The sequence below is a fragment of the Pseudorasbora parva genome, chromosome 20 (genome assembly GCF_024679245.1).
Source record: "Pseudorasbora parva isolate DD20220531a chromosome 20, ASM2467924v1, whole genome shotgun sequence".
Taxonomy (NCBI): Eukaryota; Metazoa; Chordata; class Actinopteri; order Cypriniformes; family Gobionidae; genus Pseudorasbora; species Pseudorasbora parva.
Genome location: NC_090191.1, coordinates 8,001,938 through 8,074,026, shown reverse-complemented (window position 1 = coordinate 8,074,026; position 72,089 = coordinate 8,001,938). Strand labels below are relative to the sequence as shown.

The window sequence follows — 72,089 nt, the reverse complement described above, 5'->3', positions numbered from 1 at the left end:
TGTTACACTCACCATTTTTTTATTACCGAAAACTGGGACACTTGGTTTTCACTCGACAATGGGATACTCAAATGATACTTGAAGTTTACTCAAAGATACTGTATTAATTTCAATACATTTAAAGTATTGAAATTACTTTATGGATAGAAAACTGTTATATTACAAAGTACTATATATAACCAAAATCTTACAAAATACTATATATAACCAAAATCTCTATGTCCTGGGAAAAAAAGGACGTTTGGTCACCCTACATAACATTACAAGTAATGTCAGAAAGAAATAAGTTCTGCTGCTGTTCGTAAATACCAGTTATGTTATTGAACAATGAGGAAGTCGTCACATTGCCGGAAATAGAGTCATCAGTGTCAAAATGTGTAGTGAGCCGGTGTCCTTACCAGTGCCTGAACTCGTACACGATATACAGGTCCTTCTCAAAAAATTAGCATATTGTGATAAAGTTCATTATTTTCCATAATGTAATGATAAAAACTAAACTTTCATATATTTAAGATTAATTGCACACCAACTGAAATATTTCAGGTCTTTTATTGTTTTAATCCTGATGATTTTGGCATACAGCTCATGAAAACCCAAAATTCCTATCTCAAAAAATTAACATGAAAAGGTTCTCTAAACGAGCTATTAACCTAATCATCTGAATCAACTAATTAACTCTAAACACCTGCAAAAGATTCCTGAGGCTTTTAAAAACTCCCACCCTGGTTCATTACTCAAAACCGCAATCATGGGTAAGACTGCTGACCTGACTGCTGTCCAGAAGGCCATCATTGACAGCCTCAAGTGAGAGGGTAAGACACAGAAAGAAATTTCTGAACGAATAGGCTGTTCCCAGAGTGCTGTATCAAGGCACCTCAGTGGGAAGGCTGTGGGATGGAAAAAGTGTGGAAAAAAACGCTGCACAACGAGAAGAGGTGACCGGACCCTGAGGAAGATTGTGGAGAAGGACCGATTCCAGACCTTGAGGGACCTGCGGAAGCAGTGGACTGAGTCTGTAGAAACATCCAGAGCCACCGTGCACAGGCGTGTGCAGGAATTGGGCTACAGGTGCCGCATTCCCCAGGTCAAGCCACTTTTGGGCTACAGAGAAGCAGCACTGGACTGTTGCTCAGTGGTCCAAAGTACTTTTTTCGGATGAAAGCAAATTTGACATGTCCTTCGGAAATCAAGGTGCCAGAGTCTGGAGGAAGATAACACCTCAGAAGTGCCACAGGCTGATCGCCTCCATGCCACGCCGCATTGAAGCAGTCATTTCTGCCAAAGGATTCCCGACCAAGTATTGAGTGCATAACTGAACATAATTATCTGAAGGTTGACTTTTTTTGTATTAAAAACACTTTTAGTCTTTTATTGGTCGGATGAAATATGCTATTTTTTTTTAGATGTATGCCAAAATCATCAGTATTAAAACAATAAAAGACCTGAAATATATCAGTTGGTGTGCAATGAATCAAAAATATATGAAAGTTTAATTTTTATCATTACATTATGGAAAATAATTAACTTTATCACAATATGCTATTTTTTTGAGAAAGACCAGTATATAAAAACACATTACAATTTGAACAAATTAAAAAGCTAAATATGAAAACATACACTAACCTACCTTATATACTTAGTCTAAAGCACGCACATTTTCAAAAACTTCTACAAATGTTCAGCAGTATCTGAGAACAAGTCTCTGTGAATAACCAATCAGATCAGGGAGATTGCGTGTGCTGACACGTGCTGCTTCAGGTTAGAAAAGGTTTCTTTGTTCTGTAGAAGTGGGAGACACTTCAGAGACTTCAACACATCAGTTCAGAGCAATGAGAAGAAGCCTCTACAAACATGATTTGAGGTGAGTGTTTCATCTTTATTTAGTGTTTTCTTGTCGTCTTATGATGTGTCATTAGTGCTTCTAAACTTTAATGCTGTGCTGAAGTCATTTTGATGATTTTATTTAAACCTCTTTATGTCATGATCTGACAGATGATCAAGTGTGTCTTTGTAAGTGAATCACTAAAGGCTGCACAAATCACTGTTTTTTTTATCGTATTACTGTTTGTCATGATACGGTTGAATTTATATGATAACACATGATGAAGAACTTAAAGAAAGAGAGAGAGCAACACAACCACATAAAGATGACATAGAACATTGACCAGAGGAAACAAAGCATCAGAATGAGCTTTATTTGCCAAGTGTGAAACACCAGGGATTTGGGTTACACTCTAGAATAATGGTCTGTCAGTAACTGTGCAGGAAGTAATCCAGGACTAAAGAGTAATACTAAATTATAACTTAAGCTTCTACTATTGAGTATACTACTACTATTAAGTATAACTCTGGCATGAACACCATAAGAGTACTGGATTATAAAAAAGGGTAATAATTGGCATGCTAGCAATTTAAGGTGGAGATAGCCTGGGGAAAGAAACTGTTTTCATGCCAAGATGTTCTAGTGCACACAGATCTGTAAAGTCTGTCTGAGTGAGTGGGGGAGTGCAGGGGGTTTCTCCTGAAACTGAAGGGGTCGGAAGGACAACGCCCCCAGGTGAGCATAAGGAAGGGAGGGAGCAACTACTCACTACTAACTACTGCCATCATAGATATACATAATAAAGGCTAGATGTCTCGTGCGCGCTGTTGGCCAATGGAGGTCAACGTCCGCAACTGGCGCCCATCTTGTCACTGGCAGCTCGTTCACCCGTAACAGTGTGTTTTAATGGTGCATGTAGATTTAAATAACCATAATTTGCTCAATTTTCAACCGATTTTCAAACTGTTTCATTTATTATAAACGTCAGAGAGGTAGTTATGACACTACATACTTATGAATAATTATAACCATGGACTTCAATATGAAAGTAACATTGAACAGAACAGATAGGTGCAATGAATATACGTATTTATGTTAAATCAATATATAGGCTAATAAAACCTATGTACACACACACACACACACACACACACACACACACACACACACACACACACACACACACACACACACATATATATATATACATACACACATATACAGCTTAGATTTTTTTTTTCCAGAGCTAGCTATAGCTAATACACGTTATACACTTTTATAATAAGAATATCACTATTATAATAAAATAATTTGTATAAAAAAAAAAGTTTATTTTTACTAGACAAAAGATTGGTTGTCCTAAAATTGTTATTGGTTTCAATAAAACCTATATAATTGAACAGTTCGATTGTGGTCTCAGCCTTGATAACGTGCACGTAAATTAGCCGTGATACACAAGCTGCGCGATTAAGTCGTTTATCGAAACGAAAAGCTGCAATTTCAACGTGTTAAAGCATCCAGATTTGTAGCCATGTTAATAACTTTTGAAAGAAACCAAACCATTTGTAAATCCGTCAAGATTTCAGCGAGATAAGCAAGATTTCAGCGAGTATTTATGTTATGTTATGTTATATTATGTTTGCACAGATCACTCATCTTACATCAGGTTCCACAGAGCCCGACAGAAAGCTTGCCTGTGACAAGATGGCTGCTGGAGATGACGATGGTGACTCCGCCGTAAGACATCTAGACTTTATTATGGATATCTATGACTGCCATCACCACTCAGTAAAGTATACATATATATATATATATATACACACACACACACACATATGTATATATATATATATATATATATATATATATATGCACCAAACTTATAAAGTCTTCCAAATTCCAATCCAAATATCCATATATATATACACACACACACACACACACACACATATGTATATATATGTGTATATATATATATATATATATATATATATATATATATATATATATATATATATATATATATATATATATATATGCACCAAACTTATAAAGTCTTCCAAATTCAAAGTTACCAAAACTCATAATCACTTGTGCTGATGTTCATGTCCATTTAAACTCATAACTAAATTTTTTTTGACATGATTTGAAAACTCTTTAACTGTTAAAGTTAAACTTTGACCCCCATTGGCCTGTCCCAACGTCCCACCACTGGTTGAACCAGAAGTTGTCATGTCAGTCTTCTTGTTGAGTATAAAAACAGTATAGGCCCAGATAAACATTTACAGGAAATGTAAATGTAGTCCAATTTATTTCTAGCACTTTCGACAATTTTGCATGGTTGCACAACAGCTTTACATACAGATAGAAAGTATTTACACAAGTTGATATATATAGGCTAATTATGACAAATAAAGAGAACAACATATAGAAAGAAATTCACATACATGAACAGAAGTTTTATTGCTTTAGTTTAGTGTATGTCTAATACAGTCCAGTGCACCTGTACCGATACACGTTTCCCATTAATGTTACATTTTACATTTACATTTAATAATTTAGATAATAAGACGCTTTTATCCAAAGACTTACAAATGAGGAGAGCAATAAAAGCAACTAAACAAATAAGATCAACAGCATGCAAGTGCTGTAACAAGTCCCAGTTAATCGAGCACAGTGGGGCACCCCCAGACCAGAGCCAATAATTATATATATATATATATATATATATATATATATATATATATATATATATATATATATATATATATATATATATATATATAGATATAGATATAATTATTTATTTAATCCCTTTTTATTTATTTAATTATTCAATTCCTTTATTATTTTTTTATTATTTATAATAATATAAATTACACCCCAAGGTGCCCCCCAAGAACAAACGTGAAACTCCGCCTATGAAACTGTCAGTGTTTTAGTGTGTGCTAAAGAATAAAACTAATGTTATATGCTGGTTTATGTATCATGCCAGGTAAAAGGGAAGCTAAACATTCTGTAGATGATATTTAATGTTGTTTCTGCAGGCTTTATTTCTTTAACAGCTCCAAGTTAAACACACTTTCATGTTCTACACAGGCTGTACTGCGTTTATTTTCACACTGCTTACTGTGCCTATACTGAGACTTGTCCTTTGAAAGACGCATGGATAGGGCTGCGCACGTGACGCATCCAGGCGCGGAAAATTAAGTATACCCCAGGCTTTATGATGCCATTAGCACACTTCAGGCTTACATGGAATGTCATTGCAGTGTGTTTTAAAATCACTAAAAGTTTGTAATCAGTATAACATGTATTTTCAACACTCTTATAGTGAAATTGAGTTGCAATTGTAATGTCACCAAAATACATGTGTAGTTTATGCTGAGTGAAAAGCATAGTCTGTGCAGAAGACTTGAAGGTTTATTGTGGTCTTTGCTGAGGATCTGTGCTGATGCTTGTAAACAATCAAACTGATTCGAATCGTAGAAATTGATAATGTTAGGTAAAATAGATGTTTTTAATGAAGATTTAAACTGACAATATTAGTATAAACTAAAAGTGTTAGTATTAATGGGTCAAGTGTTGACAATAAAGTGTCTTGAACTGTTTTTGAAAATAAAAAATCTTCTAGGGTTGAGTTAGGCAGGCCATTCCTTTAGCAGGGAACAGTCCAGGAAAAGGTCAGTGGTTGATTTTGTTGAAGCTGGAAATGCTGTTTATGGAGTTGTTTAATCGCTCTCGTGCCTTCAGATGGTCCAGAACGCTAAAGAATACGATTGTATCCCTCTATGTAACACTCTCATGTGCTGAAAACCTCTGAAGCTCAGATGTGTTTATTTGAGGTAAATTAACATGATAAGACATGATTCAGAGACATAAAGCTGCTTTCTGGAAACCCCTCCAGCTGTAAACAGTCTTTCAGTACAAACCATGTAACCGGTTTCATTTGTTTCCCCGAAATGGCCCTGGTTCAGAAGATTAACATATTTCTGCAGTGGTTACAAAATCATCAGCTATTAACTATCTCTTACAAGCACGCCAAGCTCCTCCAGTAGTATATTCCTGCACAACCGGAGGCTGCAGTTTCAGGACCCCAGTTTCAGGACCGCAATTCTAGGGCCCTCGTTTTTTGTGACAGCACCACCTACAGAACTGGATGATATAGCAGTGTGCTGCCGTTTCAGGACCTCAGTTCTATGACCCAGGTGGTTTAGTTAGTAGCCTACAAAGTATCAAGATATTTAATCTCAGGAGTATATTTTATGTGATTTTTAATTCAAAATGCATCAGAGGTTAATTACAAAGTATGTAATACCTGCTTTGAGTCACAATTTTAAATTTAAACACATTAATTTACACAAAATAAAATCTTTAAAAAAAAGTTGAGTACCTTAAAAAAAAAAAAAATTATTATTATTATATATATATGATTTAACACTTGTGCACTGTTGGAGTTGTAGAGAGAGAAAGCCAAACAGAATATTAATGTTACTCATGTCTAATTTTAAATGGATGACGACTGAAAGTCATTATACTAATCTGGTGAACATGGTAATTTTGATAAATGAGCCACGGCACAAAATCACCTGTAGATGATAACATAAATGTAATAAAAAAACTGCACAATTTATAAAAATCAGCAAGAGTTTCAGAGATGAATATACAAATATATATTGTTATAATACCCTTCTATTTTGAAGCACTCCATCAGAAGAAGACACCACCACTTTTTAATGTCTGAAAGATGTGTGACATTGACAGATAAGCATATACTTGGCAAAAAAAAAAAAAAAAAAGAAACAGAAAAAAACAACAACAACAAAAAACACTGAGACTTTACCATTAACATGAAAATCCCGCAGTCATTCTCACAGTGATGGCCTGGCAATCCCTAAAAGCAAAAAAAAAAAAACAGGTAACATACATGTCAAAAGCCATTGCCATCTCGGTTACATTATGAAATCTACATGATATGCAGAATGGAATATAATAGTATTTGTTTGAAGTATAGCTAAATATGCATTTATTAATCACTGCAATATTATGCCCAGTCTTTTCAGTCCAGCTCCAAGTATAACAAAAAAAAAATTGTGCAAGAGGTTTTTTTTTCTTTGTCTTTTTTTTTTTAATTAAAGGATTAATTTTAATCTTTTTAATCCTTCGCAGCAAAAATATATCAGTACAGGCTATAAGAACGTATAAATGGCTGAACATGTCAAACATTATGCATCATTTAGATAGGTTAATATTGTAGTGCAACCAGGCAGTCAAAGCAGTTATGTAAGAATATTTTATTCTTAACTATGGTAAAACAATGAGTAGCATTTCAATTCAGCAAGTCTGCCCTCTAATACAGTAAGCTACAGGTAAATCACATACCCTTAAACCAACATGCATTTGTCATTTTTTTTAAGTTTAATAATGTGCTGGCTAGATGTATTATAGTCATTAAAAATCAAAAAGGATTTAATAAATCATGGCCACGCCACGATCAAGAACATCATAGTAATTAATAAAACTAGCACACAAATTCTTAATTCGTGTGAATTTATTCTTAATTCATAGTTAGAAGCTCACTTTAGTACATTTTGTTTTTCGTTTAAACGTTATAAAATAAAACTGAATATCGGTACTCACAGTCTGATCAGTGTCTATCGTCCATCTTAAATTAGTGGTGATTCAATTCGGTAGGTGGTGCTGTCACAAAAAACGAGGGTCCTAGAACTGCGGTCTTAGAACTAGGGTCCTGAAACTGCAGCCTCCGGTTGTGCAGGAATACCCTTCTCAGCTCCACCCTCTCCCAGTCACATCACACTCCATCTCCTGAATTCTAATCACACACAACTACACGTTATCATCATCTGCAATCACGCCAGCACTTAAGCCCCACATTCTCACTCAGTGACTGTCCGGTCCGTTTGCACATTGCCACGCTAATATAAATTACGATTTTTAAAATGCAATGTTTTCTTTAACAAATGAAAAGTGTGTTGTGTATATAACATTCTTTGTTTATAATATTAATTTGACTAATAATAATGATTTATTATTGAAAAAATATTTTTTAAATGTGATTAAATCTGTTTTTTTATTATTATCTGTGATTAGGGCAGTGTATTGCCAAGAATCTGGAAATACAATACGTATCATGATACAGGGGATATGATACAATATGTGACCCTTCACAGAAACCAGTGACATAAGTCGAAAGAAAGAAGCAGGGTTTTTTTTTTTTTAAATAGGTGATTTTAGTTTTTTTGCAGAATCAGTTTTTTGAGATCGTGAAGAAGCCTCTCCATGTTTGAGATAGCAGCCGTGGTATATTTAAACGCGTACATTTTGAAGTTGAAAGCGGCTTGTTTTTTGGAGATTCTAGCTTGCAGTCGGGGTGTCATTGTCTGTGTGTATTTGCATACCGGACAAGCCGGCTTGTTATTGCCCTGCCCTCCAAGGGAAGCTTGGCTACTTACTTATGCGACGATGAAAGCGGCATAATAAGACTGAATAATATCCTTAATCTACAACTGAGCGAAGAGGAAGAATGTATTGGACTGGCGTCAGACAAGTTGGACTGTAAGATATCAGATTCTTTATCGATTCTATAACATTTGATGGGGATAAAGACAGAGAAATGGGGAAAACTCTTTGAATGGGAGACAGTCCTGTAGCCAGAAACTTTTTCCAGACATTATGTAGAACATACGGCTGGATTCTTTAGCTGCGGAAAAAGAGTGCCAGGACATTTAGAGGTAAACAGACGCTCAGTACAAATTCAGAGATGGTTACGTCCACAAAGAAGACCCCAACAAATAGAAAGTGTGCCCGAACAACTTATTTCATTGGAGGCAACGAGATCTGCAAGAATACTTTTCAGATTCTTATGGGCTGAGTTTCCATAAACACCAAAGTTTGTAATTTTGTGTTCAGGTCAGAGTTTAGCTCCAACTTGCCTCAACACACCTGCTAAAGTTTCTAGCATGCCTAATAAGACCTTAATTAGCTGGTACAGGTGTGTTTAATTGGGGTTGGAGCTAAACTTGACAGTGACAGTGGCCCTCCAGGAGCAGGATTGGCCACCCCTGGGGTGCTTCCCTATTCTCATTTGTGCATCCTCGTTTCTTTTCCTAGCTTCCTTTCCTCGCTCCTTAGCTCCGCCCCTTCAGGATACGAGGGAAGGACGCGAGGAAAAGACGCGAGGGCGGAGGAATTGAATCAAGAGAAATGATATATCCTCGCTCCCTTTAACGTCACTTCAAAGCGGCGTCAATTAATGATAACACCGCTGGATTTAGACTTGGGGATTCTTGAACATTAGAGATAACTATTTATATTGTGAGCTTCAGCCTCCACAAAATACCACATTTGTCCATATTTTAATTAATATTACCAGTTATTATTAACAACGAATTCCAGTTATTAACTGCTTTTTATTCATTGTATAGTATTGGTTTCTATTTTATTCATTGTATAGTATTGGTTTCTATTTGTTTCTCTATTTGTTTCGTTCATGTGCTTTGATATAATTCTGCAACTGCCAGTTGTTGTTATTTGACAAACATTTGTGTCTTGTACATCTAAACATAATAATAATGATGAATAAACTGTGGCACGGTATGAAGGGGGAGGAGAATTAATGCGTGCGTCACGTTTAGTCGATAAAACACTTCCGCAAAGGATACTCCGGTGTATCCTCGCTCATGACTCCTCAGGAAGCCTCCTCACTCCTCCATCCTCGCCTCCTCGTGGTGCAATTAGAGAATTGAGATCTCCTACAAGATGGCTGAGCTCCATCGGTTTCTGGGTCATAGGACGGAGGACGGAGGAGCGAGGAAACGAGGAGGGATATTGAGAAGCACCCCTGGTTTAGACCTTCCAATACCTACCTACTGAAGTCGTTTTAATTGTAATCGTTAGCATTGCCAAAAAAACATTACTATAATGGGCTTTTAGATAATAATGTTAGCATCTGCTATCCTTTATTATTAATATCATGCGGTTCGATTTTAACTGTTGCGTCTGTTGTTACTAGCAACCATGCAGCTTTACAGGGGGTATGGCTTGTCTAAATGAGATGTAAATAAATGAGCCCTATTGTCACTCCCAGCAGGTTAGAACAGGTGAGAACTCAAAACTTTAGAGGCAAACTTTTTTAAATGCCTACATTCAAATGGCCACAACTTCTCCGAATATTATCAGATTTCTATGTGTTACACATCGTTGGAAGGCTTGGAGACTACACTTTCAGAATTTGTGAATAACTCAAAATTCCGCAGAACCGACTTGTCCCTACTTTCCGTGATTGGTCACATATATTGTTGTAAGTCAATGCAACTGCAGAATCACACAGATGCAGACCTCATGTGTCCTCTAGAGGTCCTCCTCTCATGATGTTTTTGATGTGACAATATTACTAGTGCCAGGTAATGGTTACCGCTCATCTGTCAGCAACATGGGGTGATGTCTTTATCAAAGAAACCGATTCTGAAACTGACAACTGAACATTTCTTCTGGGAAATAATGAATTGTGTTTACTTTGATCTCAGCAAGTGATTGTCCTTAAAGAACTGAATATTCAAACATATTATAAGACATGTTATAAGATGTGTTTATAGTGTTTTAACTGGTTTTGAGAATGGGACACTTTGCTTGAGAATCTCAGGTGAGAGCGTGATGCTTGATGAGATTACTGAAAGGAAGGGTTATGCTTGAGAGTAAATGAGACCTTTTGGTATAGTACATACAATAATACTTCTATACAGAGACATTTAATAACTTTTCATTTAGTTTATAATTGCTGCTTGTGACTATATTTTATGTACTTGTTTATTTTCAAACATTTGTATTTTAGAAAATGCCTGGTAACAGCTAAACCTTTTTCTTCATGTCCAACAGCGGTGAGTCCGTGAAGATTGATGGCATCTCTTGGTAAGCGTCGTGTCACACTAGATGAGCTGGAAGAAGCTCATCTAGTGTGGAAGATGAGCTGGTGAAACCCAAGAAAGGTAATGAAGAAGAGAATATTAGTAATGCTAAAGTTGTCATTTAGTAAATGTGATTAATCTCTGTCTCTGTTCCAGTCAAGATGAGCAGCAGTGCTCACACTGGAGTCCATGTGGATCTGAATGCTCAGACTGGAGCTTCTGTAAATGCTCCTGTACTCGCTGGAAACACCATCACATCAGTAATCTTCAACTACACTGCAGGAAACGGTACTGTCACTATAGCTGTGCTTCTGTGGTGTAATGTAAAATGAAGTCATAATACTTTATTAACTTGAACTTGAGTATTTTTGGGACTGTATTTTACTTGAGTTTTTATATTTCTGTCATCTTTTACTTTTACTCCACTACATTTCTTCAAAGCATATTCGTTACTTGCTACAAAATAGCTTGTTAAGTGAAATAAATCTCAGTGATTGAGAACCCGTTTTCTTTTTAAAGTTCATGTAATAATTTGCTTTCTCTTTCTCTTCAGTTGAGTAAGATTGCTCAGTCCCTGTCAGTCGTCTATGGTCTGTGTCTGCGTGGCTGTGGGAAAAAATTGTCACATGAACAGTCCCAAATCTTTAGTCTTCATTGAGAAGTTTACACAATTTATACTTCCCATATAAAAAAAGTGACACCCTATCCCAGAAGCTGCCCTTCAGAGGGTGCACAAATATAAAAACATATAGAAGGAATCCTTTCACAGTTGGAATATAACCTTGAAAAAAACAAAAAAACAACAACAACAACAACAAAAAAGCCTTTCTGCTTGCTACAAGGCGATGTGAAATTTCTTCACTCATACATATTCTCTATGCCTATGGTGACTGAACATAATAAAGGGAATGGTGACTTATATTACACTCAGGAAGAGGAAGAGAATTAAAGGGAGGGCTGTATGTGTTACGGTACAGACAGACGGAGACGAGAGATGGTTAACGGGGTTTATTATAAGGACACCAGTAGAGTAAATGGATTGCATTTATATAGCGCTTTTATCAAAAGCGCTTTACATTTTTGCCTCTCATTCACCCATTCATACACCGACGGCGATGTCAGCCATGTAAGGCGCCATCCAGCTCGTCAGGGGCAGCTGGGGTTAGGTGTCTTGTTCATGGACACTTCGACACTTGGTCAGGTGGAACCCGGGATTGAACCACCAACCTTTTGGTTTGTAGACAACCTACATGAACCACTGAGCCACTGCCGCCACAGAGTAAACTGTGACAGAGTGAGGTGACGGTGACTGGGCTTCTTCTGTGAACGTCAGGATGGACTTGGGTAGACTCAGGAGGGAACGATGGAGAACACGGAACACACACGCTGGACACTGGAGATTGCTGGAGACTAGGAGGCAGACTTGGAGACAGGGAATACACTTCGAGGGAGTCCTTAAGGTAAGCATAGCAGGTTAGTACCTTGTGCAAACGAGACAGGACAACAGTGTGTGTGTGAGCGTGACTCTTATACTGTGAGTGATGGGGTGATGATGGGTTGCAGGTGTGCGTGATCAGTATTCAGGTGAGAGTGATCGTGGGGTGTCTGTGACGGGGGAGCCTGGCATGTCTGTGACATTAATACCCCCCCCCCCCTCCACGGCCCGCTCCTGAGGGCCGAGGACCCCGACGCCATGGTGGTCGACCTCGGCCTCGAGGTGCTGGTCTGTCTTGATAAGAGGCATGGAAAGTGTAAAGCAGAGTAGGGTCAAGGATATCATTGCGAGGTACCCACGAGCGTTCTTCAGGGCCGTACACCTCCCAGTCCACTAAGTACTCAAGGATACCACCACGACGTCGGGAATTCAAGATGTCCTTCACTGCGTAGGTGGCTCCTTCCTCTACGATGAGTGGGAGGGGGGTCTCCTCGGCAACGCCAGGCTCTGTGGAGGGAGAAACAGAGGGATAGTGAGGCTTCAGGAGTGAGACGTGGAATGTGGGGTGGATGCGGAACTCGGGTGGAAGTTGGAGCTGGTACGTGACGGGGTTGATCTGCTTCACTATCTTGTAGGGACCAATGAATCTGGGACTGAGCTTCTTGCAGGGCAGACGTAAGCGGATGTCTCGTGTGGACAGCCAGACCTTCTGTCCCGGCTGGAAGGTGGGAGTGGTAGCTCGGCGAAGGTCAGCTGTCATCTCATGTCATCTGTCGCCTGCGGAGAGCTCGTTGAAGATGGTGATGTGCGGAGTCCCAGACCCTCTCGCTCTGCCGGAACCAGTAATCGACCGCTGGGATGTCCGATGGTTTCCCCGACCATGGGAACAAGGGGGGCTGGTATCCAAGCACGCACTGGAAGGGCGTGAGTCCGGTGGTGGGTTGTCGCAGGGAGTTCTGGGCGTACTCTGCCCATCCTAGGACCTGGTTCCAGGAGTTCTGGTGGCTGTGACAGAAGGTACGGAGGAATCTTCAGATCTCCTGGATCTTCCTTCCCGTCTGCCTGTTCGTCTGCGGATGGTATGCAGACGAGAGACCTACGGTGAATAAGGGGTGTGCGCTGTGCCCGTGGAATGTAGTGAAGACCTGATGGGCAACCCAGCGGAGCGGTGGCGGAGGCATTGGAGGAGGGAAGGGTCTCTTCAGACCAGGTAATGGGGTTCATGAAGATCTTCTCTGGTAGAACTGGCTCAGATTTATCTGGTGACTCTTCTGGGGCATGAAGGCGAGAGAGGGCGTCGGCCTTCACATTCTTGGACCCAGGGCGGTAGGAGATTTGGAAGTTGAACCTCGTGAAAAAGAGTGCCCACCTGGCCTGGCGTGGGTTTAGTCTCTTGGCGTCTCTTAGGTACTCGAGATTCTTGTGGTCGGTTAGAACCAGGAATGGATTTTTTGCTCCCTCCAACCAATGCCTCCACTCTTCCAGGGCAAGTTTGATTGTGAGGAGTTCCCGATTGCCAATGTCATAGTTGACCTCCGCCGGGTCGAACTTCCGGGAGAAGAAGGCACATGGATGGAGGCGGCTGGGCATCCCCTGCTGCTGGGAGAGGACCGCTCCCGCTCCGGTGGTGGAGGCGTCGACTTCTACGACGAAGGGGAGATCGGGATCCGGATGCACCAGGAGGGGAGCGGTGCAGAAGGCATCCTTGAGCTCTTCGAAGGCTTGTGTGGCCGCTGGAGTCCAGGACAGAGACTTGGGCTTGCTTCGCAGGAGATGGGTAAGTGGACTGGAGATGATGCTGTAATTTTTAATGAAGCGGCGGTAGAAATTTGCAAAGCCCAGGAAACGTTGGAGTTCTTTGATTGTGGAAGGGAGTGACCAGGGCTTAATGGCGTCCACCTTCCCCTCGTCCATTCGGATGCCACTGCGGCCGATGTTATAGCCAAGGAACTGCACTGAGGGCTGGTGGAAGGAACACTTCTCGGCTTTCAGGAAGAGCTGGAATTCCCTCAGGCATTGCAGGATGTCATCTATATATACCAGGACCGACTTGTGAAGAAACTCCCGGAGCACCTCATGAATGAAATCCTGGAATATGGAGTTGGCAAGTCCATAGGGCATGACGAGGTACTCGTAGTGGCCAGTAGGGGTCACGAAAGCTGTCTTCCACTCGTCCCCCTCACGTATCCGGATGAGGTTGTAGGCGCTGCGGAGGTCCAACTTGGTGAACACAGTGGCCCCACGGAGATGTTCCAGCGCTGTTGGGACGAGAGGAAGGGGATAACGGAACTTGACTGTGATTTTGTTGAGTGCTCTGTAGTCGATGCAGGGCCGCAAGCCTCCAACCTTTTTGGCCACAAAGAAGAAACTTGATGCAGCAGGGGACGTCGATCGCCGGATATAGCCCTGGTCGAGTGCCTCCCGGATGTAGTCTTCCATGGCCTTCTCCTCCAGCAGGGATAGGGGATAGATCTTCCCCTTGAGCACTGGCTCACCCGGAAGCAGATCGATGGCGCAGTCCCATGGCCGATGGGGAGGCAGCTTGGAAGAACACGTCGCTAAAGGGGGCGTAGCAGGAGGGAATCTAGACTGAACGCTGATCGATGGGGCTCTCGATGGAAGTAGCACAGACAGGAATCTTCCTAGAAGAAGACATGGGAGGAACAGGCAGTGCAGACTGACAGCTGGAGAAGCATTGATCGCCCCACTTTAGGACCTCACCAGACTTCCAGGAGATGACGGGGTTATGCTGCTCCAGCCATGGGCGCCCTAGGATCACGTCAGCGGTGGAATCCTCCAGAACCAGTAGATGTATCTCTTCCACATGGAGAATACCGGTTTGGAGCTGTAGGGGCCCGGCGAGGAGATCGACCTTTCGCAGACTGAGGGGCTTGCCCATTACCGATTCAACTTGGTAGGTGGAAGAAGTGCGTGTCGTCTGGAGGCGGAGCTGACGGCAGAGGGCGCCGGATATGAAGTTCCCAGCGGAACCGGAGTCGAGGAGGGCATAGACTGGCAGGGAGACATCGGCAGTAATAAGGATCACAACGGTGATTAACGGTTGACTCTTGTAAGAGGAAGGGTAGATCACACTCACCAAAGGATGAGGTGGACGCGTGGGACATTTGGCGATGAAGTGATCGGAAGCCACACAATATAAACATAGCCCCTGTCCGATCCGTCTCCTCCGTTCCGCTGGGGTCAACCTCGCATTTTCGAGTTGCATGGGTTTGTTGACTGGTTCTGGAGGGCTGACGGATGCAGGTCGGCAGAGGGACGGCAGAATCGGGAACTGGTCCTGGTGTTCTTCTAGACACGCCTGCCTACAAGTGGCGAAGCAGATGGAGAGTTGGATGAAGCGTTCAAGCCCGATGGTATCCTAGTATGCAGCGAGATGCAACCGCACACGTGGATCCAAACCTTGGCGATAGGTGGTGAGAAGCGCTTGTTCATTCCACCCGCTGGCGGCAGCCAGGGTTCTGAACTGTAAAGCATACTCATTAACTGACATGTCATTTTGTTTTAGATGATATAGTTTCTCACCCACGGAAGCGTCCCAGCCAGGTTTTCCGAATACATCTTTGAAGTGAGAGAGGAAACTTGACAATGATTGTACGATGGGATTATCTTGAGAGTACGATGTTTCCGCCCAGTGCAGGGCCTTACCACTCAGTTGGGAGATGATGAATGCCACGGGGGCGCGATCTGTGGGATAAAGGTCCGGTTGCATCTCCAGGACCAGTGAGCACTGCAGTAGGAATCCTTTGCAATCCTCCCCCGATCCAGAGAAGGGCGCCGGTTTGGCTATGGGACTGACGAAAACAGGTGCAAAAAACAGAAGAAGTGGTGCTGGTGGATGTGGAAGTGCCTGCCGGTGCTGGTGATGTTGAATCGGCGGTGAGTTCTCGGCATACGGCATCCACCAGCTCTTGGAAGGGGTCCGGGTGGCTCATACTGGTGCCCGCTGTCTTGGTCCGGTCTTTTAGGGTACAGACAGACGGAGACAAGAGATGGTTAACGGGGTTTATTATAAGGACACCAGTAGAGTAAACCATGACAGAGTGAAGTGAGGGGACTGGGCTTCTTCTGTGAACGTCAGGATGGACTTGGGTAGACTCAGGAGGGAACGATGGAGAACACGGAACACATGCTGGGCACTGGACATCGCTGGAGACTAGGAGGCAGACTTGGAGACAGGGAATACACTTCGAGGGAGTCCTTAAGGTAAGCAGAGTAGGTTAGTACCTTGTGCAAACGAGACCGGACAACAGTGTGTGTGTGAGCATGACTCTTATACTGTGAGTGATGGGGTGATGATGGGTTGCAGGTGTGCGTGATCAGTATTCAGGTGAGAGTGATCGTGGGGTGTCTGAGACGTGGGAGCCTGTATATATATATACAGTGGGGCAAAAAAGTATGAAGTCAGCCACCAATTGTGCAAGTTCTCCCACTTAAAAAGATGAGAGAGGCCTGTAATTGTCATGATAGGTACACTTCAACTATGAGAGATAGAATGAGAAAAAAATTCACATTGTCTAATTTTTAATTAATTTATTTGCAAATTATGGTGGAAAATAAGTATTTGGTCACCTAAAAAGAGCAAGATTTCTGGCTCTCACAGACCTGTAATTTCTTTAAGAGGATCCTCAGTTCTCCACTTGTTACTGTGTTAAAGGGTTAGTTCACCCAAAAATTAAAACTATGTCATTAATGACTCACCCTACTGTCGTTCCACACACGTAAGACCTCCGTTCATCTTCGGAACACAGTTTAAGATATTTTAAGACAGTTTAAACTTTAAGATGGTTTAAGAAAGGGTCATGCTTTGGGGCTATTTTACGTGGCTGGGTCTTTCAGCATGACAATGATCCTAAACAAACCGCCTGGGCAAAGGAGTGGCTTTGTAAGAAGCATTTCAAGGTCCTGGAGTGGCCTAGCCAGTCTCCAGATCTCAACCTTATTGAAAATCTTTGGAGAGAGGTGAAAATTTGTGTTGCCCAGCGACAGCCACATGGAGGAATTGGCCAAACTACCAGCAACAGTGTGTAAAAAACTTATATGGCGACTTAAAGAAAACATTTGACATTGCGAACAAAGGGTATATAACAAAGTATTGAGATGAACTTTTGTCATTGACCAACTACTTATTTTTCACCATAATTTGCAAACGTGAATGAGAGCTACACATGAGAACACAGTGTTGCCACGGATTTATCACTCAATGTTATCTGCTTCCTTTGTTTTATATTTAAATATTATTTATGATTTCCAATCTTCTCGTGCTTATCCCTTATATTACTCACTATCACAGCTTTAGTTCATCCAGTTTCTGACCTCTCTCAATTCAGATAATTTTACATTTACACATATACAAATTTTGTAATTCACTATACCATAATCCTTCTATTGAAAGACAAAATGTTATAGGACATGAAAACATATTTATTGGACTGTTGCTGTATTATATTGTTTTAAAATACAGTATGTGAGCACGAATTAGGAGAGAAAACACATTAGACAGGCAGAACGCAAGGACAGCGTGGTGATGTCACGTATATGCAATGTGACATCATCTAGCAACATATAGTGACTTTTTGGGCAGGCTTAGCTACTTTGCTTGGAAAGAAGGTGGCAACACTGGTTTTATCTTCTAATATAATAATTAGGTCCTCCTTCCAAATACATTTCAATGACCTACCGGAGTTAGTTTGTTATTTATTATACTATAAATATTTGAAATGGCACCCTTTATACATTTATGCTGGTCTAAAATACACTCTAGTATATAATGGGACTAGGAGGGGTACTCTGGAATATGTGTCACATATGTTCTGTGTTCCTCTGTGGGACTTTTATGTTGAAGGCTATCTGTGCAGTGTCCCTGTTTCGTGCGGAGTTTTTGTTGTTCTTGTTGTTTTTCATGTTGATTAGTCTCCTCAGGTGTTTCCCATTCACCACACTCCTTGTTATCTCGACTGCGTCTGAAAACCTAGACAGCTGACTCGTTACCTCACTGCCTTATGAGACTATAGCTGTGTCCCAATTCAAGGGCTGCGTCCTCTGAAGGCTGTGTCCTTCGAAGTGCGCGGCCGACGCGGCCTTCAAAGGACGCACCGAGACGTGTTTACAGTGGAAGGTATAGCGGATTGCGTCACCGCGGCGCGACGAAGACTGTCCCAATTCAAAGGTCCTTCGAAGGCTCCTTCAAAATAACGCCTGCAAATGCGTCCTTCTTTTCCCGTGAAACGAAGGATACTCGGATGGATGCTTCGCAGCCTTGCCCACCCCAGAATTCATTGCGCGCCGCAACGTCAGATTTTTTGTTTAAAGAAAGCCAGATTACACATAAATGTAACGTAAGCATTGGGATTGAATTTACTCCAGTAGCCTTATTTAATGATAAAAAAAAAAAAAATGCAATAAATATTCAAATGTCGACTAATAGGCTATGTAACTAACATGCGAGTTTATATAGTTTATACTCTTTATTATGTACATAAATGGACGGAAGTGAACATCTTTAGTTGTTAGGCAGTTCAGTTTGTTACTGCTACTCTTCAACGGCAGCTGTCACAGTTGCTAAACATTAAAAATGCTGCAACAAAATATATTTACTCTGTATTTGAGTTTAAACTTCATCTCAGAGGCAAATATTGTAGTTCAATGAAAAACTGACTTTTTATACATGGATATTAGATTTTTATATTGTTTAAAAAATATGAACATTATAGAATCCAAAAATAAAATACACTAAAATATGTCTCAAGATCTGGGATAGGAACCATTGGTCCTAGAGGGCCGCTGTCCTGCAGAGTTCAGCTCATAGAACAGTTATGCATGTTCAAATATGTTATGGTTTGATTTTAAGGATGTAAGTTCATTTAATTTATTCATCACTCTTTCTGAAAACATCTATCTCTATTGTCTCTATTGTGCAGCCCATCCAGGGTCTCCACCCGGCTCAATAAAAGTCTTCATAAAACCCTTTCTTCCATTATTTTTTATGTACAGTTCATTTAACATTTTATTTAGTTTTTCCCATCTTAAACGTAACTTATCTTGTAAATACTTGTAAACAAGTACTGTAAATATTTGTTTTTAGAACAATTTATTGTTTCATTTACAAATTAATTGACATGACAAAAATAAATGTAGCCAACAGAATAATTGATTTCATTTACAAAACTTGCATGACAAATATGTAAACAATTTATTGGTTTCATTAAAAAAATAAATTGCATTACAAAAATAAACAATGCAGAGAAATAACTTTTAATTTACAAATAAAAGCTGAAGTCCCTCTGAAATGGGCCTAGCGATGCCCATGGTCCTCAGGGGTGAAGGCCATGAGGACAGGGGGGTTAGAATGCCTGTCCAAACACCTCATCCATGAGGACAGGGGGGTTAGAATGCCTGTCCAAACACCTCATTCATGAGGACAAACCATGGCCAAGTTTTCCACTCCCTCACCTGTCCCAGGACACTTGCAATCCTAATGCAGAGAAAATAAACATTCCTGTTAAAAACAACAAACACAAAAGCAATACATGTCAGCAAAGATGTGTCTATTAACTTGCATACATGTATTTTTTTTTAGTTGTCCCAATTTTTTTTTTGTATACCTGCAAGGCAGGGGTGGAATTTTAAATATATGATGCAGCTATACATTTTGTATACATGTATTATACATGTATACAAAATACTCCAGAAATCATATTTCTAGATACTCAAATTTGGTTAAAACATTTGTAGACACAGCTTTTATGATAGACAATTGTTATCAACTGGATAAGGGGGGCTATAAGTAAGGGATAATGTACACCCAGCCTGTTGTTATCGCAGAATAAACCCCGACAGAGTGATCAGTGTCAATCCACACTGGCCGAGTTTTTCGGCCGGGTAAATAAAAACTAATTTGCTGCCCTTATTTTAATAAAGCTGTCTGCTAACTGCTCCATAAAAAAAAACAAAATATTACATCAGATCACCTAAGGATAAAGCCGCAGTGGTAACGCAGGCGTCAAGTTCACGTTAAGAAATAAAGACCCCAGGTTTTTAACACGTTTCGTTGGTTATTTGAGTAAATTAAAACACAATACTTACATTTATATTTGTATTCCTCTGCCGTGGGATGGCAGGCTAGTGGGATGGGCTAGGCTGCGAAGAATCAGTTCAATCCTTCGCGTTCCGGGGAGATAGGGTTGCCAGGTCTCTGCAACAAAACTAACCCAAATCTGCCAATGCAATTTTCTCCATTGAGCGGCCAAATTCTCCCCTGAATTTGTGCGTTTGGGGATGGTGGAGCGCCTAAATCGTACTGACAGGGTTGAAAATCAACCCGTGGAAATATTTTTTTACCCGCAACAACAACATAAAAGTAGCCCAATTCGGCGTGAAAACCGCGGCCTTGGCAACACCGACGGCAGGCCGCATTAGAAGGATCCTTCGAATTGGGACAGCCTCGTCGCTCTGCGGTGACGCAATCGGCCTTCAAATGCGGCCTTAGGAGGATGCAGCCCCTGAATTGGGACACAGCCTATAGCTGTGTCTCATTTCAGAAGGCTGCGTCCTCCGGAGGTCGCATTCGAAGGGTGCATACGTCATAAGGCCGTCTCATTTCAAAAAAGTGAGAAGGACACGCCAAACGCGACCTCCGAATGCTTCCTTCTTTCACAGGAATTCGGAGTGTGCTGAGGTGTAGCCTTCACGGCTGGAAATAACCCACAATTCTTTGCGTCTCCGTTAACAACCGTCATATTTTTTTTTAAATATTATATGAAAAAACGGCACCACCGCCAGATATACATGCGAGCGTAGTTGTGGTGTTTAAATTAAGTAGTTCAAGCTTTTTTGTTGTTTTTTTTAAGCTCTATTACCTCAAACAGATAGTTGTGGTAAACAGGATTACAACTGTTTAGTGCTTTTTAAACGTTTAGAACAGTACATTGCTGTCAAGACAAGAAACATTTCATATTCATTTTCAAGTTATAAATAATTTTCATTCATATAACTGGCGTGAGAGCGCAACAAGGCTGAACTTGTTGGCATAGCAACGTGATACTTCCTGCCTTTGTGTCCTACGAAGGACGTCTCGTTTAATTCTGATTGAGGACACTCCGTATACTGCATCCTACACAGGACGTGTCCTCTGGAGGACGCAGCCTTCGAAATTTAACGAAATGAGACACAGCTAATGGCTTGTAAGGCAGCGTTTTGTGAATGAAGGCACCTCACGAAACGATTTCGGACAGACTTCAGAGGCAGTGTAGCAGTTAATTGATCTACAGCAAAACAGAGAGAGCTTTGGTGAGAACTAAACACATATTTAATTACTACATTAGTCATTTCTCGCTAGAAATTACATACATTTACACACAAACTGACCAGCAAACGCAACTTTCGCACGCCATCTTTTTCCCCCAGCTCAACTGTCACTGAATGGAAAGCGCACAGGATTGTGGGATATCAAAGACAGCGAAAGGATACATGTATGATGCCTTCAAAAATCGATCAGATAAAGGTATCAGGAGACAGGAAGTGAAGCTAACATTAGATTCGGACATTGCTTGATGCCTGCCTGCCTTCAAATGTGTCCTGCGAAGGCAGCATTTTCCAGGTTTCAGACGCAGCCCAGTTTAGCTAGTTCCCCTCTATGTGTATACATAGCCCATGTTTTCTCTGATTCTCTCCCGGTTGTTGTTTTATGTCAGGTTTGCTGTTTAATGTATGCAGGTATTCTCTGTTCCCCGTATTTTCTTTGTTTTTGTTGTTATTGTTCATATACCATTAAATTCTCCCTGCATTTGGATACTGTATATCTGCCTGCTTGTCTGTTGATTCCCCATTCTGTGACAAGATGTTTACGGGCAAAGCTTCGGGCTTGAAAATAACAGAATAAATGTGAATTTGGCAATTTATTTTTTAAGTTGGTCAAATTAAGCAAAACTATTATCTATAGGCCTATAGCTAATAAATGCTAACTAGACCTTGTGACTTTCAAATATTTAAAGTTCCATCAAAAACTGGGAAGGGAAGGAAACGTTACTGGCAATAGGTGCACAGGAACAAATCCTCAGAGAATGTTAAACAACTGGATTATTAATCAGGATGCTGTAAGAAGGAGGGATAAAGGAACAGAGCAAAGGTGTCCATGTGACTGGGGAATATCTGCATATTTTTCTAATTTTTTCTCTCTCTTCTCACAGAGCCGCAAAAAATCCCAGGGACGGCAGAGAAACTCACAGAAGAACAAGGTACAGTCTTAACAGTGTCGACCAAAACCAGTAGATATGAGCGCCAGGTTTTGTTCTGTTAAACATCTGTTAGTGTTGGTGTGTTTATTTTCATGCACTGAACATATTAATTAATATTAGAACAGAAGTTAACTGTGGGGGGTGATGTACTGTATCACCAGATCTAACCAATGAACCCTGTCATCTATACTGAGTTTGCAAATTAGGCATTAACACACACGCACGCACGCACGCACACACACACACACACACACACACACACACACACACACACACACACACACACATATATATACACACATATTCCTTGAATGCTTAAGGGTATTCCCAAGGGCGTATGTTTGGTCTCAGCTTTGGTGGGGACATCCCACCAGGTTGGCACAGATTATATAGTCTATTATTTATGTTATTTTAGGAATGAATAGGTCTATTAATCTATGAGGCTCTATCCAGTACAATAATAATAATAATAATAATAATTATAAAACAAAATACTTTTTAATTCTCAAGTTCATAAATGATTTTCAAAACTGATTTGAAAAAAACAACAACACACACACACACACACACACACACACACACACACACACACACACACACACACACACACACACACACACACAAAATGACTTATTTTCAATATAAAAAGTGATTGTGGATGAGATATTTTTTTACTTCTTATCACAGTCTTGGGCATGTGAAAGATTAGTAACGGCTTTGGCACCATTAACCCTTTAGATAGGCCTGTGCTAAAAAAAAAAAGCTTAGTTTCTGGCTTTTGTATAATAACAGCACATAAGTGAGGGAGAAAAAAAAGTAAATCTGAAGCTGCACAAAAACTAACAATGCATCAAAGCCAGTGTTGTTACTAATCTTTGACATTAGGCGTGTAAGAAAATATCGATACATGTGAATATCGCAATATTTTGTCAGGCGATACTGTATCGTTATTTATTTATTTACATCCAAGATTCGTGGCTTTGTGTTCAAATTAAACCACAGACTGTATACAACCCAACCGCTAGATGGCAGTGTTATCGTAGAACGTAACTGACGCGAGAAGCCGGAGAAGCGCGAGGTGAATGTGTACATTAGCATTAGCAAACCTCACAAGACGATAGAATTATTCCGCTCCCGCGGTTTACAGAGCTGAAGTGTGGACTCATTTTGGCTTCAGCTACAAAGAAGCCACTAAGGAAACCAAAAAGTAATTTTGTTTGCCTTCAAACGGTGGACGCGAGCTCGACATGTGTTTAAAAAAACGTGCAAGTTTCCAGCGCATGTTCTCGAGACTCCGTCGCTACGGCAGCAAAGCCGCTAAAACACAATCTTGTGCAAATGGCCTTCTGTGTTACTTATTGTGAAATTGATTTCATTATATTTGCTATAAGCTTTCTACAATTATACAAAATCCTATGTGTTTATTGAACTATGTGTGGACCAATGTAAAATACGGGACAAATCGCGTCCTTTATTGGTTTGTTATGGGTCGCATCATTATTCTTGCAAATATGGGACGATTCCTTATTTCAAGGGACTGGTGGCAACCCTACACGCACCCCCCACCCCGAAATGACAGTTTAATTTGTTACGTCCTGGCCGTCGGAATCGATCCATATAGCACTGAGCAGCACAAAGGAGTTTGCTAAAATATTGGTGAGGACAATTTTGCCATCTTAAATATTTATTGGGACTAGTACCTAGCGTCCCTCCTAAACCTACACCCATGTGTATTCCCTTCCATGAGTGTAATATATTTATCAATATGTAGTGAATTAAATGGAAGATCCGAGGCCTTGGGGCTGTTATACTAGTAATTAAATTATAATAGGTTGAATGAATTTTCAAATCATTAGAGCATGCATGTTTCTTACTATGAAATATGTTTATTTACTTACACCAATCTTTTATAACAGAGGATTCGATTCTGAAAAAATTCTTGGAAACTCACAAAACCAACATGAAGAAGAAAGCAGAACATATTTTTGATTGCAAGAAAGAAAATGAAGCATATCTCAAAGCTGTTTACACAGATCTGTTCATCACAGAGGGAGATATGAAAGATGTCAATCAGGAACATGAGATTCTGAAGATTGATGATGCTTTAAAGAACAAACAAAAACAAACACAGAACAAACCAATCAAATGCAATGATATAGTAACATTATTAAAGGAAAAAAATGAAGAAAAAATTGTGCTGACCAAGGGAGTCGCTGGCATCGGAAAAACTGTCTCTGTGCACAAATTCATCCTGGACTGGGCAGAAGAAACAGCCAATCAGGATATAGACTGTGTGTTCCTGCTTCCATTCCGAGAGATTAACAGAATTAAAGACAAAGAGTTCAATCTACATGAGTTTCTGCTAAAACTGTATCCTCAAATGAAGGACCTGGAAAAATCTGGAATAAAGTTATATAAGGAACGTAAACTTGCATTTATATTTGATGGACTTGATGAGAGTCGCATGCCTTTGAATTTTGAAAGCGGGATATTGGACAATGTTGAGGAAAGATCATCTGTAGATGAGCTGTTCACAAGTCTGGTCAAAGGGGAGCTGCTTCCATCAGCTTTCGTCTGGGTGACCTCACGACCAGCAGCAGCCAATCAGATCCCTCCTGAGTATGTGGGTTTGTTCACAGAAGTTCGAGGATTCACTGACCAACAGAAGGAGGAGTACTTCAAAAAGAGAATCACAGATGAGACTCAGGCCTCCAGAATCATCTCACACATTAAGACATCTCGTAGTCTCTACATCATGTGCCACATTCCCGTGTTCTGCTGGATCACAGCCACAGTACTTCAGAATATTCTCAAGGATGTACCGAACAATACTGAGAACATCAGCACAACACTTACTGAAATGTACATCCACTTCCTGGTGATACAGATGAACATAAAGAGCCAGAAATATGATGGAAAAGCAGAAAGACAACGTAAAAAGCTCTTACAGTCAAACAGAGAAATTATATTGAAGTTAGCCAAGCTAGCGTTTGAACAGTTGAAGAAGGAAAACATTGTGTTTGATGAGGAAGATCTGGAAGAATGTGGTATTGATGTAAGTAAAGATACTGAGTTCACAGGAATGATTGCTGAGATCTTTAAGAAGGAAGATGGACTTCATGAAGAAAAGCACTTCTGCTTTGTGCATCTGAGTGCTCAAGAGTTCCTTGCTGCAGTGTATGTGTTCCTCTGCTACCTGAACAAGAACATGCAGGAGCTTCAGTTTTTCTTTAATGAGCCCAAAGAAAATATCACATTGCAGGAGCTACTAAAGAAGGCTGTTGATAAAGCCAGGAGGAGTCAAAGAGGACATCTGGACCTGTTCCTGCGGTTTCTGATGGGAATTTCACTGGAATCCAGTCAAAATGTACTTAAAGGCCTCTTCACACACACTGAAGACACCACAGAGAGCATCACAAAAACAGCTGAATATATTAAACAAGTACAAGACATGAATATCTCAGATGAAACTTCAGTCAACCTATTCTACTGCTTACTTGAGCTCAAGGATCATTCGTTATATGAGGAAATCCAGAAATACCTCAGTTCAGATGCACATCCAGGAAGAGAACTCTCATCTTCAATGTGCACAGTGCTGGCCTATGTACTGCTGATGTCAGAGAAGGTGCTGGATGAGTTTAACCCAAAGAGGTTCACGTCATCACTAGCCGACTACACGAAACTCCTTCCAGCTGTGAGATGCTGCAGAAAAGCCCTGTGAGTAATTTCACTGGTCGCTGTTTTCAAAGGTTTTATTCTACATCGCTAAACAACTGAATGTCAAGATACTGTGTCAAATATCTGGCTGTCCTGATTATGCAAAACACTGAACATCAGAAAATAATCAGGGTAATGTTCTGTTTTGGCAGATTTGACGGCTGTGGTCTTGATGAAACATGCTGTGAAACTGTATCTACAGCTCTACAATCAGCAAACTCCCATCTGAGAGAGTTAGACCTGAGTAGCAATCACCTAAAGGATTCAGGAGTAAAGCTCCTTTCGGATGGACTGAAGAGTTCACACTGTCAACTGAACAAACTGAGGTTTGATGTTCAAATATGTGGATGAATAGCTGTTTCATATCTGACTAGCAGATAATTTCCCGGTCTATATTGTAGTATGAATGCATCAGTGTCAGTTTCTCCAAGAACACAAGGCAGACAAGCCGGTTTCGGGTTTCACATAAAGAAACATGCATGAATGAGAAAATAAAGGATGTCCTTGATTTAAATAAAGTTATTAAGTGCATAATTTAGTCCCATATTTCGCCCATTTCGCCTCACTTTTGACTGTCAAGACGATGGTGGAAGATCTGGATTCAAAGCAAAATGTAAAAGCACCTATTTCACAATATTTTGGGTTTAAATAGTTTTTATTAACAAGGTTCAGGAGGAGCTTGTTCAAATAATTGACACAAGGCAAGTCAAGTCAAGTCAACTTTATTAATATAGTGCTTTTACAATGACGATTGTTTCAAAGCAGCTTCACAGTGTTAAACAGCATAATATTGTAACAAAATTTGATTTGGCACCTTACACCCTGCAAATTAAAAATGTAGCTTACTCTTTTATGGATGATTCTCAGTAAGAACAAAAAACATGATTTCACCAACAAATATTTAAATATTTCTTTTTATTTTTGACTTTTAGCACTAAGAATACAGCCATGTAATATTTGAGAAATCAACCAATAATATAGTAACATTTATGACAACCATTCTGTAGAGGTTTTCTTGCGGGTAATTAAAAAAGGTTGCAAAGCGTTGTACATTTAACAATTTTATGTAAAAAAAAAAAGTATTAAAAAAATCTTTCTTTTCAAAGAAAAGTTCTTTCTTTTCAAGACACATTCGTGCTTTAATTTCAATGGACGTTTTCTCTGTAAAAAGAATAGAAATCAGAATCGAGTAACTCCAGTAACATCGAGTAAATGGTTTTCACCACTGATTAATTTAGCTTGCAATTAAAAAATAAACCTGATTAAAATATAAATCTGATGTTTTATAAAAGTTACAGTACAGGCCAAAATTTTGGACACATTACTATTTGTAATGTTTTTGAAAGAAGTCTCTTCTGCTTTTCAAGACTGCATTTATTTGATCAAAAATACAGGAACAAAATTTAATATTGTGATATATTATTACAATTTAAAATAATTTTAATTTTAAAAAAAATTTATTATCCTTTAAATTATAATTTATCTCTGTGATGCAAAGCTGAATTTTCAGCATCGTTCCTCCAGTCTCCAGTGTCACATGAACCTTCAGAAACCATTCTAATATAATGATTCATTTTCAGGTTGGAATTTCAAGTTGGAAACAGTTCTGCTGCTTAATTTTTTTTCATAACCTGTGATACTTTTTTTTATAATACTATGATAAATAAAAAGTAAAAAAAAAAAAAAAGAAGAAGCAAATGTTTTAAAAATAGAAATCTTTTGTAACAACAATATACACTACTTGGGTTCAGTCTTTTTTTCTTTCTTTTTTTGAAATAACTCAGCAATGATGTGTTAAATTGATAAAAATGATAGTAAAGGAGATTTATATTATATGAAAATATGTTTTTATTTTGAATAAATGCAGTTCTTTTATTCATCAAATATATTAGGCAACAGAACTATTTCCAACACTCATAATACATCTGAATATTAGAATGATTTCTGAAGGATCATGTGATAGACTGGATGTCACATGTGACACTGAAGACTGGAGTAACGATCCTGAAAATTCAGCTTTGCATCACAGAAATAAATGATAATTTAAAGATAATATAATAAATTAAAAGCCAAATATTTTAAATTGTAATAATATATCACAATATTTTAAAAAAAGAATCTGTATTTTGATCAAATAAATGCAGGCTTGATGAGCAGAAGAAACTTAAAAAACATTACAAATAGTAATGTGTCCAAACCTTTGGCCTGTACTGTATTTGCTATAGGCTATACATGGCATACAATTTTAAATCGCCATGTGAGAACACATTTATATTAAAATATGCACTTCAATAAGCTGACAGAAAGCAGGTTAAATGCATTTACATGTTAAACAAAATCGATGTAAGGGAAAAAGATCTAGCACTAGCACTGACGATCGGTTAATGCCTAATGCACTTTGAAGCCTGGCAAACAATCGAGTTAAATGAAGAGTTTCCAGCAGATGGCACCATGATCTTGTGCAGCGCTAACAGAATACATACCATTTATGCATGTTTTAGAAAATGTAATATTCTGAGGTCCATTTGTAGTAATTGTTTAAGGCAATTTGACGATTGCAGTCATCATACAGTAGCCAGCACTTACCCCCTTTTATAAATCGCGTGTGCTCTCACTCTCACGTTGGTCGCTATCATGGTTGATTTGATGGGGGTCACGCGTGTGACGCATGGGCACACAGGACTGATTATTCGTCTTAGCCAATCATGTTGACAGGAAAATAAATAAACATAATGTAGCAACGGCGGGTCTAGGGAAAAGAGTGCAGTAAAAGTACAGATATATCACTTAAAATGTACTCAAGTAAAAAAAGTACAATTCCTGAGAAAAAATACTGAATTACAGTAACGAGAGTATTTGTAATTCGTTACTTTACACCACTGGTAATAAGTAAGATTTTAAAATGTATGTGATGTTTACAAGGGAGCCAGTGTAGTGTTGACAGAACTGGGCGAGCATGATCATACTTCTTGATTTTAGTAAGAACTCGAGCGGCTGCGTTTTGGACCAGCTGGAGTTTGTTCATTACGCGAGCAGGGCAACCACCCAAGAGAGCATTAAAATAGTAACTGTTCAGCATTTTGCAATGAAAGCATGTGCTGTAATTTATATATATTTTTAAGATTGAAGAATGCAGTTTTACAGAGGCTAGAAACGTGGCTTTCAAATGAAAGATTGGTATCAAACTAAACGTAATACTATGTACTAACATTGTAATTAATCATTTGATACAATGCACCTATTCTGTACATACATGTTTTTACATTGTATTTACATTTAAAAAAATACCTGCATTACATCTGTAATTAATTTGTAATTACACAATTGGCACTTCCCTTACACCTAACCCTACCCTTAAACTTACCCATTTCACCACACCTGTCCCTAACTCTACCCGTATCCCACCTCAATATCAGTAAAAGCGTTGCAATACAATTTGAACACAGTAAGTGTTCACATTGTACTTATTTTTTGATGTAAGTACATAGTACTTAAGGCCACCTAATATAAAGTGGGACCATTTTTTCTGAATTAAGTTGCAGGAAATTACTATTCATCCATTTTTTTATATCAACTATGCATTCCGTTTTGAATTGTGAATTAGTACGTTTCGTCAGGGTGTGAAGAAATATAGAGCTAAGTATCATCAGCATAACAATGAAAACCAACTCTGATGAGAGCAGTCTCAGTACTATGATACGATCTAAAAACCTGACTGAAAATTCTCATAGATACCATTTCTTTCTAAAAAGGAACATAATTGTGAAGACACTGCCTTTTCTAGTATTTTTGACAGAAACGCTAGATTTAAGATTGGCCTGTAGTTGAAAAATTCTTTAGGATCAATTTGCGTTTTTTCAACAAGTGGTTTAATTATAGCCAACTTAAAAGTTTTCAGTACATATCCTAATATCAAAGTTGAATTAAAGATATTAAGAAGAGGATCTAAGATCTCTGGAAGCATCTCTTTTAATAGCCTAGTCCAGGGGTTTTCAAAACCATTCCTGGAGCCTCCCCAGCACTGCACATTTTGGATATCTCCCTTATTGGACACACCCAGCTCAGCTCATGTACTAAACTAATCAGCTGATGAGTTAATACAACTGTGTTAAATAAGACACTAATAAGGGAGACATCCAAAATGTACAGTGCTGGGGAGGCCCCAGGAATGATTTGAAAACCCCTGGCCTAGTCGTTATAGGGTCAAGCATACATGTTGTTGATTTTGATGATTTAACAAGTTTAGCCCATTCTTCTTCTCCTATATCAGTGAATGAGTGTAATTTTTCCTCAATGACACTACAATGCTCTGTCTGATGTGATACTGTAGTAGATAGCTGCATGGTTATAATTTTATTCCTAATATTATCAATCTTACTACTAAAGAAGTTCATAAAGTCATTACTTCTGTGCTGTTTACAAACATCAGAAATTGAAGTTTTATTTTTGGTTAATTTAGCCTCTGTATCGAATAAATACCTAGGGTTGTGTTTGTTTTCTTCTAAGAAAGTCGAGAAATAAGCAGATCTAGTAGATTTTATGGCTTTTCTGTATGCGATCATGCTCTCTCTTTCCATGAATTGCGAAAAACCTTCAGTTTTGTTTTCTTCCAGCTGCGCTCCATTTTTCTGGCTGCTGTTTTAAGGGCCCGAGTGTGCTCGTTGTACCAAGGCGTTGGCCCATTTTCTTTAATTTTCTTTAAGCGCCGGGGAGCAACTGTGTATAAAGTGCTAGAAAAGAGAGTAAATAGTTTCTGTTGCAACATTGAGTTCCGCTAGGCTATCTGGGATGCTGAGGAGATGTAACTGATGAGGACAAAGTAATCTTTAATCACAGCGGTGATAGTCCTGTCATATTTGTGAGGGGACGGCTTTGCAGCCTTAGCTAAATTAAGTATACATGATACTAGGTAATGATCTGAGATGTCCTCTTTGCTGCAGAATTTCAAGGGTATCAATATTTATTCCATGTGACATTATTAGATCTAAAGTATGATTACAGAGATGAGTGAAAGGCAAGGCAAGTTTATTTGTGTAGCACATTTCATACCCACTGGCAATTCAAAGTGAATTACATAGAAATGAATTAAAGTAGTGATAACAAGCATGAGAAATAAGAATACCATGTAAGAATTAAAAATAAAAACAAGGATAATGAAAACAGTTTAAGAGAATTAAAAATAGAAAAATAAAATGGTCAAATACACAATAGTGGTCTAAAATTAAAACTAAAATTAAAATTAAAAATAAAACATCCTTCAAGGTCAAGCCCTTCCCCCTGGACAGCACAACAAATATGTATTTAAATTTACTCTCCATAAATGATATGTAAGTGAGAACTCGTGAAAATCAATGATAATAGGGAACATGCAAAAGATTAGGTTTGTTTTTCTAGTTGTTGTTAAGTATAATAATGTACGCACATCGTCTCTAGATAAAACATTGAACACATTTTATGTGGCATGCTGTGGTTTCAAGGCAATGCATCCACTATAAATATTTCATTTAGAGTAATATATATAAAAAAAATTCTGGTTCCCTTTCAGTCGGTCACGTTCGACGTACGTCGGAACTGAACTGACGAATTGGGCTCTGACCTCAGAGACCTATCCACTTCGAGTGTATAAAAACGAGCCAATCAGAGATTGACATGTGATCCGCACATTCCACGCTCTGCCCCTCAGCGAGGGTATAAATAGGAAGTGGAATGGCAGATCAATGCTTTCTACTTCGGAGCCGAACAGTACTATTACTGTTTCCATGAAGAGTGTGTAAATTGAGTCTTGTGAGATGAAGAACTGCCAGTGCGGGTGAAACGGCGCTTCAGCAAGTAATCGACAGTTGCAATTGTTTCCATTCACAAAAAGAGCTTTTTGTTGGTTCGCTGGGCGTTTTCCCAAACTTGAGTGCCACACACAGGCTTGCACTGTGGACTGTGTGCTGGCCGCGGTCATCTCCCTGAGTGCTTCAGCACGTCTAAAAGAGCAGTTTTTCCATTCTAAAAGATCAACACGGTTTGACCCTGCGCCTTTTTCAAGATATCATTCAAACCGTGTATTCCTGGAATGCAACTGTTTCCTGTCCTCGTTGACGGTGACGGCCACGATCGCATGTGAGATTGTGATCGTGGGTGATTCATGTTCTTGCAGAAGAACATGGTCCCGTCGGCGCGTTGTTCGTCTCACTCTTCTCATAAAAAGGCTTGAGTGTTCAGCGCGCCATGTGCCGTTGAGCGGCCGGCTGACAGCGGTGGTTGTCACAGCAACCAGCACGCGTCAGTCGGTGCTCTAGATGCGCAGTCGAGTTTATGAAACCTCAGATGGGGTCGAGTCCCTTCGCCTATCCCCCAATCTAGTTCTTTTTCTGGTGTTACTGGAAAAGGGCTACTTTGGCTGATAAGCGCTGGTGGCCTGAGGATTACAGTGGGAAATCCCCGCCGGGTAAATCCCTTCGGGCCCCCACTCCTCTATCGCATCAAAAGCATGCTGAGACTCTGTTCGTGGGTGGTACGGATTCTCTCATGAGAATATGACCACGTCAGGGCATTGTGCGCCTTGCCTTCTTCATAGAGGCTTGAGCGTTAAGTGCGCTGTGTGCCGTTCTGATGGCCACGTTCACTGTCTCGCATGCCTGCTGGTAGTTAAAGATGGAATTGCTGATCCTAAAAGGCTGCCTTCGGGCCTCCCGAGTAGGGTCTGAGTGCTCCACCTCCCTGCCTCCGGGCAGCAGGCAGCAGAGTGGGCTTCGAGGACGCCTCTGGCCTTCTCACTCACACTCTTCCCCAACCGGGAATACTCAGACACCACTCCGGGCCGCCCACGGGCCTCCCGAGTTGGGTCTGAGCATCCCACCTCTCTGCCTCCAGGCAGCAGGCAGCCGAGTGGGCTTCGAGGACGCCTCCGGGCCTTCTCACCCACTCCCTGCCCGCACCAGGAGTACTCCGCCTCCGGGCCTCCCGAGTCAAGCCAGAGCACTCCTTTGCGCTGCCCCACCCCGGGCATGTCTGTGGTGCCGTTGGTCCTGCTGGTATGGCAGCCAGCAGCCATATCACCCTGTAGCCCAAGACTGGTTTCCCACTGAAGCTAAGCAGGGCTGAGCCTGGTCAGTACCTGGATGGGAGACCAACTGGGAAAACCAGGTAGCTGCTGGTAGAGGTGTTAGTGAGGCCAGCAGGGGGCGCTCACCCTGTGGTCTTTGTGGGTCCTAATGCCCCAGTATAGTGATGGGGACACTATACTGTCAATGAGTGCCGTCCTTCGGATGAGACGTTAAATGGCCAATCCTGGACCTGTGTGTCATGAATCGGGCCCTGCACAAGCTTCCGTTCCGGATGTTGACGCAGAAACACATTTTTCAATGCATCTGTCCCCAGAATTGGTTCGCAGCGATCGACCTGAAGGACGCGTACTTCCATGTCTCTATCTTCCCTCGACACAGACCGTTCCTACACTCTGCGTTCGAGGGAAAAGCATACCAGTACAAGGTCCTGCCCTTCGGGCTGTCCCTGTCTCCTCGCATCTTTACGAAGATCGCGAAGGCAGCCATTGTTCCACTCCGAGAACACGGCGTTTGCATTCTCAACTATCTCGACGACTGGCTAATTCTCGCCCAGTCTCGGGAGCAGTTGTGCGAACACAGGGACACGGTGCTCAGTCACCTCAGCCTGTTGGGCCTTCGGGTCAACCGAGAGAAGAGCAAGCTCTGTCCTACTCAGAGAATCTCTTACCTCGGTATGGAGCTGGATTCGGTCAGCCAGACTGCGTGCCTCACGGAGGAGCGAGTCAGGTCGGTGTTGAACTGCTTGAATATGTTCAAAGGCAGGACAGCGGTCCCACTGAAACTTTTTCAGAGGCTCCTGGGGCATATGGCATCTGCAGCCGTGGTGACGCCGCTCGGATTGCTTCATATGAGACCGCTCCAACACTGGCTTCATGACCAAGTCCTGAGGTGGGCGCGGCAGAGCGGCCAGTACCAGGTCCCAGTGACTCTGTACTGCTGCCAAACAACGTTTCTCCGGGCCGGGGTGCCCTTAGAACAAGTGTCCAGGCATGCTGTGCTATTCATGGATGCCTCTACCACAGGCTGGGGGGCCACGTACAACGGGCATGCAGTTGTGGGTCCGTGGACGGAACCGCAATTGCATTGGCATATCAATTGCCTCGAGTTGCTAGTAGTACATTTGGCTCTGCGCCGCCTCAAGGGGCTGCTACGTGGCAAACATGTACTGGTCCGTACGGACAGCATGGACTATGCTCCCGTCGCATGTTCCAACTCGCCCGCCACCTGCTCCTGTGGAGTCGGAAGCAGCTGAGTGGTACTATTCCCTGACCAGTGGTACCCTCGGCACAGATGCACTGGCACACAGCTGGCCCCTGGGCCTACGCAAGTATGACTCTGTGCAAAGTCAGGGAGGACGAGGAGCAGGTCTTGTTAGTTGCGCCTTACTGGCCCAAATGGACCTGGTTCCCAGAACTTACTCTCCTCGCGACAGCCCCTCCATGGCCCATTCCCCTAAAGAAGGACCTTCTTTCTCAGGGATGGGGCACCCTATGGCACCCTGTGGCGGAGGTTCTAGATGGACTACCACAAGCAGTCGTAGGTACCATCTCTTCAGCTAGAGCCCTTCTATGAGGCGCCTCTATGCACTGAAGTGGAACCTGTTCAATGAGGGGTGTTCTTCCCGCCGGGAAGACCCCCGAAGGTGTTCGATTGATGTCGTGCTTTCCTTCCTGCAAGACGGGTTGGAGCGAAGGCTGTCTCCCTCCACCCTCAAAGTGTACGTCGCCGCAATAGCGCCGTACCACGACACAGTTGAAGGTAAGTCCGTGGGGAAGCACGACCTAATCGTCAGGTTCCTTAGAGGTGCGAGGAGACTAAATCCTCTTCGCCCAACCTCGATACCCTATTGGGACTTAGCTCTAGTGCTCAGAGCACTTCAGAGCCCACCCTTCGAGCCTTTGGAGTCAATTGAGCTTAAAATTTTGTCAATGAAGACAGTGCTCCTGACTGAATTGGCCTCTATCAAGAGGGTAGGGAACTGCACGCATTTTCGGTCAGCGAATCGTGCCTAGAATTCGGGCCTGGTAACTCTCACGTTATCCTGAGACCCCGGCCCAGGTACGTGCCCAAGGTTCCTACCACTCCCTTCCGGGATCAGGTGGTGAACCTGCAAGCGCTGCCTTCAGAGGAGGCAGACCCAGCCCTGGCTTTGCTGTGTCCAGTCCGCGCTCTTAGCATTTACATGGACCGGACCCAAAGCTTTCGGACCTCAGAGCAACTCTTCGTCTGTTACGGAGGCCAGCAGAAGGGAAAGGCTGTCTCCAAGCAGAGGTTAGCCCACTGGATAGTGGATGCTATAGTCTTGGCTAGGCATGTGCCGATATCAATTTTTCATGCTGCGATTAATTGATGAAGTTTTATCACGGTATACGATATTATCACAATATTTAAATAAGTTGCACAAAAAAAAGTGTTGCCATAGCATAACAGCTTTAAGAACTATTTATTTTGTAAAAACAAAAATAACTGAATGTTTAAATACAATAATGCACCAAAAATATATACAGCTCTGGAAAAAAATTAAGAGACCCCTCATTGAGAAATCAATGTTAAGTGGTCTCTTGATTTTTTCAGAGCTGTAAAAGTACAATTTTCAAACAGATTAAAGTGCAAAAGAATTAGTCTATAAAGAACAACAGGTAGGCTTACAAATTACAATAAGGTCTCATTAGTTTATGCATTAAGATTGAGCAATAGCTACATTTGGTACAGAAAGTATAATGTTTTTGTTAATGTTAGTTAAGAAATACTGATCATTGTTAGTTTTATCTTAGGTCCATTAAAAGTTATTTTGATTTTGATTTTAATGTTATTAAAAAGTAACTAAGAAATTAACATAGAATGATTAATTCTTTATAAGTATTTCTCATTGTCAGTTTGGTAATAATGAATTAACAGTTATACTATAAGTTATACTGAACAATAACAAATAATTAGAACAGTTCTAATTATTAGGGTTGTAGTCCAGATTAAAACATAAAATGTTTAAATTTGAAAATAAATAGCCTTTAAGTCTTTAAGTATTAAGTATTTGGTGCTGTGATGAACAACATTGAGATTACAAAAACGAATGGCTGTTTTAAAAACTACACGCGTTTTTTTGTTTGTTTGCTGGTTTCCGGGGTAACTGGTTCATTCTGCAGTTCATCAGCGCCCTCTGCTGTCACTGAGCGGCACTTCAGCAGCGCGTCTCCTTCACCGGTTCAGTCATGTGCAGACACACGTTTGGCTTGTTTATATCTGAGCGCGTGTCCCTTTGACGCAGAATACAGCGGTGTTGAGCATTTATACGGTTGATGGGCAAAGTATTCTTGAGTGCATTATAAAAAAAAATATAAATTGTTAATAAATTATTATTTACGATATTTTAAAGTGCCCACGATAACAATATCGTGCATATTCATTATCGTGATAAATCGCATTATCGAAAATCGGCAGACGTGCCTTGCCCGTTCGGGTTGCAAGCTCACTCCACTAGGAGTGTAGCATCCTCCTGGGCGCTGGCTCAAGGCGCCTCGCTGACAGACATTGTAGAGCTGCAGGCTGGGCAACACCTAACACGTTCGCTATATTCTATCTAGCCTCCGTGTAGAGCCGTGGCCCTGGTGGCCAGGAGCGCTAAGTGCCCGTTCTAATTGTCAGCTTGCAATGCCACTCCCACCCTCTGGGCCGGATACGTGTGTCTATTGTCTCCAGTTGTGTTTCCTGGGAAACCGGCTAACCCTGTCGAGCTCCTCCGTCACCCCATGCGGTGTCAGACGTTGCGGACCGTCTGACGCTAGGCCTGCACCCGTATGCTTGTGGAACGTGGCTGTAGGCTTGGTCCATATGTAGCGGTTCCCTCACGGCAACCCCATATGTGTATTTTCCACGGTACCAGCTACCCTAACGGCTAGCTCCGTGTTTTTCCCTTGACAGAGCCCCGCTCTGTCGTCTCTGGGCATGTTCTTTCCCCCTACAATTAGGTTGAAACCACCCCAGAGACTGCCATAGGTTGCACTACCCTGCCAGGTTAGTCCTTATGTGTATTCCGCCACCAAGCCTTCTCTGAAGGACATGGCCCTGCAGCGTACCTTCTTCCGAGACGGGCACGCTTCCCAGCGTTCAGTAGTCACTCTAAGTGGGTCTTGCAAAAACAGCAGTGACTGACCTCCCTGCTTGGAGCCTTGACTTCCGTACCATACTAGACAGTCCAGTGCGCTCAAGCAGGACGCTGGAAGGGCCAGCATTCTGGCGTTTTCCAGAGGGATCCCAATTCGTTGGTTCAGTTCCGACGTACGTCGAACGTGACCGACTGAAAGGGAACGTCTCGGTTACGTATGTAACCCTCGTTTCTTGAAGAAGGGAACGGAGACGTAAATCCCGTCGCCAGGTGCTGTGCTTCCGCTAGGAGCCCAGTCACTAATTCAGCTCCTCAGCAGAAAAAAAGCATTGATCTGCCATTCCACTTCATACCCGCGCTGCGGGGTGGAGCGTGGAATGTGCGGATCACATTCCAATATCCGATTGGCTCGTTTTTATACACTCAAAGTGGATAGGTCTCTAAGGTCAGATCCCAATTCGTCGGTTCAGTTCCGACGTACGGCTCCGTTCCCTTCTTCAGGGAACGAGGGTTACATACGTAACCAAGATGATAATGATTACATGTCATTTCAGTGCTTAACTCCAACTGAATGAGTGTGACATGTTTAATTTAAATGTGTATGTCAGATGTAAAACAGTTTAAATAATTCAGTTTAATTTATTACTTTGCTGACTCCAGTTAAAGTGTGTGTACACAGTCTAGAGTGTCCGTACGGTGCACACAGATTTTCACTTAGTTTATTTTTTATAAATCATGATACATTTTGTGCCCGCAAAGTTTATACATCAGGCCCTGGATTATAAACCCTACCTAAAAAACACATTAATATCCCTGTTTGTTTTGTTCTCTACACAGGCTATGGGGATGTAATCTCACTGCTCAGTCCTGTGAAAGTTTATCTTCAGCTCTACAGTCATCAAACTGTATCCTGAGAGAGCTGGACCTGAGTAACAATGACCTACAGGATTCAGGAGTGAAGCTTATATCTGATGGTCTGAAGAGCTGTAAGCTGGAAATACTGAGGTTTGAGTTTTAAATACTTTCAATTTTTTTTTTTCTTTAAGTTAATTACCAAAAATCATTCGGTTTAATTTATTCAGTATCCAATTACTGTTTTTCTTGTTCAGATTTTCCATATGTAATCTCACTGCTCAGTGTTGTGAGAGTTTGTCATCAGTTTTACAAACCTCAAACTCTGTCCTGAGAGAACTGGACCTGAGTAACAATGACCTACAGGATTCAGGAGTGAAGCTTCTTTCTGATGGACTGAAGAGCTGTAAGCTGGAGATACTGAGGTTTGAGTTTCAAATACTTTCATGTTTTTCCTTCTCATTAAGTTAATTACTAAAATTGTGTCTAATTTATTCATTATGCAATTATTGTTTTTCTTGTTCAGATTTTCCATATGTAATCTCACTGCTCAGTGTTGTGAGCATTTGTCATCAGTTTTACAATCCTCAAACTCTGTCCTGAGAGAGCTGGACCTGAGTAACAATGACCTGCAGGATTCTGGAGTGAAGCTTCTTTTTGATAGACTGAGGAACTGGAAGCTGGAGTTACTGAGGTAAATGGTGTTCCTTTTTTTGGCAGCATCTGTAAAGTCACTGCTCAGCGGCACTCAGTTTGGTCATACTTGACTAATTATGGCTCAAGCACAGATGGTGTGAGGAACATATTGTAAATGCTCAGCCTATTATTATTATTCTCCCAAATTAATCGTATTTTAATAAACTTGCTCGAAAACTCATGAAACTTTGCAAACGCAGAAGTGGTAAAACTTACATCTGATATGGGTTTCAGAATTAGGTGAAGGGTGTGTCTGTGGTGGCCTGACAAAATTTGATGATTCGCCATGAAAATGAAAGCTGTTGTAAGTCAGGCATACAAAGTTTGATCTGCCCCAAACTTCACATGTTTAATAAGAGTCCTGGCTTGAAGACATCTATATACCAATATTCAGTTAGTCATAGTGCCACCTGCTAGAAACAGGAAATGGCATGCTTTACACTATAATTCACTCTCAGAAACTCATTTAAATATCCCATGAAGTACCAAACTTGTTAGAAACACATCAAATCATACAACATGTGGTTAAGTGCTAACGTATGTGATTAACGCCATGAAACAAAAAGTTGTTGTAACTCATGCAGTTGTTGTAACTCATCTGCCCCAAACTTCACATGTTTGATAAGAGTCCTGCCCTGAAGACATCTACATGCCAGTATTCAGTTATAGTCAGAGTGCCACATTTTGGCAACAGGAAATGTGGCACATTGTAGTGACATTGCCCTATTTCTCCTATATTTACCCGCTTAATCGCATACCGGTAACAATTTGCTGTTTTCCTGAGGCCACCGGGTGGTGGTGATCCCGTGTGCGAGGGCCCTTTCATCGCTGTTTGCAGCTTTAATTATCATTATTATTCCAAATTAATAGCTTTTTTTCTGGACTAAACACACTTAAAATCTCAAGGAACTTAGCAAATTTGTAAGTTGCAAAAATATACGTCTGTTATGGGATTCAGAATTAGGCGTGGTAAAATGACTTGATAGCACCACCTACAAAATTTCAACTAAGTGCCCCTCACATTACATTTAATGTACAAGTATGAAATTCGGTAGATACATTTAGCAGCCCAGTACCTACAAAAAAAGTCTCCTAGTACGAAATCTGAAAACCGACAGGAAGTGAAATATTTAGAATTTTCTCAGCGAAGTACCAAATCCGATCTGCCCCAAACTTCATATGTTTGATAATAGTCCTGGTGGTCTTAAGACATCTACATGGCAATATTCACCTGATGGCAGAAGGAAGTGTGGTACATTAAAAAAGCGGTGGTCCTGGGTACGAGGGCCCTTTCATCGCTGCTTGCAACTTTAATATTGAATTAGATTTCTGGCTAGTGAGTTTTAGATTGACAGCTTCTTGAACAGAGGCCTGTTGCATGAAGCTTGCTGAACAAATTCTGAGCTTCAGAGTAGGTTTAGAGTTGACAAATCCAGATAAATCCAACCTGGTTTAGATCAAGTTCAACGGTTTCTCAAAGCTCGGTATTAAACGTTCTCCTTCAACTCAGCTTTAATTCTGAGTTTGTGATTAACTTTGAAGCGTGTTCACCTGAAATTGTGACATCTGCGGCAAACAGCCAATCACAGTGTCCGTTTGAATCACTTCTCTTCTGAAGATTGAGAGATCGTTTTGAAAATTATTATGAAATTAAATGAGTTTACAAGGCAGGAATAAACCCTGCTGCTGCAGCGAGAGTTTGAGAAGGCAGCTGAAAGATTATCTTAATCTATCAATGCATGATTTGAAGAAATATGCCTAATAATTATAGGTTCACAAATAGCTCAAATGAATACACGTTGTTTAAAAGATTTATGAATGCATGTTTTATATTTATATTCATATTTGTCTACTTGTCAATTAATATAATAATTATATTAATATATTAAATTAATTAAAAGTAATTATAATTCGTATAATATAAATATAATAAATAATTAGCGCCAAAGGATGAGCAGTTTTGTCTCTAACGTTTCTTTCACTATAAATTGCAAATTTGAGATACAGGGGGTGTGGCTTTATTGGATCTTTACTTGTAGTTGATCGGTCCAGTTTGGGTTTGTGATCTCGAACCTGTTCCAGAGCAGGTTAGCCATGTAGTGCAAGTTTCCATGGTGATGAACACCGCTAAAAACCAATCCACCTTTTTGAGCCTGAAAAAACCAAGTTTGCTCAAACTTACCTGGGTAACAGCTCTTACCATCTCAAATTCTGTAAATAGTTAATATAGAAACTGTAAATAGTCAAATTCTGTAAATAATGCTTGAGTTTTTTTCAGGTTTTTTCTTTTTACAATTACATATGTTCTGAAATAAATTGCCTTTTTGAAAGGAAGCCTAGTCCCTTTTTGACATAAAAACTTACAGAAGTTATATTTCTGAAAGTATAATCGTCAAATTTGAATCAAAACATGATCAGACTTTCAGTTTTATATTTAGGTTATTTTCAGGGCCTCAACATTAAAATCTCATACATTCTTTCCTAAGGGAATAAAAAAATAACGTTCACGTTTCACAAGTCACTTTCACGTATATGTCCCCTTGTTTTACTCTGTTCCTATATTACTTTGAGTTATTATGAATCTTGGGTAACTACATTTCAATTGTCTAGTTTAAAATAAGACCAGTTTTATGAATATAGACCATAGGGTTTAAGAGCTGCAGACATTTTTATTTGAGTATGTTTTCAGAAAATTCTCAAAAATCGTGGTGCAGGTTAAGAGGTTAAATTTTATATTTATATTTATTTCAGTAATATTTCAGGCACAGTATTGCATCACTGTTTTCTGTGTAGGATCAAATCCTTTTTAAAAAAAATGAAAGATATAATGTTTAATGTTTTGGGAGAATATTTATTTCTTCCTGCTTATGATAATTGACCACAAAAATATATTTTATGAAATGACAATGTGATCAATTAAAAATGCATCTTCAAGTTTTGACCCCTGGTGTCTAGTGGCAGTGTAGAAATACTTTGTTCAATTTCTTTAGTATATTTCTACTTTACTGGAGTATAAATGTTTCTGTTGACTTTTGTTACTTTTGTAACTGAAACTACTGAAATTAACAGCTCCCACCCAAATGACTGTTTATGACGACTGTCAAACTAATGTGATGTGGACTGTGTTTGTAGGTTGTCGGGGTGTATGGTGACTGAGGAAGGCTGTCGTTATGTTTCTTCAGCTCTGAGGTCAAACCCATCACACCTGATAGAGCTGGATCTGAGCTACAATCACCCTGGAGATTCAGGAGTGAAGCTACTCTCTGATACACTCAGCCATCAAAACTGCAGGCTCGACAAACTCAAGTATGTTAAGCAGGAAGAGTGTTTAATACTATGTTCTACTATGTTTTAGTGGACTTCGGTAACTTTCTCAAATTCAAAACAGTATATAATATAGTATATAATTGCAGTATATAATAAGAATAATAATACAAATAAATGAGAAAAGTGCACAGCTGTAAAAGAGCACATTAAAAGTGTGTTAAATGAACACTCTGTGTCTTTTTGAGTCCAGTCTAGAGAGTAAAAAAGTAACACTACAACAGTGTTGAAGCTAATAAAATGATTAAATCATCAAGTGATGATTAACCCTCATATGCTCCTAGTTTCCTGTTTACACTATGACACTATGAATTAAGGGTGTCCCCAACTAAGTATTTACACATTCAAATAAGAATTGTCGAATCTTTCTATGGGCTAAGCTAAATGCTATCAGATCGTCACCGTGTGTCAAAGCGATTAAGTGCACACACTGAGACGAGAGAGGTATGTATCAACTCGTCTTAGATAAGGGAATAACATGGTCTAATATGAAAAAGCGGTGAAGTATCCCTTTAACTCTCCCAGCTGTGCTGCTGCTACTGGTGGACACTAAACACTGACCTGCTTGATTTGAATGAGGCATTTTGAATGAATGAGGCATTTTTGTAGTGCTTTCATATAATAATAATAATAGATTTTATTTATAACGCACTTTTCATTCTGAAGAATCTCAAAGTGCAAATATGTACTACTGTACACCCAAAGCAATTCACACTCATGACAGGGGTCTCTCCTCAACCACCACCAGTGTGCAGCATCCACTTGAATGATGGAACGGCAGCAATAGTACAACAGCGCCAGTGCGCTCACCACACACCAGCGATAGGTGGAGAGGGGAGAGGCTGATAGAGCCAATTCAGTGGATGGGGATTATTAGGAGGCCATGATTGGTAAGGGCCAATCTAGGGAAATTGGCCAGGATACCGGGGTTACACCCCTACTCTTTACGAGAAGTGCCATGGGATTTTTAATGACCACTGAGAGTCAGGACCTCGGTTTAACATCTCATCCGAAGGATTTGTGAGCATTCAGATCCGTCTGATTAACTGATTCACTGATTAACTGTCACTGTGTGTGTGTCTTGTAGATTGGATCATGGAGGAGAGATCAGGATTACAGCAGGACTACACAAATGTACGTCTAAACACACACACACACACACACACACACACACATGTTGGTCTATGTGGTTTACAGGGACTCTCCATAGGCGTAATGGTTTTTATACTGTACAAACCGTATTTTCTATCCCCTTACACTGCCCCTGCCCCTAAACCTACCCATCACAGGAAACATTCTGCATTTTTACTTTCTCAAAAAAACATCATTTAGTATGTTTTTAAGGCCGTTTGAATTATGAGGACATTTGATATGTCCTCATAAACCACATTTATAGTGTAATACCAGTGTAATACCCATGTAGTTATACAAATTTGTGTCCTCATAAACCACATAAACAGGCTCACACACACACACACACACACACACACACACACACACACACACACACACACACACACACACACACACACACACACACACACACTCACTCTCTATCACACAAGTTTCAGTTTCAGTTTGTTTACTTATAAAGCACATTTAAAAACAGTCACCAGACTGACCAAAGTGCTGTACAAGTACAAGCTACATCAACATCTCACAGTCTACAAGCACTAATTTAAAAAGAAATACTAAACAAAAAAGTAAAAAAAAAAAAAAGTGTTTGCAACTTACAGGGCAGAGACATTAGCACACATTAAAAGCTAAGGAAAACAAATGGGTTTTCAGCAGTGATTTAAAAACTGCCAAAGAGGAAGCTGCTCTAATTTGTGTCGGCAAGCTGTTCCACAATCTAGGCCCCACCACGGAAAAAGCTCTGTCGCCTCAACGTTTGAGCCTAGCACAAGGAACCATGAGTAAATTTTGATTTCTAGATCTTAGGTTGCGGGATAGATTATGGGAATGTAGAAGTTCAGTCAGGCAACTTGGAGCAAGATGATGCAGACATTTGTAAACAACTAAGAGAATTTTATAGTCAATTCTAAATTTGACTGGTAGCCAATGGAGAGCTCGTAGGAGGGGAGTGACATGGTAAAAATTTTGTCTTCGTTTTAAAAATTTGGCCGCAGCATTTTGGACCAATTGTAGAAGAACAAGCTGGGACTTTGAGATACCACAGTACTTTGAATTGCAGTAATCAAAGCGAGATTTTATAAATGCATGAATAGCTGTCCCATGGATTTTTCGGGAACAAAATGTTTAATTTTAGTGAGAAGGCGGAGTTGAAAAAAACTAGAGGCGACAACAGAGGATACCTGTTTCTATAGAGTTAAGAGCCTATCAAGGAAAACTCCCAGGTTCCGTAAACAGCTTGTATTAAAAACCGATAAATCACCAAGGGTGGTTGTATCATACTCAAATTTATCTGATGAGCCAAACACTATGACCTCTGTCTTTGAATCATTCAATGTTAAAAAGTTACTTTTTAGCCAAAGCTTTACCTCATCGAGATAGACCATTAAAGAATTTAATGCAGAGATAATGCAGAGAGCGAATGATTGACAGTGTCAAAAGCTGCAGTTAAGTCTAAAAGAACTAAAACCACAGGGTATCCAAAATCTGTAGCAACTAAAATTTAATTTAGCACTCTCAGTAAAGCGGATTCAGTGCTGTGAGAGGACTTAAAACCAGACTGAAAATTTTCAAAAGTCTTTGATGAATTTAGAAATGACTGAAGTTGACATAATACAGCCTTTTCTAGTACCTTTGAAATAAATGAACTCACTGAAATGGAACGGTAATTATTTAAAACAGTGATGTCTAAGGAGGGTTTCTTGAGTACTGGAGTAACGAAAGCCATTTTAAGGCATGAAGGGATCGAGCCAGTAAATAACCATTTGTTGATGAAAGTTAACAGGGCGGGGACAATGGACTCTATTAACAATTTAAAAAACCGAGGATGTATAACATCAGAGGGGCAGAAGGAGGGTTTGAGGGTGGGCCATAGTTTCGGCGAGGGATTTTAGAGTTATTGGTTTAAAAGCCTCCCATGAGGTTGGCGGCCTAGTCAAAGCATACTGATCGGTATATTATGTCACTATTTCCGGAGGCCTTAATTTAGCTATTTTATCAATTAAAAACTCAATTGTGTGTGTGATGGGTTTGGGAAAGTAATTACAGGTGGATTTAGGGCAGCACAACACAGTCACACATGCACAACACTCTCACACACACACACACACACACACACGCACGCACGCACGCACACACACTCACACAACACACACACACAGAGGGTTGCCAACTCTCACACATTTGGCGTGAGACACGCTGTTAAGCTCTGTCTGATGATCTCACTCTGCCCAAGGAAATCTCACGCCAAATTACCAAACCTGCTTTTGATATGAAAACAATTCTACGCTTTTAAATTTTAATACAAAATTCAAACAATAACAATTTGGCTATTTTATATCAATAATGGATGTTTACATTATGACTGCTAGCAGGTGTGGTGATTAGCTCCATATAAAATGATCAATATAACATGGTTTAACATCCCTATATGAATGAAATCCATATTATATTGCGACAGGAAGCTAATACAAACACTCAGTGGTGGTCTAAAGTGACATTTTGAGTGTAAGTGTAATTTTAATCTTTTAACTTGTTTTATGTAGCTTAAAGAGCATATTGCAGGTTAGAGACTCCAGTGAGTCAGTGTATAAAAAAATAATGTAGGACCTAGATTTTAAAATATTCTTGTAAATATGCTAATAAGGCTTTTTGAGTCGTTTTTGTGAGAAAATTTTACTTCCCCATCTAAAAATGCGCAAACCGTAAGCGACATAACGAGAGGGAGTGCTGTGACTTTCAACCATAGGAAAACAATGGATCGCAATGGCAGTTCGGATGCTGTGGAAATTATAAATATTTATTAATACTCATATGGCAGACCACAGCCATGCAATTATGACACACAATAAGGGACAAGCCAGGATTAGATAGAACAACGATTAGAGGAGATGAATGAAGTTGTTGTGTGAGGAGAAACGGTGGAAAACAGAGCAGGTGAGAGAGTTGGCTCATAACATTATACGCTGTGCTCAGATTACAGAACTTTGCAGATAATTATCATGTGTCAGGCAATCGCAAAGCTGGTATTGGTCATCTAGGAGTATTGATACCAATAACAGAAACTAATAATAAGTTCAGACCATCTGGCTTAAGTCACACTCGCCGTCCACATTAGACGTTAAAGCTGGGCGCGGGGCGTAACGTTACCCGGTGCTGTTTTTGCTGTCATACGAGCTTGCAGACAATGTTTTTCTCTCGCGTGGACATTGTGGATGCTCGTATGGTCGTGCACCTCCCTATCTCACAATATTTTTTAAACATACAAAATCAAAAAATTTGGGAGTTGGCTTAGAGCCCTGCACGGGCCTCAAATCTAGGCCCTAGCCCGGCCCTGGCCCAAGGCGCTGAGGCCCTAGCCCGCCCCCTGTTCGACAGCTTATCAAAATTCTTGGCCCGAGTCCGACTGGAGCCCGTGTTTTTTTTTTTTATTGTTTTTTTTTTTACATTTTTGCAGCCATTAAAATAGTTCTGTTTTGTTTTTAATGTCAAAGTAGTTATATTTCATTTTGTTTCTTTATTAAGTTAATTTAGAAAAAAGTTTAGAGCATTTTTTTGTTTGTTAAATTAAAGTTTTAATTTTTTTAAGTGACGACCAAGCGGCCAGCGGCCGACAGTGAGTTAACCGCATAATTAATCGATTTAGTCTCTCAAATCAACTCTTGACTTGTCTTGCCTATAATAAAATCCATAGATATAAAACACTTCAAGCATCACCATGTTAGTTAATTTCGCCTACTATTACCACCACAGTAAAAGGCATTTTTGACGAGCTGAGGCAGGCTGATTCTGCTCGCCGCTCTCGCAAACGGAGCTAAACAATCTAAAAACAAAGAAATAAATAAAAAGAACATGCAGGTTGTCTTATAGCCTACCTTACACCTACGCAAAATGCATAGGGGCGTAATAAAGCCGTTGCCCGTCGGGCTCGGGCATAAATGCAGGGCTTTAAGTTGGCTCAATTTTCACCAGCATGGCTGTCCCTTATTGCCAAATCATGCACAACAATGTCACAGGCTAGATCTATGAGTATTATTATGCTATAGCTCAGTTGCTGCAACCATACAGTGCCTTTTTTACAGACACACACACTAGGGTTGCCACCCGTCCCGTGAAATACGGAATCGTCCCGTATTTTCAGGAAAAATGATTGTATTGCTTTGATACGGGACGCGATTTGTCCCGTATTTTACGTAGGTCCACCCGCATTGTGTGAAGACACGCCCTATTCTGCCCCTAATTGGGTTACTGCCGTTGTTGGTTTGTTTTATTGGTTTGTTTCAGGTTCACGGGCCGTGAATCACGGCCAATCAGAGTCAGAAACCATTTGAAACGATGGCGGAGGCAGGTCCAAATACCCCCCGCGTCCAGCTGTAAAAGTTTCAGAGCAGAAACGCAAGCGGATGCAGTGGTACAGACGAGAGTCGGAAGAATTAAATACTGGAAAGTGTCAACGGCAATGAATACCAAGCCAATTGCACGATTTGTCGGCGAGTGTTTTCAGTGGCGCACACTGGCCTGTGAAATGCAAGAGCTCACCGAAATCAAAGCACTGTCGCACAGTTCTTCATACCTCAAGCATCTCCTGAGGCAGACAGTGTATGTTTTTTTTTTGTTTTTTTTATCACCTAAATTTTTTGATTGATAACGTTAGATTTCATATGCTGCCTATTAAGAAATAATGTTAATAATGTAGGCTACATTAATGATGTTATGGTATGATTTGTTTATTAAGGTTAAGTTGTACAGTCAGACACATTACTTTAATAAGATATATATATATATATATATATATATATATATATATATATATATATATATATATATATATATATATATATATATATATATCCTATATTTAATCAAAATAGGACCTTTGGACCTTTTAGGAGTAAAATAAACAACTATTTGTTATGCTTAACAAATTTAAATAATTGCATCATCCAATAGGCCTACTATAGAATTAACAATAGACTATATAAAAACGGAATAATACATAAATATATTTACTTAACTTACCAAAAATAAAAATGTTGTTAAGTGTTTTATTAAAATCAGAAATGATTGTAGATATTATATCATTTACAGTTATTTAGGTGTGGTTTCACTGTTTGGATGGTGTTACTGCAAACAATGACAAATATTTTAGTCAAAATCTTTGTTCACAACACTATAAAATTACTCGAGTTAATTAGCAATTTCTTATCCCACTCCCCTCTAGGTTACAGCAGCTGAGTTTGTTTTTCATTGTCATAGCTGTATTATACTGAGTGCATCTGTTCACACTGATTTCAATAGCAGATATCCTATTATAATGTCCATTGGTATCAATCTTAAGATATATACAAATTATGAAAATATGTTTTAAGTTATGATATACGACCACTGCACTGGCACACCATCAGGACTGTGGTCATCGTGGCCCCGAGGGGTGTGGCCACCGCTGCGGCAGGCGTCCCTTATTTTTCTGTATTGAAGGTGGCAACCCTAACACACACACATACATACGCACGCCTGCTCTCACTCCCTCTGGTTGTATCTGTTGAAAGGGCTGCTGTTCTATGCATTTGCACACAAGTAATGTTTTCTGTCTAAAGCTAGCAGCAACATTGAGTCTCTGTTTTGAGTCTCCAGTCTCTGTTTAACACGAACGCTCGTGTGTATGTGTTCGCCCGGATCGCCTCAGTTACGGTGCTCAGTTCACGCGGTTTCTCCGAGCTGATCGTCTGACGGATCCGTGACCGACCGTCACACTCCGCTGCGGCCGAGCCACAGAAAGTATAACGTGTTATTGTGATCCTTTATTCACTCATTCTGTTATGGGTTTATTTTGTGCCGATTCACCGTCGATAGTGTGAGGATGTATGACGTTTTGAGTATGTATTTGAGTGAACGATGTACACATATATATATATATATATATATATATATATATATATATATATATATATATATATATATATATATATATATATATATGTATGGCTTGAATAAAATATGTATAGGCTACATTATCAGCACATAATTCCTGACTTTTTTTTTTTAAAGTGTGAGACTATGCATTTGTGTTTATGTAGCCTACATACTTTGTATTAATCAATGTTGAAATTGATTCATGTAAAAACAATAACCAAGAATCATTGCATGTGAGTGTTTAATCATTTAATATTAGCCTTTAACTACACGAGTATTGCAATGTTAAACTTCATCATATCACTGATAATCCACGGTGTAAAGTGAACACACACACACACAGTGTGTGTCAAAGCAGATGCAAAAGTGAAGTCCCGTCTCTTCACCTGCACAAAACACCACAATGCAGCTTTTCTAACTTTTTTTTTTTAGAAAACCTGTGGACTCAATGTCCTGACAGGCTGGACACAATAATTTTCCATGACAATGATACATTTAAATAGAAAAACTACCGAAAATACACTGATTGCTACAGAATACCAACCTATTCTGCACTGAGGCAATGCAGAGCTTGGCAGACGACTCCCTCTCGTGACGTAATATGACGCGATGTTGAAAAAAAACAGCAGTTTTTACAAACAGCCAACGAAACGGCCACTTTATCTGCTAAATTTGTGCTCTTATGTCTTTTTAAAACATTTTAAATCCTGCATTACCTTTTCATATGGCATTTTCATACAAGGTTATATGTTCATCTCAGTTTTTTTACCTGCAATATTCTCTTTAATGTTAACTGAAGCTCGAATGCACCTGTTTGACCAGGATCTTTGTCTATTTTGTTAGAATAATTCACATAATGTGCTTTTAGTTTTTTAGGTTTTTTTCCCATAATTTCCTCAGCCTCAAGTTGTTCTAAACCTATATGCATTTCTTTTCTCATTAGATTTACATCCACTCACTCTGGACCTGAACACAGTGAATAAATTCCTCCATTTGTCTGAGAGTGACAGAGAGATTACTTACACTGACGAAGAGCAGTCATATCCTGACCATCCTGACAGATTTGATGTACGTCAGGTCCTGTGTATAGAGAGTGTGTGTAGACGCTGTTACTGGGAGACTGAGTGGAGTGGTGATTATTATGGTGTGTTTATATCAGTGTCATATAAGAGCATCAGCAGGAAAGGATCGGGTAGTGAGTGTGAGTTTGGATTTAATGATCAGTCCTGGAGTTTGATCTGTTTTCCCTCTAGGTACTTATTCAGACACAATAACATAAAGACTGAACTCACTGTAAAGCCCATCATCAGTAAAACTGATCACAGTAGAGTAGATCACTATAGAGTAGGAGTGTATGTGGATCACAGTGCAGGAACTCTGTCCTTCTACAGCGTCTCTGACACAATGAGCCTCATCCACACAGTCCAGACCACATTCACTCAGCCGCTCTATCCTGGGTTTAAGGTTTATCCTGGATCATCAGTGAAACTGTGTTGATGAATCAGAATAGACTGTAGAGAGATTCTACTCATAATGCTTTGAGTAGATGCTAAATCAGTAACAGAAAGATGTTATAGAGGCTTATTTTCTCTATAGCACAGTTACTATCAGCAATATGTGGGCTACGTCCGCTGTCATGACAAATCCTGTCCGCTATGAAATTGTGTCCGCAAGGACCCCCAGAGCGATTCTATTGGCTGAAAGAAATTTTAATAGGTAATCTGTTCAGAGCCTGATTACAAATCTTACAAAATCGCGTTTTGATTTTTGCTGTTATGTTGTGTTAAAATAGTCTTTAATGTCTTACAAATCATAGATTTCATATACTAGTAGTATATAACTGAAGCTATAAGTGGTTATATAAGTATATAAGATATATACGCATCTCTCGTATATAATCAATTTATTTTGTGCACTTGTTCTGTATATTGCTGGGTTTTTTTTAAATTCTTTATTATTTACATTATAGGTACATTACTATGTCATGATTTTGTATTGGTACTTAGTTTTTCAGTTGAAATAATTCAGAACATGTTTTTGCTCCCATAGCAATTAATTACATATTTCAAATAAATGTGTTGCGTGTGTATGTGTGTACTTAGTATGGCAATGAATTCATAGTTTATTTTTAAACAATTGCTTGTCCAGAACCATGTATAACAACTTTTGATCAGGCATTTAAAATCGCTACCAGCGGACACAATTTCATAGGCGGACAGGATTTGTCATGACACCGCCATTGCACAGAATCGTCAACCATAGGGTCGTCAACAAAGCAGTCAGCGGCGAATCCTCACCCTGGCAGGTGTTTTAAAAAAATGTTCAGTTTCAGTGACCTGATACTGCGTTTCCATGTGGATGAACGGCCGAACCGTGTAAAAAAAGTCTATACGGTCCAAAAAATACCCGTGTTCGTGTGGACAAGGTCTTAAACTCAGTCATTCAGTTCTTTTTGTAGTGTCACATACATCATTTTATTATTACTGTCAAACTTACCTTTCATTATAATGTATCATTCAATAAAAAAGTCATTTGTTGTAAAATTGATAAATGTAAATGTATTAATAAATGTAAATATATAAATTGGAATCATTTGACCATACTGTAAACTGTTGAGGTTGTCCTGATCTAGAAAGTCTCCTGACATGATGAAAGCATGTTTTTTTCTTTATGCCCTGTGGTAATACCATGGTCTGGATTCACCATGTAGTGTTTTGTGAGTGTGTTGTGGTGAATAATGTCAGTGTTTTCTTGTGTTGGAATCAACATAAATAATTCAATATAATAATAAACTTCACTTTTACCATAGCAAAGACAGTAACTGATGAAGTGTGATGTTTTAATAGAGGATGTCAAACTTTCTTTCGCTTCTTCTGCATGGAGCACCAGTTCAGAGACGAGTGACCCATATGAACTATTTATGACCTTTGACCTTCCAATCCCATCTGTTTCTACATGTTAAAGGTTTCATGTCAACTGGCTTTTTATATTTTTTTATACTGTTGTCTGCGGTCAACTAATGACGTTTGTGTTGTTTTTACATTCAAAAACATCATAACTAATAAGTACTAGGCTATTTTCTACACTGGTTTTGAGGCTCTCTCCAAAACAATGGGTTTTGATGAGGTGACGCACTGGAGACTTGAAAGCAAACGCCCACGGCTTTGATTGGATAACATTTGCATATATTTAATGAGCTTCAGCTCCTGTCATATCTATGCACCTATCAGTTCAGTTCACATGAGGGAGGGGTTGATTTGAAAGCGGCAACTGGAATGATTCAAGTACGTCTTTATCAAACAAACACAATGATTTATTTCTCATCCACCCGCGATTGATTGGACTATTATTTTTGTATTACATAGCCTGCACGATCATTCGATATAACTGTACACACACACACAAACACACACACACACACACGTGCGCGCACACCCTTCAAATGTCAAGTCAAGAGCTACTGAATTACATGTGCTTATTATTATTCTGCTCCGTTTCGTCAGTCAATGATGTCAAGATGTGAACACTTATAAAAGGTTCTAAAGGAAATAAAAGGTTTTCTTTGACTAACAAGCAGTGTTGGTTGTTACTTAAAAAAAAGTAATTAGTTATAGTTACTAGTTACTTCTCACAAATAGTAACTCAATTAGTAACTGAGTTACACCATTATAAAAGTAATTAATTACCAGGAAAAGTAACTACTGTGTTACACTTTTTTTTAAATGTTCAAATATGTCAAATAACTTGCCCCAATATTAGATGTTAAATTAATAAAATGGAAACTAAATATAATACATTATTATTATAAAACATTGTAGACTAATCTACACTATTTCAGTGTTGCTGTGGGACAATGTGAGAGACACCTATCAAATTCAATACGTTATTGTAAATATCAGCACTATAGTGGAACAATAAAACAAAGTATATTATTTAGAACTGTAATATTTATTGCACAGACCCCAACTGGCTAACAAATATTTCTTTAATGACGTGGCAATGTCTCCTCATTTGGTAGCGGAGCTCACATTATCCTTTGGGTTCTTAGCCACTAATTTTGTGGTGGCATATAACGATGTGAAGTGCTTCATTAGATTATAATTACTTGCCACCGACGTGGAGAGACTCTTCCTGGGCATAAGTTGCACGTTACATAAACATTCTTACCTTTCACCTCAATGAGGGAAAAGTAGTGCATGCTTCCAGTTTGCAAAAGCTACCCTTGAAATCATTGGACATGATATCACTCTGACTCCTCCTGGTCATTGGTGTGTGCGACAGCGCGTGTGTGTGTGTGTGTGTCTACCTAAGCCAATCATGAATCATCATCAGTTGTGGTTGTCTCCCACCCACCTATCATAATCAGTTGTGTACTACACCCACCAGAGTCCTGCGACGGATCGTCTGGTACCCGACGGGTCGACCCGCAAATTTTACGGAAATGGGTGAAAAACATCCAACTGTGTCAGATACGGGTACGGGTCGGACAAGGGGAAAACACGGGTCTAACACGGGTTTAAAACAGTCACGTGCAAACGTAAAAATGTATGCATATTTTTAGGAACACATCTACAAAAATATGTCTTGCCTCTATTTCAAGTTAATCAAATAATTTTAAAATAATATCAGGTTATTTGTGCTCGTGCCGCTGCGCACCCTCCCAGGATTCTCTGACTTAAAAAAAATCACACAAGGCTTCAAGGGGGTCGCATACCGAAGGGGAAGCTCAGCGCCAGACGCGCACATTATACAGTCTTGTTCAAAATAATAGCAGTACAATGTGACTAACCAGAATAATCAAGGTTTTTCGTATATTTTTTATTGCTACGTGGCAAACAAGTTACCAGTAGGTCCAGTAGATTCTCAGAAAACAAATGAGACCCAGCATTCATGATATGCACGCTCTTAAGGCTGTGCAATTGGGCAATTAGTTGAATTAGTTGAAAGGGGTGTGTTCAAAAAAATAGCAGTGTGGCATTCAATCACTGAGGTCATCAATTTTGTGAAGAAACAGGTGTGAATCAGGTGGCCCCTATTTAAGGATGAAGCCAACACTTGTTGAACATGCATTTGAAAGCTGAGGAAAATGGGTCGTTCAAGACATTGTTCAGAAGAACAGCGTACTTTGATTAAAAAGTTGATTAGAGAGGGGAAAACCTATAAAGAGGTGCAAAAAATGATATGCTGTTCAGCTAAAATGATCTCCAATGCCTTAAAATGGAGAGCAAAACCAGAGAGACGTGGAAGAAAACGGAAGACAACCATCAAAATGGATAGAAGAATAACCAGAATGGCAAAGGCTCAGCCAATGATCACCTCCAGGATGATCAAAGACAGTCTGGAGTTACCTGTAAGTACTGTGACAGTTAGAAGACGTCTGTGTGAAGCTAATCTATTTTCAAGAATCCCCCGCAAAGTCCCTCTGTTAAAAAAAAGGCATGTGCAGAAGAGGTTACAATTTGCCAAAGAACACATCAACTGGCCTAAAGAGAAATGGAGGAACATTTTGTGGACTGATGAGAGTAAAATTGTTCTTTTTGGGTCCAAGGGCCTTAGGCAGTTTGTGAGACTACCCCCAAACTCTGAATTCAAGCCCCAGTACACAGTGAAGACAGTGAAGCATGGAGGTGCAAGCATCATGATATGGGCATGTTTCTCCTACTATGGTGTTGGGCCTATTTATCGCATACCAGGGATCATGGATCAGTTTGCATATGTTAAAATACTTGAAGAGGTCATGTTGCCCTATGCTGAAGAGGACATGCCCTTGAAACGGTTGTTTCAACAAGACAATGACCCAAAACACACTAGTAAACGGGCAAAGTCTTGGTTCCAAACCAACAAAATTAATGTTATGGAGTGGCCAGCCCAATCTCCAGACCTTAATCCAATTGAGAACTTGTGGGGTGATATCAAAAATGCTGTTTCTGAAGCAAAACCAAGAAATGTGAATGAATTGTGGAATGTTGTTAAAGAATCATGGAATGGAATAACAGCTGAGAGGTGCCACAAGTTGGTTGACTCCATGCCACACAGATGTCAAGCAGTTTTAAAAAACTGTGGTCATACAACTAAATATTAGTTTAGTGATTCACAGGATTGCTAAATCCCAGAAAAAAAAATGTTTGTACAAAATAGTTTTGAGTTTGTACAGTCAAAGGTAGACACTGCTGTTTTTTTTAACACACCCCTTTCAACTAATTGCCCAATTGCACAGCCTTAAGAGCGTGCATATCATGAATGCTGGGTCTTGTTTGTTTTCTGACAATCTACTGAACCTACTGGTAACTTGTTTGCCATGTAGCAATAAAAAATATACTAAAAACCTTGATTATTCTGGTTAGTCACATTGTACTGCTATTATTTTGAACAAGACTGTATATGCCATGCGCAAGCTCAGTTTTGAATCCACATCTGACAGAAGAGCTGCAAGATGTGTGCATCTTGCAGCACAGGGTGAAATCAGTACATTTGCGCTCTGTGGCGCAGCAGAATTTTGAACAACTTCCTGAGTCGCTGCGGAAGGGCACCGAATGCTGCTGCATGTGTGCGTACACTCATTGAAAATAATGTGTTTGAATTTTAAAGACGTGACGCGGTGCTGTATTTACTTTTGTATGACCTGGCAATAAATGTGTAGGCCTATATAATGTTATATGTTAAACTGATTTTATTTTGGGAGCGGGTCGGGTGTCGGTTCTATTTTAAGCGGGTCGGGTCGGGTGCGGATTTTAATTAGTGCTCCGTGTCAGAAAACGGGTCGGATGCGGTTTAACGCACCGCGGGTACGGATTTACAAAATCGGACCCATGCATACCTCTGATACCCATCCCCCAACACGCACGCACGCACTCTCTCTCACAAACACACAGACACAGGTTGCAGGTCCGCTGACAAAGAGCATGCCTGTTCGAATGAAAAACGCTTCAGTAAGCACAATTATAGAAATGCTGCATTTTATTCTCAGTAATGATAACGACATTGTAACGGGGCAAACAGAAATGAGTTTGATTACGCGTTACTGAAAAAAATAACGCTGTTAGTAACGCCATATATCTATAACGCCATTATTCCCATCACTGCTAACAAGGACGTTTTCAGCTCTGAAATTTGCAGGATAATCTTATATTACCATGATCTTTTATATATCAAAAGCTCAAGGGAAAGTTAATTTCTCAATTCATCACCCCTTTAAAGAAATCTACTGTACCAGAAAAACTTTAATTTCTGCCTTTGATCTGTTATGTTTGTCCTATTGTGTGTAATTTGCTTCTTTGTTCTTATTTTTAATAATACATAAAATAAGGTCAGAAAAATAACTATATGGTTATTGTATTTTTATCATTAAGTTGAGGTAAGTCTTGAGAAAGATTTACTGAAATCATATTTAAACTTATTATTTTTCTGACTCTAAATATACAACTCTGTCTCATCCTAGAATTTTAACTCCACACACTTCAAACTCGGTTTAGACCTTCCAATTGTGCTGACCTTAGTATATAAACGTTGATGCCTCATTAGCGACTGTTTCTATGGGCTGCTATGCATTAACCGTCTGCCATTTTTTTAACGGTCAAAACCGGTCGTGAACACTCACTTCCAAAGCTTGGAACATACTCTGCAAGAACAACACTTTTTTTGTTTGTTTTCTTGAGGTGGCAAGAACAAGAACAAAAGTTTGTTCTGGCCAGTACATTCCTGTCACATGCCTGTCCTGTCTTGTGTGCACATGTGGGTTTTGTCATGTCTCCGGTCTACTGTCAACCCCGCCCTTCTTGTTATCTGATTATTGGTTAATTTGCCCCACCTGTTCCCTCTTGATTTCTTCCCCTTATAAGCTCCTTGTGTTTGTCAGTCTGTGTTGGATCCTTGTGTAATGTCTGCGTCTTCCATCCTCCCTGTGATTCTGTTGGTTTGTTTAAGTTTATATTTTATTATTCTATTATGTGTTTTTCCCCCTCGTGGGTTTTGTTTTGAGTTTATGTTTTATTTGTTATAAATAAATATATCATTTTCTGCACTTGAGTCCTCGTACCATTTTCCTGTTTCCTCGTGTCCGTGACGTGACAGAAGGATCCAACCATACAATGAGGACTCAGCAGAGAAGTTCTCCCTCGGTGCCAGTTCCGGGGGTCCCGAGTCCGGGAATCCCGAGTCCAGACATGGCCTGGAGGGCCGTAATGGGAGGGTTTGTGGTGGCAGTCCTGCATGCTTGGGAGAAGCACAGGGTGTCATCCACCACTCCGGTGGTCCCAGTTCCGGTGGATCGTGTTCCGGTGGATCGTGTTCCGGTGGTCCCTGTGCCGGTGGATCGTGTTCCGGTGGTCCCTGTGCCGGCGGATCGTGGTCCGGTGGTCCCTGTGCCGGCGGATCGTGTTCCGGTGGTCCCTGTGCCGGTGGCTCGTGTGCAGGTGGTCCCTGTGCCGGCGGATCGTGTGCAGGTGGTCCCTGTGCCGGCGGATCGTGGTCCGGTGGTCCCTGTGCCGGTGGATCGTGTTCCGGTGATCCCAGTGTCGGTGGATCTGGTTCCGGTTGTCCCAGTGCCGGTGGATCGTGTTCCGGTGGTCCCAGTGCCGGTGGATACTGCTGGACTGGAGAAGTTTCCCCGAGGCTCTCCGTGCGCCGCAGAGGCGTCCTGCTCTCCGTGCGCCGCTGAGGCGTCCTGCTCTCCGTGCGCCGCTGAGGCGTCCTGCACTCCGTGCGCCGCTGAGGCGTCCTGCTCTCCGTGCGCCGCTGAGGCGTCCTGCTCTCCGTGCGCCGCTGAGGCGTCCTGCTCTCCGTGCGCCGCTGAGGCGTCCTGCTCTCCGTGCGCCGCTGAGGCGTCCTGCTCTCCGTGCGCCGCTGAGGCGTCCTGCTCTCCGTGCGCCGCTGAGGCGTCCTGCTCTCCGTGCGCCGCTGAGGCGTCCTGCTCTCCGTGCGCCGCTGAGGCGTCCTGCTCTCCGTGCGCCGCTGAGGCGTCCTGCTCTCACCGCGCCTCCCTGGCGCCCCCTGCACTGACCGCACCACCCAGGAGTCCTGCTCTTACCGCGCCGCCCTGGCCGCCTGAACTCTGCGGGCCGCCTGAACTCGGTGGGCCTCCCGACCTCGGCGGGCCGTCCTGGCCATTTGAACTTTGTGTGCCACCATGGCCTCCTGAACTTTTTGTTTTTCCCTTGTTGACCCCTCCCTTGTCTGTTCCTTCCTTGTTTGTTTCCCCTTTCCCGCCCTGGTCTGTCCCTCCCGTGCCCCCCTGGTCTGTCCCTCCCGTAACCCCCTGGTCTGTCCCTCCCGTAACCCCCTGGTCTGTCCCTCCCGTAACCCCCTGGTCTGTCCCTCCCGTAACCCCCTGGTCTGTCCCTCCCGTGCCCCCCTGGTCTGTCCCTCCCGTCCCGCCCTGGTCTGTCCCTCCCGTCCCTAGTGGAGCGTCTGGTAGCCGCTCCTTAAGGAGGGGGTAATGTCACATGCCTGTCCTGTCTTGTGTGCACATGTGGGTTTTGTCATGTCTCCGGTCTACTGTCAACCCCGCCCTTCTTGTTATCTGATTATTGGTTAATTTGCCCCACCTGTTCCCTCTTGATTTCTTCCCCTTATAAGCTCCTTGTGTTTGTCAGTCTGTGTTGGATCCTTGTGTAATGTCTGCGTCTTCCATCCTCCCTGTGATTCTGTTGGTTTGTTTAAGTTTATATTTTATTATTCTATTATGTGTTTTTCCCCCTCGTGGGTTTTGTTTTGAGTTTATGTTTTATTTGTTATAAATAAATATATCATTTTCTGCACTTGAGTCCTCGTACCATTTTCCTGTTTCCTCGTGTCCGTGACGTGACAATTCCATACTTCACGAGAAAAGCAGGTGCCGATAATCTGCGTTTCTCTGTATTAACCCCTGCCCACTTTAAATGTCTGACCAATCACACAATAGTTCTCGGACACCCACAAGAAAAAAGTTCTGCTCAGACGATGTGTCGAGAACAAGCTGCAAGAATTCCCAAACCAGGGCTGATAACATCAATGTATTTATACATGCACTTACATGTGCTGACTCCCAAATTAAGAAGAAACAATAAAATAAAATAAAAAATCAATAAACAAAAACAGAACAATTCAGCCAAACCAGCAATGTTAATCATTCCTATAACAAATACTGTTTACTTAGCTAAGGATACCTTTATGTTCTTTATATATCAACCACTTTTCCCAGTCCCTTTTGAAAGTACTTTTCTTCATCTTTAGAATATATGTAAGTTCTTCCATAACCTGGATTTCTTCAATAATTACAAACCACTGTTTACAGTTCAAAGTAGTATCTTTAAGCCAATTCCTAGTTATAGTCTTTTTGCAAGCCGCAAGAAAAATCTTACATAAATATTGATCACTTTTAGGTACTGTACCTTTAATATTCACCATAAGTAAAAAATAAAAACATTCTAGGTATTTTATATCCAAACACTTTAGACATACTTTAGACAAGCAAAAAAGACTTGTTTGCTTTTGATCATGGGGCGGCAGTGGCTCAGTGGTTCATGTAGGTTGTCTACAAACCGAAAGGTTGGTGGTTCAATCCCCGGTTCCACCTGACCAAGTGTCGAAGTTTCCATGAGCAAGGTACTTAACCCCAGCTGCTCCCGACGAGCTGGATGGCGCCTTACATGGCTGACATCGCCGTCGGTGTATGAATGGGTGAATGTGAGGCAAAATGTAAAGCGCTTTGGATGGCCATAGGGTCTGTTAAAAGCGCTATATAAATGCAGTCCATTTACTGCATTTATATAACTCCCTATACCTCCTCCCAAAATGATTGAATATTCTCACAACTCCAAAAGATATGTGTGTGATCTGCTTCTAACTGCCCACATTGTCTCCAGCACACCTGTTGCCTGGAGACTTGTTTGCTTTTGATCTTAGGTGTTATAAAGAAGCGGATAAGACACTTCCAGCAAAATTCCCTCCATATTTGTGAGCTGGTAGTAGTTTGGTGTATTAGCCACATGTCATACAAATCGGTTTCTGTTATTTCAGTTTTAAATTCTTTGTCCCATTTCAATTTTATATATAATGTGGAAGAGGGACTGCTTTGGGTCAACACCTCGTACACAGCTGAGATTATTTTGGGTAATGTATGATTATAGGTCATTCATCATCATTTTAGTTAGGGGATGGATATCGTTTACTCTAATTTTCCTTTTTTTGTTGTAATAATCCCTTAACTGGAAGTACCTAAATAAATCATTATTTCTTAGGCTTCTGATTTCACCCCCTGCAATTACACAGCACAATGCAGTCATTCCCCTGTCCTTCCACTGTTGAAATATTGAGTCCTCCCTTCCTGGTTTAAATTCTTCATGTGTAATCCACCTGAGTATTCCAATTTCTTTCTCCAATTTAAAATGTTTAACAGTAGAATGCCAAATCTTCAATGAAAATTTCATTATTGGGTCCAGTCTCTCTTTACTGTGTCCATGGAGTTCACTCTCCCCTATGAATGACTGAGTTTGAAAACCTTGCGTATTTGTTTCTATTTCTTTCCATTTGGCTATGTAACTAGGAGTGCACCAATAAAAGATGGGGCGTAACTGTGCTGCACAGAAATAATTTTTAAAATTTGGGAGAGCCATTCCACCTTTTTCTTTAGGTAATTGGAGAGTTGAATAGTGAACTCTGGGTTTTTTACCTCCCCATATATACCTGGATATTACTTTGTCCCATTCAGAGAATTGCTTTGGGGGGATTTCCACTGGTAGGGATTGAAACAAATATAACAAGCGTGGTAAGACATTCATTTTTACTCATCTAATCCTATCACCGAAGCTCATGGGGTACGTGGACCACCTCTCAATGTCTGTCTTTATATTATTAGTGATTGAATCATAATTAGCTCTATACAATTTTGTTAAGTCTTTAGTTAAATTTACACTTAGATATTTTAGACTTTTCGCCTCCCAATTAATATCATAGCTTTGTTTGAGTTTCCTGTTAGGTTTACAATTAAGCATAAAGATTTGGGTTTTTGTTACATTTAATTTGTATCCAGCATAATCCTTATATTTTGCCAGAACTTGCATAAGATTTGTAAAATGTTTTTTGGGTTCAGCTAAATAAATCATAACGTCATCTGCAAAAAGACTAATTTTGTGTTCTATAACGTTAATTTTCACCCCTGGAATGGACAAGTACTGTCTGATGTATTGAGCCAGGGGTTCTATATAGATGGCAAAAAGGGCGGGACTAAGACAGCAACCCTGTCTAGTTCCTCTATCCAGGAGGAAACTTTCTGATAAAGAGCCATTTATTTTTAGTCTAGCCGTCGGATTTTGATATATTGACTTGATGCACTGGACAGATTTTACATTAAAACCAAACTTTTCTAGTGATAAATAAAGAAATTCCCAGTTGACCCTGTCAAAGGCCTTTTCGGCGTCAAGGCTGATTAGAGCAACAGGAAATTTATTTTGATGCGCCCTATCTATTATATGGAGAGTTCTTCCTATATTGTCATATGTTTGTCGACCTTTCATAAAGCCTGTTTGGTCCTCATTTATCAAGTCTGATAAAAACAACTGTATTCTAGATGCTAAAATAGAACTATACATTTTATAATCTGTATTAAGAAGAGATATTGGTCTATAGTTTTGACAGTGTTCCCTGTCTTTTTTCTCCTTGGGAATTACAGAAATGATAACCTCTTTCCATGATGGAGGAGTTTTCCCTTCTTTTATGATCCAGTTGAAAGTGTCCCTTAGTAATGGAATCAGTTCTTTATAAAAGGCTATATACCACTCTGAAGGAAATCCGTCAACTGAGACATTTCAAATGATATCAAACACATATAATACTGTATCGTGAGGATTGACATCGTAACAGATTTCTGGTGCATTTCAGGTGATCTCAAGATTGGGAGAATTGGAGTTTGGGGGAAGTTTCATGTGAAAGGATAGGCATGTAAATTAGTGTCATTCATAGATGGTTCACTCAGTGTGATGTCGTCTCCGACAGAGACGCTAACTGTATAAATGAGTTCAGACGCTAATTTCCTTTGTTTTCTCAAAGCGATTAGACATTTCAGCATCAGCTAGTTTTTCCAGCCTTACACATCATTTGAATACCCTGCTATTACATTTACAGCTCCCGATAAAATGTATTATCTAGTCATATTTCCACAAAAAAAATCAACAGCAAGTCAAACACACACTACTCACTACAATCACTGTACTACAATCACTGTCATTCTCTACAATCACTGAGGCAGAAGTATCTAAACTTCTCCTCTGCAGCCACCCACTACCTGCACTCTAGATCCCATCCCCTTGCACCTTCCACAAGCCATCTCTCCTACACTCTCAGACACATCATCAACACATCTCTCTGCACTGGCATTTTCCCTACCACATTCAAGCAGGCTCGGGTAACCCCACTGCTAAAAAATCCACATTGGACACATGCCTTGTAGTAACTACAGACCTGTTTCTCTCCTGCCATACATAGCGAAAACACTTGAAAGAGTTGTTTTCAATCAGGTTTCTCACAGTTTCATCAGCTGAACCAATTAGGCTTCAAAAGAGTATGCATTATTGTCAGTCACTGAAGCCCTGCGGATAGCAAAAGCTGCTTCCAAATCATCAGTCCTCCTCCTGCTCAATCTATCTGCTGCCTTTGACACTGTGAATCATCAGATTCGTCTGTCCACCCTCTTATCATTGAGCATCACAGGAATTCCGCTCCACTGGTTTAAGTCCTATCTCACTGGTAGGTCTTTCAAGGTTGCCTGGAGAGGGGAGGTATCCAAAGCACATCAGCTGACCACGGGGTTTCCTCAGGGCTCAGTGCTTGGACCTCGTTTCTTCTCCAGTTACACTACATCACTGGGTCCCATCATACAGGCACATGGCCTCTCATACCATTGCTATGCTGATGACACACAGCTCTTTCATTTAAACCAGATGATCCCACAGTACATGCACGAATCTCAAGCTGTCTGGCGGATATCTTGGCATGAATGAAAGAACATTATCTGCAGGTCAACTTGGCAAAGACTGAGCTTCTCATCTTCCCTGCTAATCCGACCCTTCATCACGATTTCACCATCCAGCTAGGTTCATCTTTGATTATCCCTTCAGGGTTGGTTAGAAATCTTGGAGTAATCTTTGATGACCAACTGTCCTCAGTCATGCAGTTTTGCGCTGCACAGCACAACATAAGGAAGATCAAACCATTCCTTACAGAGCATGCAACACAGCTTCTTGTTCAAGCCCTGGTCATTTCTAGGCTTGACTACTGCAATGCGCTTCTGGCTGGACTTCCATCGTGTGGAATAAAAACGCTTCAAATGATTCAGAACACTGCGGCATGTCTTGTCGTCAAAAGGGCCCATGTCACACCTCTCTTCATCTTTCTGCACTGGCTACCCCTCACTTCCCGCATCAAGTTCAAGGCTTTGACTCTTGCTTATGGATCCACCACAAGCTCAGCACCCACATACTTTTACTCGTTCCTACAAGTCTACCCCCCCTCCAGAAGCCTTCACTCAGCTAACGAGCAGAGGCTTGTGCTACCATCACAGAGAGCCATGAAATCCCTTTCCAGAACGTTTTAATTCACCGTTCCCGGTTGGTGGAACGATACTCCCTATTCTAGCATATGCTATTCTAAGTAATGTCCAAAACTATTTTATAATGTTGTATTTAAGGCACTTTTTGTGTCTTTGCCTCTTCATGACGGATCGCCTACTGTACTCCTCAGTTGTATGTCGCTTTGGATAAAAGTGTCTGCTAAATGCATAAAGGTAAATCATAAACCATAAACCAATTAGCCATCAATATAAATAAGTAATTTTTTAGATAAACATCAATATAGCACCATAAACTAGGTATTATTTGAAAGCTTAAATTCTCAAAAATCATCCTGTTTCGCAATCGTTTTATAAAAACAGCTTTATAAAATGATCAACATCACATTATAGTCAAAATTATAAATGGTTATACATTTATTTAAAATATAAAATTATCTAATATTCTAGCTTATTACTCTACATTGTTTGAATGTGTTATCTGAATGTGTTACATTATCTGAACAACAACGGCAGACTCGCTGAATGAAAATGCAATTTTATTCTCTGACAGTATGTGGCACTAGGGATGCGCGGTATACCGGTACTGGAAAAATACCGGTATATATTTTATTTCAAACGGTACGATATCATGATTTTGCAAATTTCGGTATATGCTGCTGTTCCGAAGTTCACCGCTAGATGGCAGCGCGCTACCCAAACTCACCCGAAACAACCGGCAAATATGACAACAACATGGACAAACAAAATGGATAAAGGACTTCCGGTTTGAGCGATGTAGATAGAGGACGCGCGTGGATGAGCCTCCCGACAACTTAAATTAAATATCAGTAACTGCAATCCATAACAGGCCAGACACGCACTACGGGGCTATAATAGAAGTAAGTAGGCAAAAATGCCTAGCTCTAAAACGAAAACCGATCAAGATCCAAAGAAAACTTCGATAAGCAGCAAGTTAGCAAAAATGGCGGCGGCCGCATCGGAAGTCAACGAGGAATTCTCTATGAGTACGCTCACTCTGGAGCTTGAAAAACAACCCGAATACCTCAAAGAGGACATGAGTGCGTTAATCAAGTCCTCCCTAGCACCAATCCAGCTTTCCATAGAATCGTTTCAAGAAACTGTGGATACGTTTGGAAAGCGTCTCACAAGCGTGGAAACAACGGCTGGGGAAAACTTCGAGGCCCTTGCTAAAGCGGAGACGGACATCGCTGCGCTAAAAGCAACTAACGAAGCGTTGTTAGACCGCCTGGACGACCTGGAAAATCGCTCACGCAGGGCTAATCTTCGGATCATAAACGTTCCCGAGGATAGCGAAATCGGAAAGGACATGATCAAGTTCACCTCGGATCTGCTAAAAGATGTTATGGGAGACCAGGTGTTCGAGAAGCCACCAGAACTGGAGAGAGCACACCGCGCATTGGCGCCCAAACCCAGAGATGGCCGGCCTCCAAGACCCATTATCGTCTGCTTTCATCGATTCCAGGAGAAAGAACGAGCTCTGCGCTGGGCCAGGCAACACGAGCTGCAGTACCAAGGGACGACGCTCAGATTTTATCCTGACCTAAGCGCGGCACTTTCTAAGAAGCGCGCCGCCTTCAAGAACATTAAAACTATGCTGTACCAGAAAGGGATCCGTTTCAGATTTCTCTATCCTGCCCGCCTGCGACTCACGCACGATGGGGAAACCTTCACGTTCGAGTCAGCATCCGAAGCCGAAAACTTTTTCAAACAACGGATCGACGTGATTGCCGCCACCGAGTAATGAACCTTTCTTAACTTAGTTACTGGCTAAACGACTGATTTAAAGGGCTAGGATGGCTTCTTGCACGAGAGGAATACTTTCACTTTCGGTTCAGCACCTTAAGCTGAGAAACTTTTTCAAGCGCGACTACCGCTGCCTGGGAGTAACGTTATTCATCGCTAACTACAGGCTAAATGACTGATTTAAAGGTATGCACAGGTCTACTATTGTCACAGTTTTTTCTTTTTTTTATTATCTTTTTTCCTTATCATGACGGAGTATTTACTTGTCATTGTTTAGGAGGACAATGTTGACAAAAACGCCGGCGAACGGACTGATAATGTCGGTCTACGTTTATGATCGGGATTGTATTGTTAAAGACACCGGAATATGGACCATAAGTGACCTCCCTCTAACCTTTTTTCTTGCTCCATTTTATTTTCAATATTTCATTTCAATTTTTTATTTTATTTTTTTTCTTCCTCTGTGTGCCTAGCTGAAAATAGTTCATATGTACACACTGTTATGATGTTGAAGGATGGGTCGTCGTCGGTTGGCTGACCTCAACAGCTGAGTTAGTTACAAGTTACTGGGAGTACATGTTGGTGATAGGAGTCCTGCAGCTTGCCTCAGTTGGGGAGGCAAACATTGGAAAAAGGGGTTTAATGTTCATGGGTTGGTTAATTGCCTCAATAAATTTGTTTTCTTTTGCTTTTTTCAAGTTTTTTTTTCCCTTCTTTCTCAGCCACTGGAACCACTGTTTATCCTCTCATAATGAAGTATTTCCAAAGTTTTGAGCAGAGGAATGACCGGAAAGTCATGTATTAGATTTACATCATGGAACGTTAAAGGTCTAAATGGTCCTATAAAGAGGTCAAAAATCTTCTCTCATCTTAAGCGTCTTAAATCAGATATAATCTTCCTCCAAGAGACACATTTACTTAATTCAGATCATCTTCGGTTGCAGAAACCATGGGTGGGACACATTTCCATTCTAAATTTAACACTAAGGCAAGAGGAACAGCTATAATAATACACAAAAAAATTCAGTTTTCTGCCTCTAATGTTATTGCTGATATTCAGGGCCGTTATATCATGGTGTCTGGGAAACTATTTAACACCCAGGTCTTGCTGGTGAATGTGTATGGCCCCAACTGGGACGATAAGAATTTTGTACTTAAATTGATTGCAGCTTTACCCAGCTTTAATTCGCACTACCTGATTTTAGGGGGTGATCTAAACTGTGTAATGGACCCAAATTTGGACCGCTCCAACCCGAAACCACAGGTCCCTTCTAAAATGGCAAATGAAATGTCAGCATTTTTTAACCAGACTGGCTGCGTAGACCCCTGGCGTTTCAATAATCCCCATAAGAAGGTTTTTTCCTATTTCTCACATGTACACCATTGCTATTCGAGAATTGATTATTTCTTCATAGACAAAAACCTCCTCCCTTCAGTAAAGGGAGTTGAGTACTCCGCTATCGTAGAGTCTGATCATGCTCCCTTACTGTTAGATCTCTCCTTCCCATCTAACTTCTCAAACTACATATGGCGACTAAAATCATCACTGCTGTCAGACGAATCATTTTGCCAACATGTATCCTCTTCAATTGACAATTTTTTACAATTTAACTCAACAGAACAAGTCTCCCCCATCCTTCTTTGGGAGACATTAAAAGTAGTGCTTAGGGGGGACATTATATCTTATACAGCATTTATTAATAGAGAGCGAGAAAGGAAAAGACAACAGCTAATCGAGACAATTTCCAAAATTGATAGTCAGTACTCTTCTTCCCCTACGCCAGAACTTCTCAAAGAAAAGATTGATCTTCAGACCAAATATAATTTAATTTCATCAAGTCAAGCAGAACAGCTTATTCTTCGGTCACAGGGTTTTTTCTATGAACATGGTGACAAGGCTGGTCGACTCTTAGCCCATCAACTTAAAGCAAGGACATCAGCACAACATATCTCCCAAATTGCAGATGATATAGGAGACCTAACCGTGGACCCTCTCACTATCAATAACATTTTTATGAACTTTTATTCCAGCCTTTATAAATCAGAAACCCCTAAAGATCAATCTAAATTGGTAGAGTTTTTTGATCAAATAAATGTCCCCACTATCTCATTAGAATATAAAAAAGATTTGGATCAACCCCTACAGCTGCAAAAAATATCTGCAGCTATAGCAGCCTTGCAAAGTGGCAAGACCCCGGGACCCGACGGCTTCCAGATCGAATTTTACAAGAAGTTTTCTTCTAAATTAGCTCCACTACTGCTCAAAATGTTTGAACACTCTCTATCTCAAGGAGCTCTACCAAAGTCCCTTACTGAAGCACTGATTACACTGTTATTGAAGCCTGAGAAAGATCCTACACAATGTAGTTCATATCGACCAATCTCTTTGCTAAATGCAGATGTCAAAATCTTAGCAAAATTACTAGCTCTCCGATTAGAGCAATCGCAATCGAACCACTATCTCTGATATTAAAATCCACACATTTCATGGCATAAACAGATGGGGTGTAGAACATAAGCTCTCATTATATGCGGTTGACTTGCTGCTTTACATTTCAGATCCCCTATCATGTATAAATGATATTATCAAAATTATGCACAATTTTGGGACTTTCTCAGGCTACAAATTGAATATTACTAAAAGTGAATGCATGCCTGTTAACACACTTGCTATGCAAATACCTGATTCTGTGTTTCCCTTTCGCTTGGCAAGATCTGGGTTTAAATATCTTGGTATCAGTATTGTACACACATTTAAAGGACTATATGAAAATAACTTTACTCCTCTTTTGATTAAACTCAAATCTGATTTCCAAAAATGGAGGATCCTTCATCTAACCCTAGCTGGCAGGGTGAACTGTGTTAAAATGACAGTTCTTCCGAGATTCTTATATCTATTTCAGTGCCTTCCCATCTTTTTACCCAAAGCTTTTTTCAATAGATTAGATAAATCTATTTCCAGTTTTATATGGGATGGGAAAACTCCTAGGATTCGGAGAGTTTCTACAGGAAAATAGGAGTGATGGTGGGTTGGCTCTACCTAATTTTTTATATTATTATTGGGCGGCTCAAGCCCAAAAAATAGTCTATTGGATGCACTCATCAGGAACTAATGATTGGTGTGAAACAGAATCTAAATCCTGCACAGCAACCTCTTTACAAGCCCTAATAACATCTAGCCTACCTATTAAAATAGCACAATATACATTGAACCCGGTTGTTCATTCTACTCTTAAAATTTGGACTCAGTTACGCCAACACTTGCAGTTAAGACAAGCACTTCTGTCTCAAAGCCCAGTATGTAATAACCATAAATTCGTCCCTGCCAAACTTGACTCGGCCTTTAAGCAATGGCAAGATAAGGGCATTACTCAGTTTAGTGATCTCTATATTGATGGTATCTTTGCTAGTTTTAAGGACCTGTGTTCCAAGTTCAATCTTAATCAAGCTGACCTTTTTCGTTACTTTCAAATACGTCATTTTGTGAACGCCCAAAGCCCATCATTTCCATACATACCATCCAAATCTCTTGCAGACTCTCTGCTTGAAGTTCCCTTCCACCTACAAGGTTTTATCTCAAGAATATATACAATTCTTTTGGCTTCGAAAAGTGTAGGAACGGACAAGATTAAAAGTGGCTGGGAGAAAGAGCTTGGGACGGTATTCTCTGAGGAATTTTGGAGAAGTGCCCTAAGTAGAGTGAACGGCAGCACCTCTTGTGCCCGATTGAATCTAATACAGTTCAAGGTTCTGCACCGCATTCACCTAAGCAGAACACGGATTGCTTCGTTCAATCCTTCTTTCGACAAGACCTGTATAAGATGTCACAATGGAGAAGCAGATCTGGCTCATATGTTCTGGACATGCCCCCAACTTACTATCTACTGGTCAACCATATTCGACACACTTTCCAAAGTATGTGAAACACAACTGAAGCCATGTGCTGAATTTGCTATTTTTGGTGCTCCAGATGATGAAACAAGTCTGACCCAAAGACAACTAAACATTCTTGCCTTTGCATCCCTATTGGCTCGCAGACGGATTCTTTTGCATTGGAAATCTGTAAAGCCACCTAAAGCATCTCAGTGGCTTCAGGATTTGATGTTATACCTACACTTGGAAAAGATTAAATATTCAATTAGAGGTTCTCATAAATTCTCTCATGTCTGGCAACCATTACTATCATATTTCTCATCCATAAATGTGCTTCCTGAGGAATAACGATATTTAAATGTAAACTGTAAACCTTTCTTTTTCATACATCTCTATTTGCTGGTTTCATGGTGTTAGATGAGAGTGAGGAGTAGAAGTGGAAATTGGAAATACTTTGCTTATAAAACTGATGAAGAACCATCAAACCTAGCCAAGAAGCATCTGTCACTATCCTGACTTCTGAAGAGATCGACAGGTTAGTGAATCAAACCATCTCATTTAGACATTTATTTTCTTTTTATACTGATCAACGCACATACATAGCCTAACATAAGATCGAATATCACAATCTCCAGCTTTCGTTTCAACCAATGACATTTAGATCTCTTAATATTTGCATGCGTACTATTGCCCTATTTACATTCGCGTTAGACACAACCGACTGTGTCTAACGCAGTCTTTGTTTATGTGAATACTCACTAAAGACGGACATTTTTACATAATTCTGTGTATTTGACTGTTTAAGGAAATTTAATTTGTAATGTGCGAGCTCTACAGGAGTGTGTGTGTCGTTGTTATGAGCTCATATCTCCTGTAACTGTTATTACGAAATGGTATAAAATCTCTTGCATGTTCAAATTATTTCCGTTATCCATCCAGAGACGAGTGTGAAATGTTGAATTGGATTATGCAGATAGCTTTAGTGTAGTGCAATTTCTTTTGAACCCAGAAGCAATTTCCTAATTTTGAGAGATTTTTGCTGCAATTATTTCTCACAAGAAAGTTTTCAAATGACTGATTTGATGTGATAAGCTTTGCTGATTAATTTACTAATAAACATTTGTGGTGATTTTCCACTTTATAAACTCAAAACTTGCATAATTGTACTCATTCTTGTGCAATATACCCGCGCTAATATCAGACCGTTTGGTATCGACTTAATTTCGGTACTTCGGTATTAGGTTGTGGTACCGTACCGAAGCCAAAATTGTGGTCTCGAGCCATCCCTATGTGGCACTTAAAGGCCCACTGAAGTGCTTTGGAACGCACCGCATTATTCAATGTGTTGACGTAATTTCCCCTGAAACGGCTCCAGCTGTTAGCTGCTCCTCCCCTTTTTTGAAACAGCCAATAGCGTTTCGTTAATATACAGTTTGACTAGAGCGCAAGAGCGGACCTTTCTCTGTTTGGTAAAGCCTGCAGTTTCCTCTAACTGTTTACCATCATAATCTCCTCCATATCGCTTTTGAAATGCAGCATTCTGTGCAGAATTCAAATGGGTCGATATGTTTGTTGTCAGCGCGGACTTGCGCATATGATCTGTGCTGCGCTCTCGTGTCTGTAGTCTAAATTTAGACCAGAGCCGTTGGGGTGTGTGCGCTGAGGCGGTGCGTGAAACTAACGTAAAAACAGACTTTATTTGCCTCAAATGAAAGCATATTTACACTGAATCATTTCCTATCACATATATAATGTGCTATGTGCCTTTCACCATGTAGAAATTAGTAAATGTGTGTAAACAACTGACCAATTTCAGCCACAGCTTCAGCAGTGTAAGGGGCGGGCTTTAGTTTCTAGAGAGCCTTTTGATTGGACAGAAGATTTGACGAAAAAGTGAAGTCTGCGATGATGTCACCAAAATCTGAGATTCGTTTTAAAGGAAGTGGGAGACTGTAAATTTTGAATGCTCATCTCCTAAATGCATATTTTGTCGTAGTTTTGGAACATACCAGCTTATTCATAACTTTAAGGCTAACACAGACATACTAAAAGCTAAAAAACTTAAATTTTGATTTTTAGTGGACCTTTAAGGAACAGCAGAAATATGCCTGTTCCCTTTCGAGAGAATCACTTGACCTGCATAGCATACGCTAGGGGGAACTTCTTTTCCTTGAGAATTTAAGCAAAATTTCATCCTTAAAATGTATCCATGTTAAACGCAGTGTGGCAGCACAGCAGACACAACAGAGCGTATATGCACGCTAATTGGCTATGCTGCGGCAGCTGACGGAACCTATGGCAATGCGGCTAAGCAGGAGGGACCAATGAGGTGACTACCATGACAATCCCAATCCATCTGCTCTCTCTCTCTCTCTGTCCGTGCAAGAAGAAGTGCCGCGATCAGTGGCAGCGGGAGCAGCCCAACGCAGGGGCTACCATGTCACCCCTCACTGGCTGCGTCGGCTTTACACACAATGGCGGTACTCCAGGTTTTTCAGGTGAAACTTATCTGCTCACTGGATGAGTCTGTCCCTGACCTAGAGGCTTTCAAGGATCTCCACAGCTCCACTGATCTAGCCTTGTGAGTGACTAATGCCACCACCCAGGCGATCGAGAAGTCCATGGCCAGCCTGACCATGCTCGAGCGTCATCTCTGGCTTAACCGCACCATGATGGAGTCAGA

The 72,089-nt window shown here is 40.5% G+C and overlaps 1 protein-coding gene and 1 pseudogene across 1 annotated transcript; both read left to right on the top strand.

Moving 5' to 3' along the window:
• The first annotated feature begins 21,667 nt into the window (after window positions 1-21,667).
• On the top strand, window positions 21,668-50,724 carry LOC137049047 (NACHT, LRR and PYD domains-containing protein 12-like). The gene is made up of 9 exons (XM_067427440.1): window positions 21,668-21,701; window positions 22,387-22,434; window positions 24,351-26,151; window positions 26,304-26,477; window positions 38,149-38,316; window positions 38,421-38,588; window positions 41,992-42,165; window positions 43,271-43,317; window positions 50,171-50,724. The coding sequence occupies exons 1-9, from the start codon at window positions 21,668-21,670 to the stop codon at window positions 50,722-50,724; spliced, it is 3,168 nt and encodes a 1,055-aa protein (XP_067283541.1).
• Window positions 33,185-33,301, top strand: LOC137050140 (5S ribosomal RNA; annotated as a pseudogene).
• Window positions 50,725-72,089: the final 21,365 nt, after the last annotated feature.

Bases quoted from the DNA above. Each gene is read 5' to 3' on its own strand.
- LOC137049047 (XM_067427440.1), top strand. From the start codon at position 21,668: ATGTATGATGCCTTCAAAAATCGATCAGATAAAG. The intron at 38,589-41,991 runs GTTTGAGTTTCA...CTGTGTTTGTAG, and splicing joins TGTAAGCTGGAGATACTGAG to GTTGTCGGGGTGTATGGTGA. The intron at 42,166-43,270 runs GTATGTTAAGCA...TGTGTCTTGTAG, and splicing joins TGCAGGCTCGACAAACTCAA to ATTGGATCATGGAGGAGAGA.